Source organism: Mya arenaria, chromosome 3 (genome assembly GCF_026914265.1).
Source record: "Mya arenaria isolate MELC-2E11 chromosome 3, ASM2691426v1".
Classification (NCBI taxonomy): domain Eukaryota; kingdom Metazoa; phylum Mollusca; class Bivalvia; order Myida; family Myidae; genus Mya; species Mya arenaria.
Genome location: NC_069124.1, coordinates 41,216,844 through 41,288,932, shown reverse-complemented (window position 1 = coordinate 41,288,932; position 72,089 = coordinate 41,216,844). Strand labels below are relative to the sequence as shown.

Below are 72,089 nucleotides of genomic sequence, written 5' to 3'. Positions count from 1 at the left end.
AGGAAGTTCTCAACACAAAAAAGATCGATGAATACGCATGAGCATATGTAATAAACGTATTTGAGGTATAAAAACCCTAATTGCCGCCCGTTGCAGTAAACTTTGAATTACAAAGCGAAATGAGAGAGTGTGATATTCTACGCTGGACTTCAATAATGTTTTGTTTTACTGCGGAATAATTAAGAGGTTTGAAATCATTTCCGGCTACAACCTAAGTTGAATGATTTTTTCTTGTAATGACTTCAAAAAATAATACACAAGTTGTTCGGTGACATTTCAATTTCAGCGTTTATACAACCCTTGATCATTGGTTATTAAACAGGCTTGTGTTTATGCATTCATGGTCTTAAGAAATTGCAAAACATTTGATCTGCATGTTTCGGTATAGAGCAACACATTTAGGTATTTCTGTCAGCAGTGTATCAAATGCATGGCAATTATGTATCAACTGTTACATGGCATGCACAACGAATGCCAATGCATCGCTACAGCATGCCTGTTCAAAGAAATCCAAGTGGTATATTTGTTGATATATAGTTTTACACTGTGTGAAAGGTTCAGCAGACAATATTTTCACGAGATCGGCGTTCGAATGTTTACAAAAACAGCCACTTCATTTCATGCATTTATTATTATTTGTGAGTATATACTCATTCATTTTAAAGGAAAATTACGTTAATGTGAAAGTAACTATGTATACACATATAACTGGACACATGTGACCATCATGTTTTGCAACAAATGAGTTTTATTAAAAATAGTAAAGATAAAAAACGCATATTCCAATTTGTCCAAAGCAATTCATACATTTGGATTAATGAACACAAATATAAAACTGTTCGTTATGTAAAAAATACTTATATTATTAAATAAATAAATCGGTCAATACGGCGCTTTTTAGTATGACGTTCTAGTGGCTTTAAAAGTTCGGCCGCATTTTAGTACCAACGACAAGAATATTTTGCCCATACAACTTAAGGAATTTCAATACAATAGTCAATTGATATAGACACGTTGACCAAAACACGTAAAACATAAAACTGGGTCGATGTATCAAGGCAATAACACCACAATGATAATTATAACGAGCATCATCATTACAATCGTCATCATCAGCTTTAGTACCTCTATTATGAAAGCACCACCAATATATTGCTACCAATATACGGTGTATCACAGTTCTAAAACAAACTGTGTGTTAAATTGTCAAATACAATGAAGATTTTAAAACGTCGTTTGGTCTCAAAGTAGTCACCCAAAGTGCACAAACAATGTGTAACATACAAGCCAATTCCAAAAGTATTAAATCTTGGTTGCAGAGATCAAGGTCCCTTCAACTAATCATTTAAAGATATAACCTGTAGTTTGAGTATTTCATTAAAAACAAAACAAATCTCCAAAAATGGATTAATATTTTGTACTATGTATCAACACAAAGGGCGACATGTTTCCGTTTTCAAAGTCAGGTATAAGAATCGGGGATCAATATTGCAAAAGCGTATTTTGTATACGTTTTGTTTTGAACATTCGTACATAATTGGCATGAATAATATGTATATATACATGCTGATCAACATCAACTATAATGAATACAGTAATCTTCGTCTTGAAATATTTATTGTTTACCTCAAATAGACGAATATCAAAAAGTCACAAACAATTATGAATTAAACACTAAAATCAGACGAGAAATGCGTTTTGTGAGACACAATATTGTATATATCGAATAAAATATTAATTAAAATGTCCATCGTGTCAGTGAAAACAGGTTCCGAAAAATGTGCTAGTGTAAACACCGTGATTCATTAATATATGTTTATCGCAATGAGGTTACACGTTTTAAAACATATTTCCTAGCTTACATGTGTTTCTGTAAATGGACGTGCTGGAACATTTACAATAAATAATGGCTATTCTTTGAAACATTGGACCCCTATTTGACCTATTGACATAAAAAACAAAACAGGTGATACATTTTACAAAGGCAGTCTACCAATGACTTAACACGGTCCTATTTCAAACTGTTTTCGAGTGGAGACACTGTTTTCATTGTTTTCACTGTCACCTTAACATTTGTTCGAATAACCTCCAAGACTATTTGGCCATTTACTGTCACGGGAAACCTACCACTGAATTTGTATGGTAATAGGTCAAATCGGTCTCGAATACTTGTGCCGATAAGGCCTAGTCTTCCAACCAATCTACAATTATCAAACCAGCTTTTAATCTTGAAAAGAGGGAATACTATTAAGTAATATCGCAAGACACGGATATTCGGTACAATAATAACAATTGCTTTTAAACTGAATATTAAAATGAAAGACAAAAGTCTTTTTTTATAATAATACATAAGTAATTAACATTGCCCATACACATACAAACGATTACGCTTGTTACAAACTTACTGTGAAGGGCCATTAAATACGTTTTAGGCATGTTTGGTATCTGTTGGAAAGGTCTACTTTTCATTGCTTATGACGTTTGTTTAAGCATATAAAAATATAAGGTAGTATACTACGAAGAACAACCCAATACATTGATGTATATGTAATGAGTAAATGAAAACGCTGATATTAATTTAATTTCAAGCAAACATGTGATTGAGGAAATTGATGCCTTGCTGACAATAACTGTGTTCATGAGTGTTTTGAACTTCGTTATCCGTGGTACTTGTCGACTAAAACTGACTAAGAAACTCATGCTGTGTGTCTGAGATACTGCTTAATTTGTTTTATTTAAACTTCAACCTTATTCTTTTTAGAATGTTAAAGGGGTTTTCCCAATTTCCTAACCACTTCTTTTAATTATGAAATATTCAATCACAAATAAAAACATTAGTGGTACCCAAAAATCTTTTCAATAAAAAATCGTCAATATTTCGCTACGACACCGTATATTTCCACTTTCTGGACATATTTTTGACATTTTGAAAGATTGAACATATATCAGTTCATTTTCTTTTCCACCTACAACTTCGGTTCTTGCTTTCAACTTCTGTTGTACTTCGGCTAGTGGTTTATTTTTAAAACAAAACCAAATCACCTCACAAACAAGATAAAACAAGTTGCTTTGTTTATGAATCCTTATTCTTTGTCCCTGGTTTTTGGCTTGATCTATATCCTCTACTATTCTAAAAAAAAAGATCAGTCTGCCATCTTTGTCATTCAATATTTCTGTAATATTAACACGGGATAGCGATTTGTATCATTCATATTTATCTGTAAGTAACAACTTCCCTGGAAAATCGACACAAAAGTAATGTTTTCCAGAACACATTTGAAGACAAATTGTTACAAAAGACGGCCCATAGGATGCTCAGGTGAATAAGATTCCTTGACGAATACCTGATATCAAAGCATGCTAGCGGAGATATGATCACTTTTTGTCAATCAGAAAGAAATTATAGTCCCGAATCACATAAACGTAAGGGAAATTAAGCATCCAAACTATGTATGGAGATTGTATTATCATAGTCAAAGAGTACGAGCTTCTTGACCCTAAACAGATAAATGAAAGACCATTTATGCATCATAACTAACCGGTGTGATCAGTTTTTGTCAGCCAGTGTATCTTAATTTAGTGGTAAGGATCGCATATGCATTCAATATCATTTATATAAAGTATCTTAAAGAAATACTAACAGGCAACTCATCACAAGAAAAAGGTGCTTCATTATTTGTATGTCATTTATCTGAACGAAATAGAATTTTAACCGATTGTATCAACATAGTATTATCAAATGCATCTTTTAATCGTGTATTGTAGAACAACTCTTAATATATGGGTTTTTTTTTCAATATTCTTATCATTCGGTGAATTATTGATAACAATTTTCATTTCTTTAATGTCATATATTTACAATTGAATTATTAGCTTTCACATTCATAACATCATTAAATATTCACGTCCCTGACAAATATATATGACAATTAGGATTTGACAATAATAATAAAGCTCTCTTTTATTTATGTTTAATGGATCCACAAACAAGTGAATATCCTAATATGCTAAAAGTAGTTCGTATACAGTAATGATAATAAGAGGTTCTTTTTTAAATATAGTGGCGGAAAATTCCTAAATCGGTCTACATAATTAATATCAAACCCTCATCCAAATGCCCCGGTCGTTGTTAGTTCTAAACAAAGCACTCCTGGTATTGCTAAAGCATTCATAACAAGCCGGTTCTTCATTTTACACACAGGTCAAAATCACGGTCGATTTTTATACCATCACGCACATTTACATGTGCTAAGTGTAGGCATTTTGACTCTTTCGTTGCATGGTTTCTAATTGTGCTTTGTTTTCTTTTAAATTGAATTTAAACTCGATCTAACTCAATGCATAAAGGTTTTCAATAAACTCAAACGGAACAAAACGGGTTTTGAAAGAACGTCATTTTATGTATGGCATAACACTGTCAAGATAATACGGCACATTATTTCAAAAAAGAGAAAAACACTTTACCTAGCCATTCACATCTCGCCTACCCCATCTAGTATAGTTTTAATCGTGACATGGCAGAATATACCAGAATACGTCATTAGAGGTTTCCTTAAGCCATACTGTTCCAGGAAGAAGATCGATTCTTCCTTATACATTCAGAGCTAATAAGGAAAACAGGTGACGCACGTTTCAAGTTGCGCTACAAGTTGCGCCTCACTATCGTCTTATCCTTGATTCACCTCTTACGACAACGGAAGTGGGATTTTGTAATCGAACAATTAATAATGCTTATAACGCCTATTTTAACAGTGTAAATACGCTTTGTGCTCGTATTCTTGCCTGTGGTAAGAACATTTGTAACAAATATGCTTGCGTGTATTTATCTCATTACCATCAGCGTGTTGCTTGATTTCTGAGATGGAAGTAAAACAATATGCGGATTGCGTAGTATTCCATATCAACAGTACTTATTCGTTCTATGCTGATATTCTATTATATGTTGCTTATGTCTCCCCGAGGGCTCTACCATTTACACAGGGGAGTATTACGTGATCACTATAGTACATTGGCCGTACAAGATGGCGAATAATTCGACCGCATCAACACATAAATTCGGCGTTTACGGATGGTAAATATTAAGGTAAGATCTTTAGAATAGGCGCAGAGTACCCGCATTGTAACACAGTTTACTCGCGTGTGATTTGTTTTTCGAAGGTTTGCTTGGTTTAAGCCTGAAACTCGATACAGATTTTATTTCTGTGAGTACATTGTCCGTATCAGTCTGATTTCCGTGTGTTTTAGGGCAAAAAGCAGGAATATGAAACAAAAGTCTACAAAATATTGATTCAATTTGCAAATATTTACTTCGTTGTAACTTTCAAGTGATAGTTCCGTGTTAAACAAAAGTTCAGGACAATTTTCAAAGCGAGTACATTGTCCGTACAAAATATATATGAGTACATTGTCCGGACGATTTTTTAATTAACCTATAAGTGACATTTACATTACTTTTTCTTCATTATGAAATGATTTCTTTAAAACAAATAAGTTTGATAATCAGATTTAAATGTGTTCTTTATTATTTCACGATCTGATCACTATTCATTCACCACAATGGTACGTAAATGTTTCAAATATACATGTCATCGTATACGTATGCCTGTTTAAAAATTAAAAAGGCTTTCATTGTCGGAATTAATTTCTTAAGATAAGTTTATATCAGAAAGACCCCATTACATACCCCATGTAGGATGAGTCACGCGCAACAACGCGGCACTTCTTATTTCATTTATTGTATGGTTTATGAGATATAATTATATTTTGCCATTTCAATAAAGCGCAATCAAATATATATGTTTGCAGGACTTTTGATAAAAATTGAACATAAATAATCGTTAAAAACGCTTTTTTTAGTTATTCAAAATTATTGCGCTCTATGACGTCAGTAAACAATGTCGCAAGAAAAAATAGCAATCGTGTTTTTCCGGTCGGGTCGGTTTTTTCTACACTGGAAACGCCTAAAAGATATTTATATTATAAGTATCTATCATGCGTTTCCGGTACGAACAGAAAAATGCGACCCGAGGGCACCTGCGTTAGCCGGTAACGAGGCTTGCCGAGTGTCAGAGGGTCTGATTTTTTAATCTGGACCGGAAAAACATGATTTTATCTTTTTCTTGCATATAAGTAAATTTATCAATTTGTGGAGAAAATGACGTTGAAAACGAACTTATGTACTATTACACAAAAGCGCGTGTGACATTGTTTACTGACGTCACAGAGCGAGTGATTTTAAATAACTTAATCTAGCCTTTTTTAACGATTATTTATGTCAATTTTAATTACAAGTCTAGCAAACATATATAATAATTTGATTGTGCTTTATTGGAATGGCGCAATATATCTTTCATAAACCATAAAACAAATGGGAAAAGAAGTTGCGCGTTGTTGCGCGTTACTCATTTTACATGAGGTATGTAAGATGGGGTTTTCCAGCACTGGTCACTTGACCGGAAACACACGTCAGGTATGCAAGAATACGACACATGCAATATCGACACAATATGCGAAAGGAGAAAAGAGGAGTTCGCCTAAGCCTGATCATTTTTTGTTAATCCAACGTATTTTTGGTGTGTTTTTAAATTCATTGCCACCATCTATCATAAACATGCAAATGTTTAATAAACCAATTGAAATTAATTTCAGGAGTCTAGAAAAGAATTGATGTGCCGGCATCGTGGGAAGGTATTTCAAAGCAGATCGGGGCTAAACGAACACGAGCACGTCCATGATGGAAAGGCGCCATACCATTGCTGTGGAAAGCCGTTCTTCAGCAAATCAAAAATGCAGAGACATTGGTTTGCACTTTAAAGAGCATATTAATCTAGATGTAGTAAATTTAACGTTTATTCATGTGGTGCCATGCAATGCCATATATTTGCCATATAATTTTACAGGATCATATTTATGCATATAGTTTATTGTTCACATAGTTATTTGATCCCACTTTACAACACCACTAGAAAAGTGTTGTGCCATGAACTGTTAATGTGCAACTATAAATTTACAAAATAGTGATAAATAGTCTGTGATGAATAACATCAAAATAAATACATAATAGTTTCTTTTTATTCACCTATTCGTCGGTTAACACAAACTGAATATATCAAACAGTAATGTACTATTATGCTTGTGGTGAAAAAAGAAGACATCACACGTAAACTATTTGACGGTTTCGAATGGCTTACATACACGTGACAACACAGCGACAACGATAACTTCAATAAAATTGTCAAACTAACATATTATACATTGATTCTAATTCTCACTATTACAGTTCAGGCAATTTCAATTGTATTTTGGTGGCGAAACCTTATAGAGAGGGGAACGGATTGGTGATTTCAAAGGAGATAGAACTGGTGTCATTCCTTGGAGAATTATTTGTGTATGGCATTTTGCTGAAGAAAACAATTTTGCTGGGGAAAAATGTTTTCCGCTTTTTTGTTTCACGGTTTAAATCATTTTGCATGCCTCGTTTAGTGGTATTTCTTCCAGTTCGTTTTTGTTTGGGTCTATGGTGCGAAAGTGTGGACTTCTTCTGTCGCATTCTGAAATAAAATGCAAAGCATTGTACGCCTATGCATCATTTTACTAAACAAGATCGAACGATAACCCTCGTATGTTGTTTCAAAGTCGAAAACTGAACGTAAATGAAACAATGTAGAAGTAAAAATGTTGTTGTTGGACATGTGTATACTTTATCGTGCAATATGTGTACCAAAGTTTGGCTGAATATATAACCGGTTCTAAAGGAGTTGCAGTCAACGAACAGCCAGACTCTCAACCCACAAACAGACGAACTAATACAAATCATTTTAATAGATGACATGGATTAACACGTGCTATACATTAAATTAGCAACACAAATGAGTATGCAAATCATAGACGGTGGAATTATTCTTAATTAAGCATCTTTTCAATAATTTTACATAATGGATGGAGGTATAATATATTTATAAACTCAAAATAATAAATTTTTAGAGAAAAAATCGAATTTAGGGCATGTTTTGTACTGTTTTCTTACTGTATGTATATTATACTATAATTAAAATGCATAGTACATTTAATATCATACAATAAGTGTTCTCCGTTCACTTTGCACATCGAAAGTTGTTTAAAGAGGTAAAGAGGTTTATTATAAAAGGGAACATTTCTATTAAAATACACATCGAAGAAATTTAATAATAAAGAGATAAAATAGTGCTTACTTACACGAAATATTAATCCGACTCACTTCAGAACTCGTCTGGAAAGCGTTTTAAGTAGGCCGGACAGACATGTAGTGCAGCATAATCTACAAAGAAGGGAACAGTATAAAATTATTAATGAAAAATGCTTTAAGCATGAAATCGTTCGGACAACGCACTCATAAATATTGCATAATAAAGAAAAAGTTATGTAAATGTCACTTATAGGTTAATTAAAAAATCGTCCGGACAATGTACTCATATATATTTTGTACGGACAATGTACTCGCTTTGAAAATTGTCCTGAACTTTTGTTTAACACGGAACTATCATTTGAAACTTACAACGAAGTAAATATTTGCAAATTGAATCAATATTTTGTAGACTTTTGTTTCATATTCCTGCTTTTTGCCCTAAATCACACGGAAATCAGACTGATACGGACAATGTACTCACAGAAATAAAATCTGTATCGAGTTTCAGGCTTAAACTAAGCAAACCTTCGAAAAACAAATCACAAGCGAGTAAACTGTGTTACAATGCGGGTACTCTGCGCCTATTCCAAAGATCTTACCTTAACATTTACCATCCGTAAACGCCGAATTTATGTGTTGATGCGGTCGAATTATTCGCCATCTTGTACGGCCAATGTACTATAGTGATCACGTGATACTCCCCTGTGATTTATAAGAATAGGGATAAGCACAATGGAAATTAATATTTTGATACTAATATTTCTATTTTACGAAATAAGTATCCCGATGCAATATTTTATCAAGCTGGGGACTTAAATGTCAACACAAAAGATGTGTTAGATTATATTCCAGTTGATAATCTGCTAACTATTTTAAATACTGATGTTGAATATAATTCAGAAACTTTCGAGTGTCTTTCTAGTTGTAATCAAAAATCCATTTGGAATGTGTTTAAAAGGTCCCAACGTAATAGAAAAAAGGACCTATGGGGGTAGACCCTGCTACATGGCGGAACTATTTTCGAGGATTATTGTATAACGATCATCAACCAAACCTGAATGAAATAGCTTTTGCAACGAATATATGTAATACGGTAGCATTTTAAATTATGATACCACCGACGAGGAGATTATTGCAAGAATTTCAAAATTAAAGAAGGGGAAAACTCAGGGACCTGATATTTTTGGAGCTGTATTTTACCAAAGAACAAGACAAGTCATAACTCCAGTTCTGCGTCAGTTATTTAATGGGGATTTAGATACGGGTATATTTCCTGATATTTGGGTTGAAGGTTGTATTGTTCCAGCGTACACGTCGGCTTCTAAAGACGACGCATCAAATTATAGTGATTTTATCTTATAAAACATGATAGATTAGGAACATGGGCAGAACACTTTGACAAAGTTGATGAGGCACAGGCTGGTTTTCCGACTGGTTATTCGAAACTTTGCAACTTTCTGAAAGTATGATATATAAATATTAGTTAGCCCGGGGCTATATTGTATGTATTATATATCGTTTTCAAAACGGCGTTCCATGGATTGATAAACCATAACTTGTTTACTTTCAGGGAAAGCTTTTCGATGTAGTTACGTCTGTGAATTCAAATAATCGCGGGTGCGTGCGAGCTAGCGCCGGCACAACCCTTTATTTGTTACGTTTGCACGAGACAAGGGGACGTTACCAGTACAATAATTTTAATCTGTATATCATTTAGTTATCTTCCGTCTTTCGGTCAAAGGAACATACTGGTATTTTCAATACAGAACAAATCGCGGATATAAATTGCATACTTTTTACAGATGACGTGGCAAACTGCGCTGACACTGCTATTGAACTACAATTAAAATTAATTTTAAATTTGAAATTCTTTGGAATTCTGTGAAAATACTGGTATGACTATTACTCAGAAGAAGACAGAAATAATCGTGTTTAGAAATGGTGGGCCCCAACGGTCATTCGAGCATTGGTCTTTTAATGGCATCCCGGTAAATGTTACATCAGTTTATAAGAACATGGGACTTATATTAAGGCATAAATTATCCTGGACAAAGGCAAAATGAAAATAAGCTGTACAATGCTATTTGCTTACCAAAGAGCATTTGGGCTCTTTTCCCACACTGCATGTTTTAAATATTTGATTTTATTGTTAAGCCTTTACTTCTTTTTGTGCTGAAATATATTGTACGGAAATATCTAATATCAAAGAAGTCCTTAGGGTAAATATTTACGTTAGCGATTGTGTTTCATTAGGGTAATGAGGAAGGTTTAATGTACTGTTCATCATGTAAAATGTATTAAGTACTGGTGCAAAAGTCTGTATATGTATAATGAACGTTATCCAGGAAACTACTACTTAATGCTTCTACGACATGATGACATCGGAATAAAACATTGGGTCAATCTGTAAAGAATTTATAACACAAATACAGTTTTGGTTTTGTTTGGCTTAGCCAGGAAGTTGCAAATGTTTGTAATATTTTAACCAAAGGTAAGTTGATTTTAAAAGATAAAACTGGCTCGAAAATATGAGAGGCTCATCAAGATGTGACACGTATAAGCATTTTAAAACATTGTTTAACCAAGAAAAACTATTAATGTATGAATTATATGAAATTGTAAGCGAGATTTCGATGTTCTAGTCATAAGTGTTTATTTAAACTGGTCGCCATTTAGTATTACAAGGGAAAGTCGAATGTGTAGATATTGTTTAATATAATAAATTTTGATATAAGATGTGGAAAAGATGAACTTTATGTATTCTTTTAATTTAAGAAATTCAAATTGTATTTATATTCGTGGTACACAGGTAAACAAGACCTACCAAACTGTATAAGTCTTATGCACAGTTGAAACGATGACGGAATAAAAAATATAGCACTCTTTGTAATTGTAATAATAAAATAAATGATAAAGATTAATGACTGCCAATAAGAAAACACAACACTGTAGACTTTATGTTTTGGATTGTATGTGGCGTGTGACGTAATTTGATAACTGTTTACAGTCGTGTCGTTCTATTCACAGAAATAATTACTGTAATGTGTTCTTATAAGTATGAAGTATTGTTTTACGATATTTGTATGAATAAGGCACTATTGGTGTAAATAAAAGTATTGAATTGCATGATTGATATCATTATCGGGGATATTAACGCAATTGCGCTGGTTGAAGTACGCATCATTGTATTCTTCACTTGAACAACCCAACTGTTTTCATACAACGATAATAGCATCAAGCAATCCCGCCGCGACTCATTCTTTAAATAAATATTATAATGCACGTGCAACATTAATAAATATTTAAATTAACTCTTCATTCCTTAACGATGGTTGTTGTTTATCAATTTCACAATATTTCTGTATAAAGTGCAATGGAATTTCCCATCGAAATCGCGTGCGTTTATTCGATACTTCTGTCCTGTCATTGGGCGCAATAATACTAATGGGCGGGGCATATTTACTACGGTACTATTTTTTTCAATGAAATCGTAGTTAAATTATTGGCAACATGCAAAACTGTAATCTGCAGTAAAGCAGTTAAAACAAAATAAGCATCCATAATTTGATTGATTTTAATATAGATGATATCATGATGGATGGAACAGTTGAAGAAATATTATATTACAATGATGACGACTTATTTCGGAATTTGGAATTGACATCTTGCAAAAATATAGCATCTGACAAAACATGAAATCGAGTAAATGAAACAATAACATATTGTAGTGCACCCAGCAACGTCCAGAATAAATAGCTCAGTTCAACACTAAGTCTTTTCGCGTTCCCTGGCTTTCCTTCCGCGAAAGTTAACGTTACCCCACCCACCGCCACTGTCGTTTCCACAGAGACGTTTTATCCTCATTCAATGTTTACTTCAAAGAAATGAAAATGTGTTTTCTGATTTGTCCAACACCGTTTTCCAACATGATTCATACATCAACTGAGTCTTCAAAATAACGCTCAACAAGATAATTGACTGGAATTTCGCTCCAGTTTGAAAACTCGAGCGTGACCTAACAAACGCTACCAGTAGTATCGCGTATCACGCGAGATCTAATGAGAATTTGTAGGTGGCAATATTTATTTTTTTATCTTGTTACTGTTATTTTTTCATAACTTAAGTTGTATATTTCTAGTTGTAAAACAGTTATAGTACGTATTTATAATATTCTTGACCTTGAAAAAATAGAAAATAAACATATAAATAAGGAACTAGTTTATCTGCGCATTCATTCTCGTATAAAATTAGGTTACGGTGGCTGTTCTAATTTACCCACCGTTGAGAACAACGAGAGAAAGAATAAAGAGAAAATGCTCTTGCATAATCTATTCATTTTAGCAGAAATGTAGATTTAAAAATATGTAAATATAAGTATTAAAATTCGACATGTTGCATTTTATTGGGGTATGGTATGCAATGGCGCAGTTCAAAATGCTGGTGGAGTCCACACATTTTGAACAGCCCCATTGCATACCATACCCCAATAAAATGCAACATGTCGAATTTTAATCCATAATTGGAAATAAATATATATATGTTGAATATATATGAATAAACATACATGTATTTAATATACTATACAAATACCTTATTTTATCGCTTTACAGCTAATGTCCGATAGCAGATTTCACCAATCCAAAAAGCACACACAACATTTTTTATACATTTTATTGTCCTTTCATGTACAAAATTATTCTGCTCTCTGTATACAATGTATTCATAGTTATTTCAGAAGTTAAACTCTAGCAAAAGATTTTCTTTTAATTGAGATTGTGTTGATTTCTATCATGACTGAAAAATATTACCTACCCGACCGATACCAATAAACATATAATCAATTTCTCATGGACTGAGTGACCAATTTGGTCACAAAATGTAAACCCTTACTAAGCTATTCGTACCCGACGTTATCTATTCATATAACAGTGACCTTGACAATGAGCCTTTAAGCTTCTAACGCAATATCATGAAAAAAATATATATCTTGCTATTTACCAAGTTTGGTCGCCATATGTGAACTCTTCCTAAACTAATTCAGTATCAATCCTTTTTTATTTTTAGTAACAGTGACCTTGACCCTACAGACCTGAACAGTAATCTCATGAAAAGTGTCCATGAACTCTTCCTATAGTAATATAAACCATGACCGTAGTCAGCTGTGTGAAGTACTAAGTCAATTGATTGAGAAGTATAGAGGTAATAAGTTCCCGCCTGTCCTTAAATTGTTACCAGACACAACAGGCCTTTAAACTTCCATGTTCTTTAGTCAATAAGGGCAATACATGTAATTTGTTTTAGGGATGAAATGGTATTGTGTAACCTAATTTTAAGATAATTGGTCGTCAAAAATTGTGTTAAGTATTCATTGTATCAGGGGCCATAATTTGTAAAGGATAATATGGAGTAATGTGACCTTATTTTGTGATGGAGTTGAACAAATGTGTGAAGTATGTAGTGATTAGAATGAATGGTATTGGAGTATTATTGAAAATGCCAACTTTTGCTTAAACTTTAACCGGACGCTAACGCCGACGACTCCTTATTATGCGGATAGTCTATCTTAAAAAATAATACACTTGATGGACGATGTACTAAATCACGCATGGAGGTTGTGCCCTTTCTACATTAAAATCCTGGAGGCGCCCCTGGCTTTATCTTCCTTACACGAGGTTTATACATATTAGATCCAGTACATATTTATTAAAAAGTAAATCTCGTCACTTTAATTGTATACTACATCTTACCAATCAGATATATGACAAAGACGTATGATGATTAAATATTTTCCATTTCAAATTTACAACATGACATATTCAAAGTGACAGGTCCCGTTAGAAATAAGATTCCATAGAAAATGATTATGCATTTTCAATAAATATGTAATACAACCGATTCATAACATTAATAACGAAAAAGGCATCTTTCTAATTAGATAATATTTTAATTTCATTTTACAATGAAATACACAACGTGCATGTACTATTACCAAATGAAACAACACTATTCTGATAGAAAACACTTTAACAACTATTTACAATTGCAGCCATATTCAATTTCACATATCATATAGGGAATATCTATTAAAAAGCATTTGTCATGGTAAAAAGCATCACCTATTTGCATTCCCAGACTTAAAACAAGTTGAATGATAACAGTAATAACAGGATGTTGTTCTAAATGTTCACGCAGTATAAACATTGTTTAGAGAAGCTGTGAAGCAATTCATTTACAAGTACAAGTTAAATCTGGACATAAAAGTTGTTTGCTGTTCAGTGATACAAAAAGGATTTCAATAATGTTGTATAACCTTAAATATTTGAATATTTGCTTATGACGAGCCTTTTAAAATAACATATATCACATATTCAACTTATGTTCTTGATTTTAGCTAGATGCCTACAACTTGTACATTTTAGACAACACTCGAATGCATGGCACTCACAAAAAGGTTCACACTTTAAGAAGCACTCTGCAATACATTTAACTAATAACATTTTATGTCACATAATACATTGATATAAAAAACGCACTGTTGAATATTACAGGCATAGCCCAATTACGAAAAATTTACATCCTTTCAAATAGCATATTCCCTTCGAGAAGTTTTAGAATAAAATGGAATTGATAATTTGTACACATTTTGTTAGTGTGGCCTCGTTGGAGATCAGATAGAAACAAGTTTCAATATGCTCGTCCAATTAAATATAACATAAAACAATCCAAATTCAACATTCTTCACTTGAAATGCGCATAATTACGCGCACAAATACTTCCGTTTTTCCAAACTCAAAGAAGACTTCGAAAAGTTTGTGCTCCGCTTTTTTCCGTTCTTATGCTTTTACAATGATTTCTCCGATTTATGTACACCCTTTGTTGGAAATATAGCGGGGATCTGGGTGAGAACGGGAATAGATATCCACCTTGGTCTATATAAGAGTAGATGGATTAAAACCTTTTGAAATCACTTCTCCAATTTTTACTTCTTTACTTCATTGTTAAATCTCACAACTTGCTCAAAAAGATGAACAATTTACAAACCGTGCTGACATGGCACTCAAAATGAGACTCTTGATACAAGTAACAATCCGAAATACATTGAACAAATTACATAATATGTCACATAATACATCAATATAAAACACAATGTTGAATATTACAAGCATTGTCCAATTACGAAAACTTTAGATACAGTTTTCCCTTAGAGTAGTTTTGAAAACAAATAGAATTGATTATTCGTACACATTTCGTTAGTGTTGCTTCCTTGGAGCTCAGAGAGAAACACGTTACAATATTCTCGTCCAAATACAAAAAAACCTAAAGACAATCCAATGTGGTTCCGAATTCTTCACATGAAATGCGCATAATCACTCGCACGAAAATTTCCGTTTTTCCAAACTCGAAGAGGACATTGAATAATTTGTCCTCCGCTGTTTTTCCGTTATTATGCTTCACAATGATTTCTCCGATTTTTGTACACCCTTTGTCGGAAATATAGCGGGGATCTGGGTGAGAACTGGAGTAGATGTCCACCTTGGTCTCGTTTAGAGTAGTTGGTTTAAAACCCTTTGAAATCACTTCTCCAATTTTTACTGTATTGTTAATTGTCACAAATTTTTCAAAAAGATGAACAACCTTCTGCCCGTTTTCCATCACGACTTTCGAGCTATCGTGCACCTTCGCGTCGTATTCGAAAGGCTTGTTGATACCATACGAGCATTTCATGACTCTCGAGGCTATCACGTGAGGTCGCTGAGCAAATTCGACTGCCCCTTTTAGAACTGCAATACCAGCATCCTCTGGTATTACAACTCGAACATTAGGCAGCTTCTCCTTCAAAGCCGACTGGAGAAGCTGACACTCAGCAAATCCGCCAACCACCATAACTAAGCGTACGTTTTCTAAGTGCGGCTCTTGTAGTACCTTCTTGATGTTGAAGGATATATTACTAATCGTCTCCCTAAACCAAAGCTTCACAATCTCAGGATCAACTTTTAATTTTTCGTTCACAATACGTACTTTTTCAGAAAGACCGAGCATTTCGATTGTTTTCTTTGCTTCTGTAGATTTTGCAAGCAGTGAAAATGGAATTCGTATGAAAAACGTGTTGCCAATATTTGACCGTTTTTTTGTTTCAAAGACTTTGAGAAACTCAAGATATTCGCCAAACATTGATGTTTCGAAATGATGAATAGTTTTTTGTCCAAATATCGAACCGAACCAGTCATGGAATTTTTTGTCTACGTTCGTTCCTCCCCACGCCCCTCCGTCTGGACAGTGGATTTCTGTAATCCGTTTGTCAGGCTGTTTTTCCTGCACAGAAATATCGGTCGTACCTCCTACAACATAACGCAAGACATCGTTAACAGTGTTTGGTCAAACCAGTTTCATTCAGATAACGTACATAAAATAACAACCTACATCACCTCTTGGTGATCCCCGATCGATGCGTGTGTGACAGTTAATGCTACATATTTACAAGTTGGAACAAAGGCTCACGAGTAAAACAACAACGTCTCAATACATTTAACAGTGAATATGAAAAATATTTTGAGTTTTATAATCAAACCCTGCTGTAATCGCCTTTGAAAGGCATATGAGTACAGGGCGTTACAAACGAGTTTACGCTAACCCAGGAAAACTTGTTCAATACAAGTTGTTTAACGAGTTTACGCTTATCCAGGCAAACTTGTCCAATACAAGTTGTTAAACGAGTTTACGCTAACCCAGGCAAACTTGTCCAATACAAGTTGTTAAACGAGTTCACGATTAACCAAGCAAACTTGTCTAATACAGAATATGAAACAATTATACCAAACCCCATACAAACTTGCCAAAACGTGTTAAACGAGTTTACGAGCACCCAAGCAAACATGTTTAAATGCATATACCAAAAGGAAGTATTTTTTTTCAAAACAGTAACATTTTATCATCTATTTACTAGACTTGTCGAATCGATTTGTTCATGTCAATTAAGTAGAAGGATTTGCCGCAATAACACATAATGCATCGTTTCAAGCTTAAATTTATTGTTATTCTCATGTTCTTATTTGCGCCCAAATACTAAATCTTAGATATTTACCTCCAACGTCTACGACCATAAACTGCGTTCCGGGTTTTGACATTTCTCCTTTAACGTCAGTTTGGATATGTTGACACCAAATAGCAGCTGCTTCTGGCTCAAGGGCTAAACCAACTTGATCACTGTCTATGCCGGCCTAAAATAGATATACGTACATGCATGACATTTCACATAATCTAATCTACTATACTATTGAGGACAGATAGACACGTATCATGATAACATTAACACACATACCTGTTTTGCCGCCTCTTTCATGAACTGTTTAGCACCATCGCTCCAGATTGCAGGCACTGTTATCACGTACAGAATATCAGATTCTGAGATATCAGGAATGCGCAAGTGAAGCGTTTCCATCAACTGTTCTTTCAAGTACCGTATGGCCATACTAAAGATGGTCAAGGCGGGCATTTTCTTCCCGCTGATATCTTCAACCATTGTGTCTCTGTGAAGTCCATCCTGTCAAACAATATTAATAATAAACTTAATCATAAATATTGTTGTTGAAAAATTTAGAGCAAGAATCGGATCGGATGTATTGTTATGTGACTTGTAATGTAAGGTGTAGTATATTTCAAAGGAAGATATCTACGTTAGTTGCGAATTTAAGCTTAAAAGACATGACATTGAGTAATTGAGATAATAGACAGATTGAGCTTTTTGTGTAATGACCTTTGATCCAGACCGTTATGTGGTCAGTGATGTGTACTTATTTGAAATAAATTACAAAGTACGAGAAGCGTTTATTAGTACAGGCAACATATCATGTAGAGCATACAACTTTTTTTCTATAAGCATATCTACATTTTCAACGCCTTCCACGTTCACGAGTAGTTTACTACGATTTTTAGAAGCAACGTAGCAATCCATACTGACTTAAATATGGCTGAATCTGGCGAAAATATTCAGGAAGAGCCATGCCAGTATCTCAAGATTTGCGGCTGGCTGGGTAAAAGCTCATAAAATTTGAACAGATCTGGATACCATGTATAGGTAAATGAAAATTGTCTAATTCAAACTCAACATTTTTTCGCAATTTACGGCTGCCATCTGTGACGCATTTTTCGAATTCCTGGTTCTAAAAATGCGGGGCAATAAATGCCGCAAGTTCCATATACTACTGGGAAGCATGGTATGTAAGAATCAATGCCAAATTCAGGTGCAAATACCTTAACTTAGCTTAAAATATTATTATGATCATTCATTGTGAAGTTCACAAGTCCAAGAAATAAAATATACCTAAACGTACTTTTGTTTGGTGCAGCATCATCTTGAATCGCCTGAAGAGCATCCAGTTTAAATGTTCCTCATCTTCGACAAGACTTGAATATTTGTTTTCTGCTTCAAAACCAAAAGAATCGAATGTTTTGTCTGGCTTAAGCAGAACAGAAGTTGGGGTTTTCAGCGAAAGAAGCTGTTCACCGGCGTTCCAAGCTTTGTTTGTCCATATTTCTGTCGGATTGTTCTTTACCGAATAAGCGTATCCACTATATGTTGTTCCGATATCGAATGCCGCGAACACCTGGTGTTGTGCAATCACCTACAAAAGTTTGATGCCATTAAAGCAAAATGTTACGGTTGTACAACGATAGCTTAAACATCATTTACAAAATCACGATAAAGGTTATTTGTGAGGGCTGTTAATTGATACTACAAATACAATATCATGTGTCTGTCAGATTTTTTATTATGTGTCAGTCGCGACCTAATCTAAGACGTTCAAAAACATATGAATTCAGGAAAATTCAGTAACTTCAGCTACTGGGGCATAACCTTACATTTAAGCTTTTTCAAAACAGACATAAAAGCGTTTACCTCTTTCATAACCTATTGACTAACTCATTCATTCATTTCATGTCAAATTTCGAATCTCGTTTATAGTTGTATTAAGTGTTAACATACCTTCGGTGTTGCCCATATATCACACCCTTTTTCATCACCAGCAATTCTCAAAATTCGTGAAGTGACTATCTCCGGAGAAAGCCCAAATAGCACTCCGCCTTTTGGTATAGCCACTCCAACATCCTCTGCTATATGAATTGATTGCCTCAACTTGCTCCGTAATATGTCTGCCGTAATCGAAAATTCGGCTAAATCGCCGAACAATATTATGTCGGTCAAGTCTTTGTTCTTCGGTCTGGAGACTATTTCTTCTATATATGAGACCGTTTCCTTAAAGGCTTCGATGACTAAAGGCACAATAGTTCCATGATGAATGCGAAGCTTACCACTGCTGACAAATCCTTCGGTGGCCCTATACACGCGTTTGTGTCTCAGATTGAAATCATGAAACCGTTTTGCTACAGACGCAGGTACATTTAAAATCATTTTCCCTATATCACCAAGGCCAATCTTCTTCAGTCTAAGTTTCAGTTCTCTTGTGAATTCAAGTTCATCTCGGAAGTTTTCAAACTCAATTGTTGCACCATCATCTAACCACTTTCCCATTAAGGTTTGTATCTTTTTCTGAACTGTAGTCATATCGTTTGAATGTTTGCTCTCCAAGAAAGTTACCCGTATCGTCCGGTCAAAGCTTGACTCAACTTCAGCAACCTCAGTGATAGCGTCTGTAGAAATTTATAAATAGTTGACTTTAATTTGAAGTTTATACAATCATTATTAACTATAGAATATTATCGAAGTAGTACCTTACTTACTTCACTTAATATATATTGTCGGTTGCTTACCATTCCAGTTAATCAAAAGGCTCTTTTTGTGTTGTCCAATGTTGAACAGTTCTTCTAGACATGTAAACGAGACAGCTTCCGCGTCCGTTATCAAGAGAATCTGATCAGCACTCAGCCCCACCTTAAAAGTTGTTTAAGTAGAGAGAAGACATGATCCAAACTCAAATAACAATATCTCTTGTTTTTGTAATCCAATCCCTGCATACTACCGGAAAAAGATGTTTGCATTCTTAACATGGTCGAAAACAGGATTTAAATGGCTACGGAATACTTACCAATGTCCCATTATAAAAATTTGTTTTGACATACGTAAATCGTATTCTATTCCCATTTCGATACTGTCGATTCTGACCAAAGGTATACATGTTAAACACAAACATTTATGGTTTGGTTGTAATCACATTGAATTAAATTCTAAAAAGGACTATCTTACCTGTACACCTGAATTTGTCAGGCAGATTTTTGCTCTGGAATCCCAAGATGCCGGAATAATAAAGACCCAAGTTACATCAGTATTTAACACATCCGCAACATATCTAGCAGTGTTCCCTTCATATATCCAACAACTTCTGCCAACAGTGTGTTTGCAGAAAAAGACTCACCAGCATCATCGGATATGTAAAATTCGTCATTTTTCATCTATGTCCAAATATAAAAGAGCGATCACATTTTTGCTGTAGAAATAGCATAAACTATGTAAACTCCAAAGCTTTAGTTTAAAGTATTCAAACCGTAATGAAACATTTTATCTTTGTTCATTTCTGCAGAACTTCGGAATACAAATGGCTTGATTCGGGAATTCTTGAACTAAAAATATTTTGACGCCATCCTATTTTAAGATTCTATGCGATGTAAACAATTTCTGCACGGACGCATTATATCTTGAGGATGGTATTATGTATTTAACGAGTCAACTTAATGTGTTTTCCATTTCATTACCATTGTAAACAGCGACTCTCGAAACAAGGTTTGAATCAAACAACGGAATGATGCCAATCATTTTTTTCTATTACTTAATCAATGCTTTTCATAAAACACACTCTATTGGTGTTGAAGGTCTGCTATTAGTATATATTGAAACGGACAGTCAGTTTGCTCATTGTTGTTTATTTTTTAAGACGAGCTGCTATACACTAATATGGCATGTACATATTTCATGTAAAAAACATGCTTAACGAAACTAAAACAAATGTTGCCGTTCTAATTCCACGGATGGAATATTTTAAGTTACAACGTGGTTAGGGAGTTTTATTTTTAAATATTTACCAAGAACTACACATTTCACAGACCATTTGTTTACACCTGGGTTATTAATGCATTCTAATTTGTAGTAAAAAAACTGCTCGTTTTAAATATAACATATTTTTTATTGTTTGTTTGGATATTTACATTGTATACGTGTTTACCTAACTCAATTGAAGAATTCTTTAAATTCCATTTTTAGAGATTTTGAACAGTGTGTAGTGTATTTTGACATTGATTTTGACAAATGAAAATCGGTGATAAATTTTCGATGCGTGTGCAATCTTTAATCCATGTTCTTTCAAGGGCTACAAACATTTTTTTCACGCATACGTCTGAGACCAATAATCAAGCCATATATGAAGTTCCAAAACCTGAGCGTTCTACAGTTATTCAGCGGAAACCTAATAGTCATATTCACCTTTGACCTATCGGCCTGAATTTCATCTACTTGTCATGACAAACTGGCATATCAAGTATAAAGTTCCTGGGTACAAGTGTTCTATAGTTATTATTGGAAAATGTCTCCCCTCAAGGTCACTGCTTCCTTAAACCTACTGATTCAATAATCGATATGGACCATCATATAATTATGCCTCATTGGCATACCAGGTATAAAGTTCCAGTGTGCAAGTTTTCTTTAGTTATTCAACTGAAAACATTTTTTAGCTTTAGGTCACCGACAGCAATCATGTCCTTCTGATCTGTGTTTATCTTATGTAGGATTGATTATATCTTGTGATTGAACCGATTATCTGCGAGTATAAAGGCAACTTTAAATTTGTCAAGAGCTACCATACCTGTCATCGAGTGAATTTCATTACATGGTTAAGAGGTTTTTTATTGTTTTGTTTTTTTGTTGGTAGGCAGGCTTGGGAAAAATGGAAAACCTTTCTGCGTACCACCCGCTTGAGTCCAGGTAATCCCATAAAACTAGCCTACTACTATTACAAGTAACTTGCATTCTCGTGTGCATCTATATTGCCTTGGGTATCAAAGGATTGATACCCTGCGTACCGTTAGCCTTAGCATTGTCAAACGTCTGATGAATGAGAATTGTAATTTGCCGATAGCTGATTTCTATCGTTTGATGTTGGCGATAGCCATGAGCATACAGACTAACCCTGAGTCCATTCCTTGGTCTCAGTTTTGAGACGCTCCATGAAAGTTCGCCGAATGCATGGTTAGGATACAACCCGGACAAGGATCATTTCAACCCCTGACCTCTAACCTTGGCATTGATCATTGAGTAACAGTCATGAGTCTTGTGTGCGACACGCTGCCTCATCATTGTGAACCTCCTTGGCAAGTTTTTGAAAATCATATAATGCGTGGTCAAGATACAGCCCGATCAAATTCAGTCCGGAAGGACGCAATCACTACCTCACTGACGCACGCACAAACGCAGAACCGCTATTGTTACAACTTTTCATCGTTCACCGCAAACAGGCTTGACAAAAATAGTAAATCTGCAGATTCTTCTTTTTTACTTTATTCGCACGGCATTTGATATCAATAAAATATAATTCATACATATAATGATTAAATAGATGTGTTAATGAATATGTTCGAAATGTGCAAGAACAAAAGTGTAAAATTTTGAATGTAATACTAATATACTTTTAATATATAATGCGGCTTAACGGTTAATTAAATTTGCAACCAATTTGTTTTTTACAAATTTAAGGTGCGGAGGACAAAGGTTCTCTTCCTATTAATAAGACAAGGTTTTGTGTTCAATTCAATAGGGGTCATCTCCTGGTTAAGAACAACTTCCATCGTAACAAAGTTTTTACACCATTTGCCCAAACATACTCGAATTATAAGTCGGACAAACTGTGATGATTCCGGTTGTGTTAAACCAGTTTCGTCACATTCAAGTTCTTAATAAAACAAACAAACGTAGTCTTACAATTTACGTTACTCATATTTTTAATACAATATTTAAAATAAGTTAAAACTACGCTGAGATCTAATGTTTTATAAAAGAAAATACCTTTCCGAATCTGTTGTGGAGTATACTGAGTTATCCTTTTGGAGCTTCCCTCACGCTGATTCCTTAATGTGTCTAAAAGTACACACTAACACAGAGACCCCTATTTAGCGTACCTCACGAAGTATTCTATTTTTTAAAGTGCAGCATTGAATTGAACTGGGTTGATGAAAATCATATAACATATGTCAATGTCTTAATTCTAGAAAGCGTTTCTTGCCAAGTGTGCAAGAAGCAAATTCCCAACTAGTGTCTGGCACAGGAGTGTAGAACAGCGCCATTCAATATACTATGTATTTATGTATATCTTGAAAGAGTAAGCATAAAGCACCCGGACGCGGACCTTGTTTAGCACTTGATCTGGGTTTTCAACTCTTCTTCTTTTGGGATGAGAACCTTCAAACACAGGTTAAATACAGTAGTATTGAAATGTCATGGATCGGTCAGTGATTTCATTAGAACTCGAGTCTACCTCACACATGTCCCAACATTTATCAATATTTACAACATTGAAATATATAAGCCTAAACAGAGCACGCACCAACGTGAAAACAACGAAGGATAACGCATTGAAGAACAAATAAGCTGATGAATTAATTCAAGTACTCAGCAACCGGATACCAGCATGACCAGTAAACGAAGGAATCAAACCGTAGCAAGTGCTCTTAAAGCCATATTGCAGCCAACACGTAGGCGGGTAGACCTTCATTATCTTCGAGACACAAAACTGACTTCAGAATTGCGAAGTTAATCAAGCATGGTGTGTGGGGGTCTACTTGAGACAGGATGCTAACAACGTCTTCTGCATGTATATTAACGTGTTGGCTGTTTTGATTCACATCCACAAAACGGCACAGCCAGTGCGAATATTCAATACAATTCCTATCCTTGTTCTTAGACATGCCTCAGTTAAGTTGATAAGCCAATTATATTTCCTGTCCAATAAAACACTCAGGTTCTACTCTTCAATTTGAATATATTTGCAACCTAAAAATGATGTGTACAATCGCACTTGGAAAATTTGCACGAGCACAAGCAGGCCTCCAATTTATTTAGTGTACTTTTATGTACACGGTGTTATAAATTATGTACAAGTAAACACTGTGGTACTTAGCTTTATCATTTATTGCTGGGTGATTGGTTAAGCTTCATGAATTTAGTAAAGGTGACACAATGAAAAATCGCTATTTTGTAATGCAAAGATCGTTGGCCTAATAGCTCTATACAGTTCCATTTTTTTATAAAACATATACTCCAACTCCGATTCTCCGATCCACTGTGATTCAGGTAGGAGTTTCATAAGCACATAGGCACTTATAACCATTGGTGACATTAATTGTAAATGTTCACTTATTTTTTATTAAATATGGGAGGATTTCTCAACAAAAATTGTCGGGCTTATTTTCCGATTAGAAAACAACAAATTCCAATGGGAAGATCATTTGCCAATTGGAGACCAATGCGATAAATTGACTTTTAAAAAACAAAAGCAAATTATTCAATAAAATATCAGGAATACACAAAAATATCTGTTAATTCGTATTACCGAAACCAATGGTACAAAAGGTGGAAAACAAAGAAAAGAAGTTTGAAAAAAATCTGGGGTTTCAAACCTTATCCGAATGTTGTTTTAGTGTTGTTGCGGAGAATCGAACCTGCGGCCCTTACATTGAAAATAAAATGTAATTACTGAAGTCGGAATGGATTGATTGTTTTAAAATTCTATAAGAGCGGAAACCAACAACCAATTGTAAAGGTTTAGAGTATTATAAGGACCAGTGTTTAAATAGTAATTGTTTACATAGTGATGATTTATTTATATAACGTGATAACATGATTTTATGTTTTCATGGAATGAACATTTAGCAAAAGGCGATAAACTAAGGCACTTATCTGTGTTAATTTTTTATTGGTTGTTGCAAAAAGGGGAATAATACGGGAAAACACTGATAAGTTTGCGGTATTAAAAAGACAGTTTATGCCTGTTTTTTTTTAAAGTACTTTACAATGTTTTTGATTTGAAAATGTATCCAGACAAGGGTTACCATAGCTTTGAGCGCTGTATATGATTTATGCGCATGCGCAAAGAGCATACACTATATGAAAAGAAGACAATTACCACATCATGCAGACCGAAACAAATCGCAATGCTTTACTCACCCCAGTGTTTTTGAGAGCTGGAAATGATGGAAAATACTTCCAACCGGCACTCTTTCCTTCACAAAACAACTCGTTGTATTTCAGAATTGCATCAGATCCAAAGCAATCCAGCTGACCCTTTTCATTTAACAGCGCACACGAAGGAGTTTTAAACTGACGTAGATCCGCATCTTCGAATATAATTCCCTTGATGGTGTTACTTCCCCTCACTGCAAAAGCTATGCAAGTATCTCGTATGCCAAAATGGACTGAAGCAACAACAGGCTTCATTTTGCTTGGCTTCAATTGATGTCTTGAATAACCCTGTTCATGAAAGTTGGTATTAGTAAAACTTTATCTAAAACAAGACGACGAAAACCTTGTTAAAGACCAAGACAATTCAAAAAATAGTTCGAAGGACAAAAATTTAAATTAAAAAAAAAAAAATATTTAGTTTTGAGGTACAGTATTTAGCAGGCAAATTTGTTTTACACGTTGCAACATGTGAAACTGTAATTAAGAGTTGAGAAATTTTCACGAAAGAAAATTTTATTTTAATTTTCAATAAAATTTATTTTAACGTTTTCCCGGAAATGTCTTATAACAAAATAATGATGTTAAGGAGTCGAAATTATCGGAACTACACAATCAACCATGTCTTGAGGCTTTATGGTGATTGCAGCTATTTGAAAAAAAAGATATTTGCATTTTTGTAACCAGGACATCCATTATTTTCCTTTTTTTAAATAACTTTCTTATGTTTTTTGTCCCGAAATCTGATGTAAAATTTGTTCAACTCCTTACTACCTCAAAACGTGTCACCAAGAATGAATATTTTTTGCCCGAAAAGATCGTTCCTCACAACTAAATAAAACATAAATTTATGAAACGTTTTAATTTTTACCTTCCCCACCCACTTTGCACTTGAGAAGGCCCTATACTTCGTGTGTTAAGAATAAACGTAATATAAATATAAAGCTTACAAGTACATGTTTTTTAAAAGGATCAAATAGCGAACACTTATTGTTTTTATGTTAGAATATATTAGTCAATCCGATAAAATATTGAAACTTACCAAAGGTCACATTCTCTGTCAAATTCCGAATCCAGGAAGTAAATTATTGAAACATTATTCATTTAACGCATATCATGATCGCTATCAAGTCATCACAAAGGCGCATGGCAGCTATTTACATTTGCCGATATGGTATTAACAGCCTATAAATATTACATGATAAAACAATATCGCACAATTCCTAGATGGCTACTACTAATTTGATGAACGCAATACTTCAGACGTTCAGTTATAAAAAGTAAAAGTATCTTATTATTCGAATATCTTAGGTAAGACGAAACAAAATAAAGTCATTGTATTTGCATTTGGTAAATAGTTTTGGCGATTCGGACTTACTTACTTGTAGTAGTAGTAGTATTAGAAGTAATAGTAGTAGTTGTAGTAGTTGTAGTACTTGTAGTAGTAGTAGTAGTAGTAGTAGTAGTAGTAGTAGTAGTAGTAGTAGTAGTAGTAGTAGTAGTAGTAGTAGTAGTAGTTGTAGTAGTAGTAGTAGTAGTAGTAGTAGTAGTAGTAGTTGTAGTAGTAGTAGTAGTAGTAGTAATAGTAGTAGTAGTAGTAGTAGTAGTAGTAGTAGTAGTAGTAGTAGTAGTAGTAGTAGTAGTAGTAGTAGTAGTAGTAGTAGTAGTAGAAGTAGTAGTAGTAGTAGTAGTAGTAGTAGTAGTAGTAGTAGCAGCAGCAGAGCAGCAGCAGCAGCAGCAGCAGTAGTAGTAGTAGTTGTAGTACTTGTAGCAGTATAAAATTGCCTAAAACTTGATATATAATTATGTAGAACGCATTGAATTTTGATTATTGGTTTATCACGACGCTAACGACACATGTATCTCTCGCATTTTTGCGTTTTTTTTCAAAATTTACTGGGTTTGTCCACCCCGTAAATCCAATTTCATTTTAAATAGCTTCGGTATATGAATCTGTTCTCATCATGTGACTTTCACGCGCAAAATATACACGCTATACACAGGGGAACTATTATGTGCTTATTTTAACAGGAAAACTCAGTTTATACAGCGACAAGATATTCATTTTATCATATTATAATAAATGATGTATTATTGACACCATACTAGGTCTTTTAACAAATTCTAGGCTTGCTTATAGAAATAATGTATTTGCCGATTTTTGGACCATCTGGTGTCTTGCCCCTTCAGTAAATGTTCGTCAATATTCTTAACATTCGGTGAATGATTTGCAATTGAAAATATTCATTTATGTTATGTAATGTCATATTTTTACAATTCAATCATAAATTTGTTCAATCATAAAATGCTTGATTTTTAACATTCCTCAGAATAATAAATGTCCATAAGAACATGACGATTGTAGAATTAAACTTAAAGATCACTACTTCGAACATGTAACAATAGCACCGTATAAATAATAATATAAGCATGTTTCTTGCTAGATCAGAATTCATGAAAAACCAACCTAGGAAATTACTTTTGGCACTGTCATCATTCAAACTCGCGTGTTTAACCGTTGTTTATAACTTGTTCTGGATGTGTTACTGTCGAAAGAGGAAATACATGATTTTCTTTTCGTGTGTGTGTATTCCAAATGATGCTCTAGTAGAAACGTTAAAAATTCAAGCTTATAGTTTTAACATGGGATGACTGACAAACGATTGTCTCACAAAACATAATATTGGTTTCAGAGCGCGTTTATATTGGGTTATTTGTATCACAATGTGATCTTTTTCATCCATTGACATCTGGCAATGTGCCGCGAACAAGTCTAAATGCGAACTTTTTAAGCTATGACACAGAAGACTTGGCATATTAAGAACCTTGTCTGTCGTCGACGCATATACTGCATTCAAATATGATGATATAACAGTAATTGCCCTTGCAGGGAGTCCAAAGGTATCCCTAGTTATCAAGCTCAATAAGTAAGATTTAATGTTTGAAAACATATACTTTCACTGAACTTCCAAAAATCTTCTTTCTAAAAATACACTTAAATTTGTCGTTTCAATAATAACTGAAATTGTAATTGCTGTTATACAATAGAGGACATGTATCCATGATACTGCAAAGAATCAAGAAAGCGTGTTCGTTCTATCATAATCCACATTTAATTTAGTATTTAACAAAATATTACTTTGTAAAATTGGAAACGGCTCAATTTGCATCCGTATGTCGAGACAAACATTAACAAGGCCATGTCTGATCCTGAAATCATCGATTATTGGAACAAGATTTGTAAGGAAAGTGACTAAAGGCGACATAATCTTGATTGATTAGAATGATGATTCTCGCAGAGATAATATTAAACACTCGACAAATGCAGATAAAATGGTTGCTTTATTTTAAAGAAAGTTCTTCGAAAACTGCCATGCGCTTGATAGTGACTTGTGGTATGCTGCAAACTTATTACGAATTTTGGGGAAAACACTTTGTTGTTAACCAGTGAACTTCAGTAAATGTGAAGCAACACCTATAAATCTTCCTTCATTGATCGCCGAGCTCTCAATCGATACTTAAATAGACGATAGGTGGCCTCCGCATACAACCCAAAGTGAAAAAGTTAAAGAACAGTTATAGAACTCTTTTATTACTTTAAAAAATGTCTATAAAACTTACCCCCCCCCCCCCCAAGTCCAAGGCATGGAATATTTCTTCAACCTTGGTGCAAGATTTAAAATTGTAAGAAGTTCTACCACTATAGTTCTATAAAACTATATGAATACGTAAATATTGTTCCTGAGTGTTCCTCAGCAATGATTCTGGTTCTAATGATTGATGGATAATTGATAAACAGCAACTAGTGTTGTTCCTGATCTTTGTTACATATTCGCTTAAAGTATGTCTAGATTTTATTGCAATATGTTCCAGATCCAACGATAGATATAAAAGGAAAAGTTCATCTTCAATAAAACAAGTATGTTTAGCTAAATTAAAATAACCCTTTTACCTCTATTGACAATGAACTGACATGTATATACCACTAAACTGATGGCAAAAGTGTATCAACGACAAGCTTTAGTTATACTCCAAATTAAAATACGGAAATTAGCAGTTTTGAAAACACTTTCATCATGTTTGTAAAGTACACAGTAAATTTTCGATTTATTTATTTGGTTCACCATTGTGAGTGTTAAAATTCAAACACGATTTGTCAACAATAAAAATATCTCAACTGACAAGTTCATATTATACAGGAATGCAACATCAGCATTATATTGTTGTTCAGAGAACATAACTATAAGTAGCTGTTATGAGACATAATGCTCGTACATTGTTTTTTCCAACTTACATCGTTAAAGCAATTTGTTTCATCTTAATGGATTTTTTCTGTCATGTCGTGCCTTTACTTGGAAATTGCCATCATAAATAACAGAGCTGGGGACAGAAAACACATTTGACGAGAGTATTTCACAGGTCAAATGATGGCCTGCCTGGATGTAGGCCAAAATTGTACAAGAATCTCGATTAGAATGTATTATTCATTTAATGACTTTGTTTCATGATTCTTGTAATGAAAGTAAAGCAACTGAATATAAAGAGTATTCGTTAACAATTGTGGTTGATTTAATTAAATGTAACAAAAATGTTCGACCTTGAAACCTTAACTTCTGTTTTAACTCGTGTGTAAAGCTAATAATTTATCACAATACCGAATGGTTTAGTTGAAACAATGAATGACTGAAGTTCTTATAGTAGACTTACAAAACAAAAAGGTCTGGCTGAATGCTTTATCAATTACCAATAATTGCCAATGTGTGGGGAATCCGCTGTCCCGAAAGCTCCTGTAGAGTTTTATCAAGGGATAGTTCCAACGAAAATGTCATTCGACATATTTATACTTCCTACGTCTGTGTTGGAAACACTCTTGCTCTTTATGATGTTGGTTTTATAATGATTCTAAATATTTCAACATTCTGACCCTATTTAAGGTTTTTGTTTTTCATATTTTCTTATTTTTGTTTTTGTTTTTATATTTTTTAAAACTTCCGATCGACTAGTTAACAAAAACAATTCGTGCATATTTTCTTCATAAAATTGCATACTTTGAAAACATCAACACTTTGAAAACATCAACACTTTAGATTCATTTTGATAGATATTTTTAATAGAGATTAATCAGTGAAATATAAAGTGATAATCTATTGTTTCAATCGCTGTTTTGAAATATAAGTCCGTTCTCACTTTTCCGGATCAAACACAAACGGATCGTTAACACCAAGAATAAATATCAAAATAAAAACCGTGCCTGGGAACATGATATACAATTTTAGTTGTCTTGTCACCATATCTACTTCTATAATTGTTAGCTATGTATGATGAGCATACATTACCGAACAGACATTACCCAGCAAACATTACCGAACATACAATACTGAACAAACATTACTGAACATATTTACCGGACAAACATTACCGTTCATACATTACCGAACAAACATTACCGAAAAAAACATTACCGAACATACATTACCGAACTTGAATAACCGAACATACATTACCGAACATACATTACCGAACATACATAACCGAACATACATTACCGAACATACATTACCGAACATACATAACCGAACATACATTACCGAACATACATTACCGAACATACATTACCGAACATACATAACCAAACATACATTACCGAACATACACTACTGAACATACACTACTGAACATACACTACTGAACATACATAACCGAATAAACATAACCGAACATACACTACTGAACATAAACTACTGAATATACATTACCGAACATACACTACTGAACATACATAACCGAACATGCAAAACCGAACATACACTACTTAATATACATTACCGAACATAAACTACCGAACATACATTACTGAATATAAACTACCGAACATATATAACCGAACATACATAACCGAACATACACTGAACATACATTAATGAACAAACATTACCGAGCAAACATTACCGAACCTATATAACCGAACATACATTACCGAACATACATTACCGAACATACACTACCGAACATACATTACCAAACATACACTTATGACCATACACTTATGAACATACATTACTGAACGTACTCTATCAAACATGCATTATCGAACATACATTACCGAATATATATTGCCAAACATACACTAATAAACAAACATTACCGAGCAAACATAACCGAACATACATTAACGAACATACACTATCGAACATACATTACCGAATATATATTGCCAAACATACACAACTGAACACACATTACCGAACATACACTACCGACAATACATTACCGAACATGCATTACCGAACATGCATTACCGAACATACATGACCGAAAATACATTACCGAACATGCATTACCGAACATACATAACCGAAAATACATTACCGAACATACATTACCAACCATACACTACCGAAAATACATTACCGAACATGCATTACCGAACATACACTACTGAACATACATAACCGTACACATATTACCGAACATACATTGCCGAACATACATTACCGAACATGCATAAACTAACATACGCTACTGAACATACACATCTGAACAAATATTACCGAACATACATTACTGAACAAACGTATATAACCGAACACACATTACCGAACATACATTACCGAACATACATTACCGAAAATACATTACCGAACATACACTACTGAACATACATTACCGAACAGGCATTACCGAACAAACAAATTATTTGATAACGGCAATACTTAATACGTTCAGTTATAAAAGGCTTAAACATACAGTATCTAAATGAAACATTATATCGTCATTCTCTCTGGATTTTGTAAAACGTCTTGGCGATAAGTACAAAGCTTTAACCCGTATTATTATCATTTTGTAAATGACGTCAGGCGCAGACAGTGCCAAAGTATATACACATATATAGATAGCTGGTGGTACAATTGTCCTCTTGAGGCATTACCGTCGACGGAGGCGAAACCAAGGTGAACGAAACTTGACAATTTTAATGTCAGCCAATATATAAGTTTATTATACCGAAACGGTTTTACGAAATTCAAAGCAAAAATTATTATACGAATTTCAAAGATAATAACAAAGGGTCTAAATCAAAATACTTTTTTATAATTAAATTGGATTTTTCGATGTCGAAATCGTAGAGGCAACACTAATGATAAAATAAGTGATTTCAGATGCATAAGCGGAAAAACATATGTTTGGTCCAAAATTATGTGCGAGTACTTTGAATAGTTATCTTGGATCTGATATTCAAGTAAATATTCAATAAAACACCCCTTCTAGTTGAACCACAAGTTTGGCTCCCTTACACATTTATTCTACATCAAGACAATGTAAGTTGCCTTCAATTATTTCATAAAAGCATTTCCTTGTCGTCAAAGGAAGTTTTCATCAGAAATAAAGATCAATTAATACGCACGCGCATATGTATTGAACGTATTTGAGGTAAATAAAACCCTGATTGCCGCTCAATTTCAGCATTTAAAAACCCCTTGGCCATTGGGTCTTTAACAGGATCTTGTTTCTGCTTCCATGGTCTTAAGAAACTGACAACGTTTGATATGCGTGTTTTAGTGTACAGCAACATATCTAAGTATTTCCTTCAAAGTAGTTACAAATACATGTATACATTTTGTCCTGAACATTCTGACATAATTGGCATGTAATATATGTTCCATATATGTTTATCGATATTATATATAATGAATACAATAAACTTGATCATGAATTATTCGTTGTTTACCTCAAATAGAGGACAAACAATCATAAATTATCTCCTTAAATTTGCATATATGTCAAGGAAGCCAGACACCTAAATAAGACAAGAAAAATACTGTACTATATCTTATAAAATAAAAATAAAAATGTCCATCGTCAATGAAAACAGGTAAAGATAAATGAGCTAGTGTAAACACCGTGTTTCGTCTATATATATTTATCGCAATGAGAGATTTTTAAAACTGATTTCCTTACATGTGCTATTGTGAATGGAGGAGCTGGAAAAACTCCAATCAATTAAAGCTCTTCTTGGTAAAAATGGAAACAAAAATTGACCTATTGACCTCAAAAACAAAATAAGTGATATAGTTGACAATGTCAGTCTACCCATGACTCGTCACGATCCTAGGTCAACCCGTTTTCGAGTGCAGACACTGTTTTCATTGTTTTGACTGTCACCTTAACATTTGTTTGAATAACCCCAAGGCAAAAGGGCCATTTACTGTCATGGGAAACCTACCATTGAAGTTGTATGGCTATAGGTCAAATATGTCTCGGATACTTGTGCGGATAAGTCCTGGTCTTCCAACCAAACTACCTTTTCAAATCAGTGTGGGTTATTTCTTCATAAGAAAGCAAAGTAAGTAATAACGCAAGCCTCGAAACATTCAGGACAATAAGTTGAACAATTGCTTTTAAACTGAATATTAAAATGCAAGTCAAAATGAAGTCCTTTTTATATTAATATTAAGTAATTAACATCGCCCATACACATACAAACGATTACGCTTGTTACAAACTAACTGTGAACGGTCATGAACTACGTTCTAGGCATGTTTGATATGTGTTACAAAGGTCTTCATTTTCTTGCTTATGACGTTTGTTTAAGCATACACATGTTTATCAATTGAAGGTAGTACACTAGGTAAACAACCATATACATTAATGTATATTTAATGAGTTAATGGAAATGCTAAATTTGTTTTAATTTCAAGCAAACATGTGATTGTGGAAAATTGATGCCTTGCTGGCAATAACTGTATTCATCCGTGTTTTGAGCTGCTTTATCCGTGGTACTTGTCGACTAACATTGTCGAAAGGAACACATTCTGTGTTTGATACTGCTTGATATTTTCTATTTAAACTTCAACCATATCTTTTCAGTGTGTATATGGGGTTTTCCCACTTTCCTAAACCCTTTTTTTAATATTGCACATACATTAAAACATTAGTGGTTATGAATATCTATTCAATAAATATTCATATTCAACACTTAAAAAAGCGCCAACATATCGCTCTGTGATATCTGTACACAATTCATATGCTCTTAAAATTACAAAAATAATTTTGCATCAACCTATACTGTGCCCCTTTAACAAAGTAAAAGAAATGACATGCTCATATTTTGCCTGAGGTAGGAACATTTGTGACAAAGATTGCTGTATGTATTTTGTAATATTACCGTCATCGTGATTAAGGATCTCTAAGTCGAAAAAGAGGTATAAATGTGGCTCACGAGACTGTATAGTTCCAGTTTCTGAACATATTTTTGACATTTTGAGATGAACATAAATCAATACGTTCTCTGTTACACCTGCAACTTCGGTTCTGGCTTTCAAATTATCTTGTACTTGGGCAAGTGGTTTAGTTTAAACATTATATATTTTACAACGATTGTGGAGAAAGCTATGATAGTTTATACTAGGTCACTCTCGTTGGCACGATGTTGCGCGAGAGTGTGGTCTTGTGTTGTGGGGGAGACCGGAGTACCCGGAGAAAACCCACTTGTCCGGCTTGGTGACCACTAACCAAACTCACATGCGCCCAGGCCGGGAATCGAACCCGGGTCGCCTTGGTGAGAAGCGAGTGCGCTAACCACTGCGCTAACCAGACAACCAGGCAAGTGGTTTAAAGTGGTCCGAAACAACACCAAACCATCCCACAAAGAAGATATAATAGGTTGCTTTGTTTATTAATTGTTACTCTTTGTCTCTGGTTTTGGGCTAGATCTATATCCTCTACTATTCCAAAAAAATAAGATCAGTCTCACTAATTCAATATCACTGTAATATTAACACTGAATAGCGGTTTGTATCATTCATATTTATCTGTAAGTAACACCTTTCCTGGAAAAACGACACACATAGTAATGCTTTTCAAAACACATCTGAAGATTAATTGTTACAAAAGACGGCCTAAATGATGCTCAGTGGAATCGAATATCAGATATCAAAGCATGTTAGCGGAGATATGATCTATCTTTGTCAACCAGCAAGAAATTCTAGTCCCAAATCCCATAAACGTAAGAGAAATTAAGCATCCAAACTATGATACTTTGAAAAATACGTTATATCAAAATGTGTTAGGGAGATTGTATTAATCATAGTCAAACAGCACGAACTTCTTGTTCCTAATCAGATAAATGAATGACCATTTATGCATCACAACTAACCGGTGGGATCAGTTTTTGTCAGCCACTGTATCTTAATTTACTGGCAAGGATCGCATATGCATTCAATATCATTTATATAAAGTATCTTAAAGAAATTATACTCACAGGCAACTCATCTCAAGAAAAAGATTCCTTATTATGTTTATGCCATTTATCTGAACGAAATCGAATTCTAAACAATTGTATTTATATCAAATACATCTTATTATATGATATAGTAGAACAACTCTTAATAGATATGTTTTTTCAAAATTCTTATCATTCGGTGAATTATTTGGAAAACAATTTCATTTTCATTTCTGTAATGTCAAATATTTACAATTGAATTATGATCTTTCACATTCATAACATCATTGAATATTCACGTTCCTGACAAATATCTATGACAATCAGGACATGACGATTATAATAAAACTCTCTTTTATTTATGTTTAATGCTCCGCTGTAAGCTCACCAGTAATATTGTGAATATCATAATATGCTACAAGTAGTTCGTTTACAGCATTGATGATAAGAGTTTCCTTTTTTTAAATATAGTGGCGGAAAATTCCTAAATTGATATACATAATTAATATCAAACCCTTATCCAAATGCCCCGATCGTTGTTAGTCTTCACCAAAAAACGCCTGGTTTTGCTTAAGTATTCATAACAAGCCGGTTCTTCATTTTACACACTATTCAAAATCACGGCCGAATATTAAAGAACATGTAATAATTGGACAGAATAAAAAATAAGAAAAATGTTTATTGCTAGATCAGAAACCAGAATTTCTTCTTTTTTTTCGTACTCATGAATTGCTTTTCTAGGAAATGATTTTTGCACCCTTAACATTCAAAGCCGCGTGTTTAACCGTTGTTAATTATATTTTCTGGATGTGTTACTGTCAATAAAGGAAATACACAATTATTTCGAGCGTGTTTTCCATATCATGCTCGAGAAAAAACGTAAGAACCCGCCGTTTATAGTTTTAACATAGGATTACTGACACACGATTACCATAAACATGATATTTGTTTTAGAGCGCGTTCGCATTGGGCAATAAGTTACCATAAAGTGATGTTTCTAAACCATTGACATCAGACAACGTGCCGCGAACATGCAAAATGCGAACATTTCAAGCTGTTAGACAAAGACGAGCCGACATATTAATGAATTTGTTTGTCATGTCAATACAAAATCCTGCGTCATTTAAATATTTTTGTCATAACGGTTTCAAAAAACATAAATACATTTAACCACCATCAATCTATTAACTCAATATACGCTTTAAATTTGTCGTTACAATTACAGATGCAAGTTTAATGGCTATTATACCATACAGATCATGAACCCACGGCATTGCAATAGTTCAAGAACGCATATTCGTTTTATTCTTACCCACCTTGATATGAATATTCGTCGGGGTTAATTTCTCATTTTAATACTCGAGATGATACTCTGACAAGAACGCGAACGTTCCTAAATCAATGAACAATATTTGACTGGGAATTGAGTAAACGCGACAAAATCATGATTGTTTGAATTATTCTTGCAGCCACCCTGTTTAGGGCTGAACTAATATTGATAGAATGGTTGCTTCATATATTAGGACAATTCCTAAAACATTTCCATTCGCTGGACAATAATTTGTGGTTTTCTGCAGGTATAACAATTATTTGTTTTCATATATAGCATTACAAAAACAATATTTGCATCCTGATAATGAATTCAAGAAAAAAATCAATTGTCGTTTATTAGTGAACGTTAGTAAATGTGAAGCAACTCCAAAAAAAAACGCTTTTTGACCGTCGAGCTATGTTTCTCAAAGGACAGAGATATGGTCGACAGTGGCCATCCGCATGCAACCCAATTGAAAATGTTCAAAAACTAACAATAAATGCTAGAACTCTTAACTTGAAGAACTGTCTTAAAACGTTATCCAAGCTCAAGGATTAATAGTTCCTGAAAATTGTTTCAAGGAGTTATAATATAAGAACAAGAACTATTGTTCTTGAAAACTGCTCCTATTCGTATACCGTTCTTGAAATCGGATTAAAGATATTGTATAGTTCAGTAAATGTTTCATGTTCTAATTATTCATGAATAATTGATACTAACGGAACGCAAAAAGAGTTATCTCCGCTAATGGTTGGTTCAAAGGTAATTGCAGAACCTTGTTCTCGATAGATACACATTGTAACAGGTGCAAGAAGTGTTGATCCTGATCTATGTTACATATTTGCTTAAGGTATGTCTGTATTTGTTTGCAATATGTTCAAGATGCTTCGCTAGATATATATGGAATAGTTAGATGTTTAAGAAAACAAGTAAACTCAGCTAAATTAAGATACTTCTTTACCTCCATACACACTAAGAGTATAATAACTGAACGTAGTATACTAGGAATGGCAATCCTATTCCTTAATTACATTTAATGAGTTAATAAACATGCTTACTTTGTTGTAATTTAAAAGCAAGATTGAGTAATATATTGCTTGATTGGCAAAACACGTCCTCAAACATAAACCGACCCACAATCAGTGAAAATAAATGAGTGTTCCTATGGTGTTAATAATAACGTTTCGAATGGTTTATCTGTGGTACGTGTCGAGAAGATATAAATATCGAAGAAATAATAGCATTGTAACATGGATGCAAAAAGAAAAACATTTGAACATAAAGTATATCCTTGCCGATTCACGTGTTATGGGTTTTTTTATTGTTATGATTTTTTTTACATTTCTTCGATTTCTTATTTCAACATCTGATATCAACCTTTAATACTTTTTCAGTAAGTTTACAGGGTTTACTTACTTCACGAATCTAAACACAATATATAGGGTGAAAATTCAATTCGCGTATAAACATGTAATAGCGGTAGAAAAAGAGTAACGTTTTCATATACGAAATCTAAAATTGGTTCAAATTAACCACTGTGAAATCGGTTACGTGAAATTATAAACAAACTAGGTAGATCAAGGAGATCCAAAATTTCAGCCTGTTTTATTTAATCCCAAACCATTAAGTATCAAAAACAATTATGATGGGAAGTATCCAGTGTTTGATTAACTGTCATGTGAACATTGGCATGTAACACTGATTAGTCACTTCCGAATTGGTGAAATTTGTCAAGCAATGACATTATTGAAACTCGCGTGTTTAACCGTTGTTAACTTTTTACTAAATTTGTAACTAGCGTTAGAGGAGCTACACGAATGTTTTTAAGCTTAAGCACGTGTAAAAATATATTAAAAAAATCCAAGTTTATAGTTCCTACTTGGGAACTGACATGCACTTTTCACACGAACATGGTATTGGTTTCAGAGCGCGGTCGTATTGGACTATATGTTATCAAAAAGAAATGTTTCAAAAACATTGACATCTAACAATGTGCCACCAACATGCCAAACGCGAAGGTGTCAAGCTGTTTGACACAGGAGACGTGTCTGTCAGGTCAACGTTTATTATTTGGCATTTAAATATTTTTGATATAACGGTTTAAAAACTATACCTGTAATTGTTTTCATCAATCAATTGACTCAACCTAATATTATTGCGAAAACGTTAATAGATATAACAAATACAGGACATACACCTACGATGTTGCAAATAATAAATAACGCATGTTCTAATATTAATCCTAAATGGTAATGCCAAAATATTCTGCCAGGGAATAGGAAGCGGTAAATATTTCTCCAGGCATATTATTAATATTCTTGGAAACGCTTTATACTCCGGAATATTTATTAACATTAGGCCACGTCTAATTCTTAAATCACCTAACATTTTTTGTAAGGGAAATGACTTAGCCGACTAAATCGTGACTGATTAAATCAGTTCTTGCAGACACATTGAATAACGCCGAACAAATCAAAAATTTGCTAAACCATACAAAATAATCATCACTTCGAAAATTGTCTCGCGCTGGACAATTGTTTGTGATATTCCAGCAATATTAGAATTATTCCTTTTAACATATTTCATTACAAAAGTCATTTGCATCTGATTAAGAACTGAATGAAAATAAATAATACGTCGTAAATAATATTCTTTCACCTTCGTTTCCTATTGCAACCATAAACCGGAGCGCATCAGGCATTAAAATACATGTTCAATTGTTAAACATTAAAACAATAATGTCTTTGTCATATATATATATAGATATATATATATATATATATATATATATATATATATATATATATATATATATATATATATATATATATATATATATATATATATCTTAATTGATTTATTATTAATTTAACATCTGCAAATGAGCAAAATGGAGAAAAACGGATTTAATTTAATTCCACGTTGCCTTCATTTTAAGCTCAGGCCAATAGATGATCATTTGTTCGTCCCACCTAAAAATCGAACAACGAACCAAATATGTGATCTATAAATAATGATTTAATCAGATTTTGAGTGCAAACCTATCTTCAAATACAGGAACAAACATCTTCAACATGTTTTCGTGAGTTATTCGGTGTTAATTTTACCATGCACTTCTCAGTATTCATATACTTATAAACAGATAAAAAAGACAAGCTTGTGAATGTTTAAAAAAAAGGATGTATAAAATTTAAACATGTAATGTATAATAACATCCTTAAAGCCAAATATAATTTGCCTTTTATTTGTAAAATGACCGTCACTCGCCCACTGATTTGCCTTAAATAAAAAAACTTCGTATGTATAAAGGCATTTTACGTTCTGACAATACTGATCGAATAAAAAAGAAAATGTTCCGGTGCCGGGAATCGAACCCGGGCCGTCTGGGTGAAAACCAGAAATCCTAACCACTAGACCACACCGGAAACACTGATGTATGTAATAGAACTGGTTTAATATTTTTCACAGTTTTTATCATAAATTAGCTAATTCAAGTTCCGACTCATACGTTTCTTTATTCCACAATCATTTTACATTTTGAAATAGCTATCCTCTGTAGGATAAATTTCACACTTTTATTTGTTTAAATTACCATTCTTGATCATTTTAGTTTAAAACGATTTATCAACGGATATAATTTCCACACTTAATAAGTTGATATTATCCCGGCATGCTACATCTGTTGTTTTTTTTTTCTTTTGAGAGAACATTATGACACAAAGTAGCTGTTGGCAGACATTTTTTCTTCCATTGTTTTTCTTCCAATTTACGTAGTAAAAGCAATTCGTTTCCTCTTTATGGATTTTATTTGTCATGTTGTGTCATAATTCTAAAATTACTTTCACATATAGCAGCGCTGGTTGCAGGAAACACATTACACTAGAGTGTTTCTCAGGCTAAATGATGGCTAGTCTGGATGTTAGTCCCTAGTGTACAAATTCCTTGACAGGGAGATGTCACTCATTGATTCAATGTCTTTATTTCATAACTCTTATAATGAAGGTAAAACAACTAAATGAAACGAGGATAAACTCAAATCTTTGAATGATTTGGTCATGGGTAATGTTTAACTTTGGCACTATTTATATTGTACGCGTTTGTAAAAAACATTGTGCATAAACACTTATGGTATGTTTAACAATATTTAAGCACTGAAGTAATAATTATTTACCTTCGAAAACAGTATCAAATGGTTGAATTCTTTATCATCTATGAACCATTGCCAACTTTTCGGAAATCGAAGATGTATGCCTATAATATGTAAGTTAAACGTAGTTTTGATACATAAACTGATAAAGATATGTTACATTTTAGTTTGGTGAACATTAAAACATAGTTTTGAATGATTCTTAATTGTTGGATCTGGCATAGTTTACATCAATATTTGATTTCGTTTATGATGATGCACATTGAAAGGACAACATTGGATATTTGTTATAAGCCATATTCTGAACGAAACGCGTTTATTTCATGCAAAATAATGTATGTGAACTCGATTGACCTGAGACAAAGGTAAATTTAAAGTCTTATTGCTAATTCCGCCGAGGCACTCATATATAATTTGAGAGCCAGCTCAAGCATAAATGGGTACATAATTGTTTGAATGGTGCCCGTAGCAATGAACAACAATATGACAAGGGAGATAATTCAAGGATATAGACACGTGTTATCACTCAGCGAGTTGTTGAACGCTGTATCGGCAACACTCTCAAATTGCTTCCTGGATGTAGCAAAATGCACACAATACAATAAAACTAAATTGAAATGGACATACAAGCTGTAACTAATAAGCAGAATGAAATTAAATTGTTCGGACTGAAGTGAACGATTAACGTATGCACTTTTTGCTTGATGTTTGGCCTGCGAAGAGCAGAGCTGAAGACTGGTTACAATTCTGGAAAAGGTCGAAGATTCTATCTGCTTCATTATAAATCAATGTCACTTCGATTTTCTCCTTTGAATTTTTTTAAGCCATAATAATGGTTTTTGTCAGTATATTTGCTTATTTTTATCAATCATTATAGATAGGGATTACAGGAATGCATTTCGACCGCCTGTCAGTCTGTCCGTCCGTCTGCCTGTCTGTCTGTATGTCTGTAAAACATTTCGTGTCCGGGCTATATCTTATTCATTGATGGTTTACCATTTATCTTGATACAAATAGTGTTTAAATTGAGACTATGTGCAGTGACCTTGCCCGATGTCCATACCTTAAAGTTCAAGCTTACACAAGACATTTAAAGCTGCACTCTCACAGATTGAACGTTTTGACAGATTTTTTATTTTTTGTTTTGGAGCGAGCCAATTTTTGCGAAAATCCACGGAAACCAGTTATATAAGATTGCTGACAAAAAATTAGATCTCAGAATTTATATTTATGTTCAAAATTTGATGTGTTATGCATTTTTCTTAAACCGTTAGTAACGGTTTAAGCCATAAAACATTAATTTTCGAACGGAAATATGAAAATCTACGATCTGATTTTTGTCAGCAATCTTATATCATTTGTTTGCAGATAATTACGCAAAAAATTGCTCTTTCCAAGACAAAAAATAAAAAAGGTGTAAAAATTGTGTCTGTGAGAGTGCAGCTTTAAAGGTCAGAGTACATATTATGGTGTCTGCGCTATAACTTAGGCATTGTTGGATTACCATTTTACTTGGTACAAATGTTGTCCTCGTTGAGACTATGTGCAGTGACCTAGATCCGGGTCCATACCTCGAAGTTCAAAGTCACACGAGCCATTAAATGGTCAAAGTGCACATGCTCGCGTCTGCGCTATAACTTACTTATGCATTGATGGTTACCATATAACTTACTACAAATGTTGTCCTCATTGAAACGATGTGCAATGACCTTGACCCGGGTCCATACCTCAAAGGTCAAGGTCACACGAGGCATTTAAAGGTCAGAGTACATGTCTGCTGTTAGAGAAACCTGAGTACCCAAATGAACACACTTTGTCGTGTCCGGCTTGATGACCATCATCCAATCTCACATAAATCCAGGCCTTATATCAAATCTGACTTGGTAAAATGCTGCTCCAACGGATAACCAAAACTGAAGAGTGTTCAAGTAATTTACGTTTTGTAGTAAACTTTATTTAACGTTTTTTACATCTCGAGGGAAATTCGATAGTATCGATATATTTCTTACGGTTTAATTCTATTTTTCTTCCTGGTTTCAACGATGATTCTTTCATTTTTAACTAGCTTAAGACAACGATACTTTCATTATTAGACTATATTAAGCAATAGCTTGAAACATTGCTTAGGTTGCTGTCTTTAAATGACTTTATCGTACCTTTTAATAGATGGCCCTGTTGCTATGGCTTAATTTGTTCATGTGCAGGTACTGTTTGTTGCCGTTTGTTAAGTACTTGAATTCACTGTATCAGTTTAGATGTTATTTTTTCTTTCTTTTTTCATTGTTTTAGTTGATGCTTGCGTTTATGGGGCTTATACTTTTAATTGTGTAGTTAATTTATAATTGTTAGGACATATTTGAGGTTACGGCCATATGAAGCAATTTTCTTTCCCCGAGTAAACTCATGTTTCCCTGACTACTTCAAAGAAGTAATCCTATTATTTATCGGTAAAGCTAGTTCAATTGTATGCATGTTTTAGTTATTGTTATAATAACATTTTTTAATAGTTGTTGTTCCCTTTTAAATTATATCAAATATTGTTATGATAAAAAGCCTCGGTTTTAGGGCGATACCAAATTGACTCTATGATTAAAGTCATTTTAAATATACATATGTTCGGAATTCCTTATTGTTGATAATACTGTAACAATTCTTTTTTGTTTCGTTTTCGTATACACATTTAACTGTCATGAGTTTCGGCGATAACCCTATGAGGGAATACTCTTGAATATAGTATTTGAATGACATTTGCAAAACAAACAAATCAGCTTCATGTGAGTTTCCAAAACTCTCTTTATCGCTGCTGGAAATGGGAGATTTCTGCATTGGAGATTACGAAATATAAAGGGAATTGTAATAGTACCGTGTAACCTTCATCTATTCGAGAAAGAGTTGGTATTTAAAATCAATATTTTCAAAAACCAATATTCAGGGCCTTTATTATTTAAGACTTCGTTATTGATTAAAGTATACATTTCTTAAAACACACTGTACTTTTATCGTGCAACGTGTAAAATATCAAAAGCAATCTTCTGCAATTTTTAAACTGGCTAAAACTACATTTTGAATAATATCCTGGGCGCCGACTAATAAAACTATATTTACGTACAATGCAAACACTACACTGCATATACAGCATGCAAAGATACTTAATATGATTTAAATTCATTATTCACAACCATCACACATTGACAACGATGTATTTCACAGCTTCATTCATTATCAATTTCTGCAATCGAATAGGATACAATCATTTACTATGAAGCACTTGTCATTGTAAAAAAGTCAATTCCTAGAACTAAAACCAGTTGAAATGTGTGCAGAATACTGTCCTCAACGTACACCCAGTACAAACTTTGTTTACATTTACATGTTCATCAAATAGAGATTGCGAAGAACTACATGTACAAATACAAGAAGCACTAAAAAACAGTTCTAATTTGTTTACCCAGTACAAAATGTGTTTACATAAACATGTACATTAGATATCTATAATAAAGAGGTTGCGAAGAACTACATATACAAGTACACGTTGAACTCGGACCTAAAAGTTATTTGCTCTTTGTAAATGTACTAGCTCACTGATATTCACACGAAAATGTTCCCTGTGGATTTAAACAGTTTAAAACTGCCCGAATACGAATATGCTTTATGAATATTATTTTTTTTTATGAGTTTGCATAAATATTTCATTTTAATTATGTGCCTTTACAATATTAATTGTTCTTTACTTATCATGTTCAATCATATCATATGTGTGCTATTTATTTTTGAAGGTAGGTCGGATGGAAACGAAACGATCCAATCCGTTCCTTTCCAATATGCGTCAAGCAAACGCAAAAACTATGAATAGATTCAATACGTCAAAGCCATTTACAAAAGATAAAACGAACACAATCATGTAAGACACATGTTACACATTTATTATAACAGTATGTCTCATTGAACATATTAGGTCAAAATTATTATACATTGATAAATTAAACATAATGTTGACTATTAAAGGCATAGTCTGAATACGAACAGTTTACAAAGAACAGTTAATCTTCGCTAAGGCTTTTTTCACGATCAAAACTAGTCGATCGATCAATTGTTATGGTGACGCTTGATTTCGCAAACGAGACACAAATACTATTTTCCTAGTTCAATGACAAACAGTTCAATGAAAATCACGCCACACCATCCGGACGATATATTTCTTCAACCCGTTAGAAGGGATGTGTTTCCTGCACAGATATGTCGGTTGTATATTCTACAACACAAATCACCATAAAGAACATACTTTTTGTCAATAAGGATACATTCCAATAGAAGTTGTTGCATGAAATAAATATATTCTACATCGTCTCTTTATTATACCAATCCATGCATATGTGGTTTATACTAAAAAAAATTTGCTCGATTGTAAAGACATCTTCAGCCTGATATGAATCACTCTAATGTCCGTTTCCTGGGCATGAACCAGGCCTGTGTCCTTCATTAGAGGAATCGAGAAAGAACCCCTGTTGGGCTCGAAACCACATTCTCTTAATTGAGAGGCGGACACCTATACCACTCGACCTATCTCACCCCTAATGCATCGATACAAAAAGAAATATGTAAAATTTATTTCGATGACGTTAGTTATCCAAAGGCGGACAGGTCGACTAATCTCATGCAACATTTGAAAAGGAAACACTCCATCGATGTGTTCGAACTTAAATATTCACACCTCAACTTCCATTCCTTAAATGATCTGCCTTTCGGCAATTGCGGATGTCATCCGATGAACGCAACATCTTCTGATATGTTCGGATCGCAATTCATCGCATAACAATAAACATGAAAATTGTTGATATTGTTATTGTTTGTTTTGTGTCTGCAGGTCCCGTAAAATATTAATCAACATTTTAGAAAGTGTTAATTAATGATGTGTTAAATGTTTTTCTGCCATAAGTGTTTCAATTTTACGTTTAAAAGTGATTTCAGGTGGTTGGTCTTTTCCCGCGTTATTGTAACGTCATTTGATAAAATGTTTCCGGTTACGATCGGATTGTTCTATTTACAAAATGGGTAAGAAAGGTTTTCTTAAGTGAAAGGTAGTATTATTTTTACAATTCTTGAATGAAATGATGAACTGTTGGTGTAAATATAAGGAGTGAATTGCGAGATTGATGTCATTATCACACATTAATAACAGAAACCATCTGTTAATTAAATTTAAATGAATAACAAATCATTGTCATGTTTCGTTTTACATTAAAAATGTATCAACAGATTGTTTCTGTTATAAATGTGTGCTTTTTTTTGTTATTTACCTCGTAACAGAATCTGCCATTACTTCGGACATCAATGAACTCCCCTCTTGATGTCACATGGAATATATGGATGGTCTGTTGTAACACAGACAACCGTGATTGTGTTATAAAATATTGTATCATGTTAGAACTTCTGTAATCGCACACAATCTCTCTATTAAACTGCCCGCCATTGAAAGCGACTATTGATGTGCACCTTAGTTTAAAGAATTTCTGAAAGAGTTTGCTTCTGATGTCTGAACACTTAGTATCTGAGGTATTTGCGGCAATGTCACCGTTTACAATTTTCATTAAGGATTCTGCCGCAGCAGAACCTTCAAAACTATAAATTTCTATAGATGTTTGGTCCGCAGAGAATGCTTCAAATTATCTTTCATCGGGAGAAAACTTCCTAAGAAAACAAGGAGGCTTTTCGACATTTACCACTGTAAAATTTGGGAATATATTTGTGTAAAATCGTCTTGCACAGTGAAACTGTGTACCAGGTTTACCAAAGTGTGTTTCCCGTTGATAGAGTCTGTGAACAACATTCTGATTCCAAATTCTTCTTGGTTTCAGAAAACATTCCAGAGAAATTCCATCGTCAACTTCTGCTTCCATTGTTTTGGTTCTGGAGTTGCTACAAAAAGGAGGAAAATATATTACACAGTGTTTAGTTACATAGTTGCACAGATATATTAGGCTGACCCCCACCCCTTTTAGTATGCACAGTATTCTGGATTTTTAGGTGTTCTTGGAGCTTATCATAATATGGGGTTGGTACGGGATACGCAGTGTAATTTATTAAGTACCTTTGTTTAAAATAACCATTAATCGGCTCTTGCTTGATCGTTTCTTTTATTATGATTTTAAGTGTTATACTGTGTCACTATTTATTTGTGTAAGTACATACTTATTACCTTTAACCAATACTAAATGCCTATTATCCACTCTTAAAAATCAAAATCAAAGAGCTTGCATGCTACGTTTTTTTGTGAGTATAGTCATATAACGTCTAATGGAGCGGAAAGTGTGTGATAATGTCTCAGTTTATTTCAGTAATTTTAGGTAAGAATCTTGAGCATATGCATATTCAAAAACCAGTGAAATAAATGTTAATTTTCTTCGCATGTGTTGGATGCACTTGGTTTAGCGGGTATACCCTATGAAGGCTATTCGTTGCAAAAAGTCCAGACGTGTAATTCCCACGATGTGCTTCTTAGTCGTACTAAATATCTCTTACATTTATCAATGTAGACGTGCTATATCTATTTGTCAGTTTTTCCGTATTGATTTGTCATTTGTCATTATAGTAGTCAAAATGTATATTTGTCAGATCTACCCTGTATAAACTCACTAAAACATAGATCGTATAACTTGCCTTTAACAATATGATGATGTAATTTAGAAAGCCGAATCATGCATATGTAAAACTCCAATCCAACAGTCGACACTCGCATTCGTAAAATGAACATTTGCGGTCCAACAAGTCCAGGTTTACAAAAGTGAATTGACAAGTTCAGAATTACAAAGATAGACGATTTCGCCTATACCTTATATGGTAAATGTCACTGAAAGAAATGAAGGTGAATGGGCGGAGCTAACGAATCGGATTTTCTTTCGTTTATTTCCGTCGAATCAAGCAAGGGAGATAACATCTTCGCCTCTTCCTGTAAATTCCCGGTTGTAAGTCCGAGTACTCTCTCTTTATTTCACAATACAAACTAAAATAAACTTCATCTTTTATTTTATTTTGACGATCAATGTTCCTAAATGGGTTATAAATCACCATATTATTTAGTCAATTGCAGTTGGGTGCCCCTAAACCCCACTTCCCACATTTTAAACATACCCACTCGAGGGATCATGTCCAAAAAGTTGTGCCCCTAAGTAACGCCCCTCTAACGCGAGTCCCTGTTCAAAACCTGCTCCAGCAAACCCACGAAACTTTTGATGGACATCATAATGATATCCACCTAGTTTTTTCTGATGTTATACATTAACTATCTTAATAAGCATGTATGGTGTAAACGTGTAATTTCAATACATCATTGAAACAAAATATCCATGTGGATGGAAGAACAACCTTCCAACCCACTTGTGTCCCCCAGTTATGAATTACGGGATCTGCCACTTTCAACCAAAACAATCAAGTGGGGGATTTTAAGAACATGAAAAAATAGATATAGTAAGTCTTAGATTAGAAAAACAAACGCGCGATTTTTCACCTCCAAAAGGGCTAGGGCCGCTTCACCTAAATGTGAAAAAAAGCCCTGACTGTTGAGTGTTGGTGTGGTATAAAAGGTAGCAGCAAGTAATAATTGTTTATTAGCAATAAATTGACTTCATCATTAAAATACTGTATTATTTACTTATAAAATAATATTTGTTACAGTATAATGTACGAGTTAAATTAGTTGTAATCTTAGTGTATTTTATCCATACAGTTCCAGCTACCAGGTAATAAACCTCTTGGGCATCTCAGTGAATAATTTTAACTTAATGAAAATTTAGATTTTTTTCTTCTTAAATTTTAAATTATCTAATATTACTTGCAATCTTTCACATTGCAAAAAGGCAAAAAAGTGTCCTCTAATGGTACAATTTAAAATAGTGTTTATAGTAATTTAAAGCTGCACTCTCACAGATTGACAGTTTTGACAACCTTTTTTGTCCCAGACTCGGCTGATTTTGGCAGCAATGCTTTCTATACAAATAATTAGATTACTCACAATAAAACAGATCTAAATTGTTTGGAAAACTGCCGACATTTTTCATGTTTCTTAAAACGTTACTGTAATATCACTTTTAGCCATAAAACATCAATTTGCGAACGTAAAACTGAAACACTGTATCTGATCTTTTGTCAGCAGTCTTATACCAATGGTATCCAGACATATACGCAAAAATTGGCTAATTCCAAAACAAAAAATAAAAATAGTTCTCAGCACGGTCAATCTGTGAGAGTGCAGCTTTAAAAGAAAAATAAGACAATGGGACTTTTCATTCTTGAAATATAATTTAATGCTAATGACTTACATTTTGTTGTGTTTGAGTCATGTATCATTTTGCATACATCTCATTTCATGCCATATGTGCGTATTAATTACTATTATATAGACAAAAACATGTTGTAATATCATATATTATTTTATTCGACATGAAATAATTTATAATCCATCCTGTTTCCAAATCATAGTCCATAGTGTCATAATATAGATGATTCGTAATGTCCATAATAAGGTTCGCAATGTCCATGGTCCAAAGTATTCATAATTGGTTTAAATAAAGCCGAGTGATAGCCGAAATTTCCGAAAGACGTAAGGAGGAGTTAAGACATGGTTAAGGCGGAGCTATCTATAAATTAAATCAAATTCATCTCGTAAACATATTCAAATGCGAATTACAAGTCACCACCATGCAATGTACTTTGTAGAACTACGAACTGAAATCTGTCTTTAACACACCGCAATGTAAAACTCGGCATGTGACTTTCACAGAATGACGTGTGTTACCATCCACAACTTTATAAACACGACTGAATCGTCTGTTGAATAAATGCAACGAGAAAAAAACTCCAATCGGTACAATTAAAATTTAAAAAGTGCAGTGTAAAATGTAAACATACAACCGATGAGTTGGCGGTTGTAAAATGTAAATTGGTAAATCATCAATGTTACAAACCTAAAATACACACATACACGTCTGGACTTTTGGCAACGAATGGCCTTTATATAGTTAATACCAAAAGACTCGTGTTTGAGGTGCAGAGAGTAGTTTCAACAACATGCCCAAATGCTTTATCTGTGCCAGAGTATTTTTTATGAAATCAAAGTTCAAGTTTTCATATGCGATTTAATAATATATACTCAATTCTTCTGTAATTATTTGGGTATTCTACATATAAATTATTACTTCAAGCAACTGATACTCCATGGTTTTGATTAACTAGTTATTATGTATCAGTATTAAACATGACTATACTCACAAAGCATAGTAGGCCGAAAGCCCTTCAATGCTTTTATCGCATTGATTTTCGTAGTATAGACCGACATGAAATAAAATGATAATAACACGACGAGTGAGGCAATATCAAAATGTGTACTGCAAATTATAAAATAAGTGAAAATATACTTTGTACAACGCAGCTTTATAGTATTTACGGGAACTTCAAACGAGTATGGTAGTCGTTCAAAAACGATTGTTAGAAAATCGTGTCCCCGAACGTGGACAGAGAGAGATCTAAGCCATATGAGTTGTATGAATATTTTGTTTTTCATTCACTGAGGCACAGAGGTGCCATCCGCATCACTTTATTCATATTGTGGCCAAAGCTTAGCAACTTGTGGCCACAACTTAGTAACTTGTGGCCACAAGTTCGTAACTTGCGACCACAGGTTAGTAACTTGTGCCACAACTTAATAACTTGTCCCAAAACTTAGTTAGTTGAGGCCACAACTAAGTAAATTGTGCCTACAACTAAATAACTTATCGCCACAACTTAGTTATTTGAGACCATAACTTAGTAACTTGTTGCCACAACTTAGTAACTTAAGACCACAACTTAGTTACTTGTCGCCACAACTATGTAACTAGAGGCCACAACTGAGTGACTAGAGGCTACAACTTAGTACATTGTGGCCAAAACTTGTGGTGAAGAGGGAAAGATGAAACAGCTGTTTTGATTGACTAAACTAAATCGTGGCCACGATTAAATAAGTTGTGGCCTCAAGTTACTAAGTTGTTGCCATAATTTATAAAAGTGTTGACACAATATATTATAAATAAAGTGTTTCAGATGTCACCTCATTGTCGGCGTAGTTGTATAATTATTTACTCGGCACATTAAGTGTTGCAACATGGTAGATAGCTCAAAAAATATATGTATATTTTTTCGATTTGAACTTGTATTATTTATATGAAATGTGATGTACGCTAGATCGTCAATCGATTGAATCTTTAATGAAACGACGAAATGCTTGCGCCTGTGTCGTTTCTTACAAGAGCTGATTGTTGTTTATACGATAAGACCTTGATTGGATGTTCTTACCTGTACTGATTTACAAAAGGTTGTCTTCGTCAGGTTTTGGTTTGATGTTGATCTTTAACCATACATAAACCCATTTTAAGAAAGCTGTCTACTTTATTTTATTTTAAATCTAGAGACTAGGGTTTCATTTTGTTGCTTGCAATGAATTACCCCTTAACATTCATTCTGCAAAGCATGCGTACGTAACACAAATGACTCACGCCGAATTTCATATTTGGCTGTTCGGTTCCATATGTACATATTCTAATTTATGTTAAACTTGATCTGTTCTCAAAACAACCGCATGAGCATGGTTAAACCTTATTTGGTTTTGCTGTTTATATGCCTTGTTACTTGCGATGCCAAACCTCTACCCATATCAACTTTTTTACGCTGACTGATTAATGACTAGTATACTTTATGGTAGGTTAGGAATTTCATTTTCAAAAACATGTATAACACGTCTGACTGATAAAGTCTTCGAAAAGCCAAAATGTGTTACCAGAACCTATTAACATCACAATCGTTAATGGTTCATGTCTTTCTAATCAATATTGATTTTGCGCGCAGAGATACAGAATGCGTAAGTTAGATCAATTCAAACGGTAACATTCATGCTTAGACATGTAACATGTGGGTTATAATATAATGTTTATTGATTACTGGAATATGCAATAATCACTTCAAAATAAACTTTATTTCAGTGCCTACCAATATGTCTAGATATTTTATGGAATAAAAGAATGATAAAAGGTGCATATTTCACATTTCATGTTTTAATATTTTCGCTGAATTAAATACGAACATTTCGTGGAACAGACGGATTACCATTTTGTGCATGGCTAATTTTAAATGATTCATTATAATTTTCCCGAAACTTTTAAAAACTATGCAAGAGGAGAAAGCCTTGATAACATTGGACCAGGAAGACACTCTAGAGGTGGAACATTTTGATTTGGACAAAGGCTGGGCATGGGTCGTTTTAATAGCGTGTTTCTTCGCATTATGTATCCTAGGTAATGCCCAGCTGTCTGTAGGGATCATACATGAGGTCCTTCTGGAAAGGCATGGAGCTTGTTTGGCCGTAACATCATGGGCAGGAGCCTTGAATGTCGCACTAGTGTCATTAACAGGTAGTTATATTGTATTTGTAGAAGATGGTCAAAATATTGCCAAAAGCACGACAACACTCATAAATAAAAACTTATCAAAGAAAATTCCGTAAGTGATTTGCATAAAAAATACTTACAGTTTACATATATATATATAACTTTTGCCTTTCTAATTTATCAACCTGGAACTGTATGGTTTTGCCATTAAAGCCCCAGTCTCTAGTTTAGTATGTCTGAATTCGGTACATTGTTTAGACCTCTAAACTCAAACTTTCGTGTAACTTATTGCATTAGCAGTTCAATATCATTAAAATTTACCATCATACTAATATATTGTGTGGACGTGTAGGTGAGAAACCCTTTCATTAATTCCAAGCGTTTGCATAAATATAATTTTGAGTTGTGTCCCATTCACTACTCTGATGTCAAAAGCGAAGGTGAAGTGTTTAAAGCTGCACTCTCACAGATTAAACTTTTTTTGTCTTGGAACGAGCCAATATTTGCGAAAATCCATGGTAACCAGTTATTTAACACTGCTAATTAAAATTAAATCACAGATTTTTATATTTAAGTTCAAAAATTGATGTTTTAGGCATTTTTCTTAAACCGTTAGTAACGGTTTAAGCCATAAAACATTAATTTTTGAACGGAAATATGAAAATCTACGATCTGATTTTTTGTCAGCAATATTATATCTTATGGTTTGCAGATATGTACGCAAAAAAATGCTCTTTTCAAGACAAAAAAAGTTGTGAAAATGGTATATCTGTGAGAGTGCAGCCTTAAGGCTAGTATAAGAACAAGTTTAATAAATTGATTCATCGGCATTGAAATAGTGCCTTACTAATTTGAAATGAAGTTTCTAAATATAAATCCTTTTATAATTATGAAGATGCGTAATTTATTGTATCATACAGAGTTATATACAAGAATAATAATGATAACAATTAGTTGTAGTCATCCTCGGACTCCTTTTGCTGTCTCTGGGTTTATATTGTTTGTTTACTTCTTGGTATTTGATAAATAAAGAAACGTGTGTTTGCATTATTAACCAAATAAAAGCATATTAATTACATATATGTTGGATATGTTATGTGGAGATTCCGAGAATAGCTACCTGCAAAACTTATTAACGACAACATAGTTTATCAAACCGTTCATGGGAGTGAAATATGAGCCTACACATTTCACAGAATCATCGGGGTCAATTACCAGTATATAGTTGGTAGCATCCCCCGATAATGTTATAACACTGTGCACGAGAGTGATAAATGAGCTTACGCATTTCACAGAACATTCGGGACCAATTGTCGGATCAAATATGGTAACATCAACTGATATTGTTTTAAAAGGTGGTTTTAGTTAAATTTTCTTAGATCAGCCATTTTTTTATTATTGTCCGATAAACGGTATTTTACTTTTCAATGGGCTTTCTGGTTCTTCATTCAACCGGAGAATCTGGATATCTACACACGGAGACTATGTTAAAGTCAAAAAGTGTTTTGCCAACATTGTCTTAAACCCTTGCTGTCACCATGAAAAAGATACTAATGTACCCATAAACGTATGTCTATGTGTGGAATACCTACTTAAGTCGTAAAAATAATTAAAACGCACGATCCACCCTGGTTCCAAAATGAAATCAGAAAAGCCTTACAACAAAAACAACAAGTAATCATATAAGCCAACCGTTTCATACATACATATAATTCATCAACGTTGGAAAACCTTGTTACACATACAAAGCAAGCTTACTACAAAATACTTGCCTTGATAGTTTACTGAAGCAGTTCTAAAAATAATTCTAAAAGAAATTCGTTTATCCGTCATCTTCACCTAAATACTTCATATATTGTCTAGTATTTAAATCAATGACTGACAAGGATAATCTTCTTAATATCTTTTTCCAATAACAGTTTACCCTAACTATATACTGTTCTATATATTATTGTATATGATCCTGTGCTTGCAGCATATCGACTTAACTATGATATGATATCTTGCCCACGGGCAAAGATAAAACAAGTACCAGTATGGAACTCCTTTTTTATTGTCATCACACAGTTACCTCCATTTTCAAAGACCGTCAGCTGTAGCATCATGGAAACCTTGTCTTGTGGACATATTTAAAATTCAAATAAATTATTTCTCGCTTCAAATAGCACCATAAAAACGTTTTCTCGCTGCATTTTATAAATAATGCTGCACTCACCTCAGAGCTCCAGCGAGAAAATACCTGTACTCTTTATTTTGTTTAACTGAGGTCGGAGTAAAAACATCTGTCATAGCCGCTTGTGTAAATAGGTTCATCCCCATCCTCGCGCAGGGTGTTATGCGGAAACTCGGTAAACCTCGCTTCCACTAAACACCAATCGCTCGGGTGTGGATAATCCTATCTTACACTCTCGGCCTTGGAAGATACTTATAATCTTACTTAACCTTTGCGTTTTTCTTGTGTATAATTTGTTTAAATATATCTTGATTGTCTTTGCGTTTACGTCCATATCTTTTGTATATTCTCACTTGTACAAATTATTTACATAAATTCTTAAAATGAAACTTAAACATTTTGATATTTGAAAAATTGAGTGAAAAAGTGAAATAGAACTATAAGTTAAGGCCTTATATACCGCATGCAAAACTAAAATGACTCTGTGCCTCACCGTTAAAGACTAGGTCTTCTGCCGACGGAAATTGTTTTCTGTATCGTTTTTGTTTAATATTTGTTGAAAAAAATAACTTCAATTTTAGTATTCGTATCTTATCTATTTTTTGATTTTGTGCTTATGTTCGAATTTTGATTTATTCTACCTTCGAGTTGATAAGTTATGTAATGGACACACTTTCAATGTTGCCTTACTAATTAAGACAAAAACTATTTCCTTTTAAACCTCCGTCAGTATTTCATCGTATTGATATGCATGAAGAAAGTTGTTTTCAGTATATATTTTATAAAGAAATGTTATGTACAGAAGAGTATAAAATATCTTACGAATCCGTTTTTGTCATGCCACTTTTTGACCCATTCGATGGCTCGATTGCATTGTATTTGTATTTTACAGCGCCGTTGTCCACGCTAGTGTTAAACCGGTTCAGTTGTCGAGTTGCCATGGTTATATCGAGTCTCCTTTATGCACTTGGTTATATTTTGACTGCATTTTCGCCTCATATAATATTTTCGATTACATCCTGTGGGATAATTGCCGGTAATATATGCCTGCTTATACATACGATTACTTACTCTTTTTTTGGCCAAATGAAATAAGAAACAAGTAACTTAAAATGTATACCATCGCATCCCCAAGCAAGATGAGTCACACACGTCGACGTAACTTTGAATATAGATATATATTATAAACACATATTGTTCAGTTAAATTTTGGCAGTAAATTCTTGCTGTGTATATTACATGACGTAAGTATAAAATATGGTTCCATTTCTTTAAAAATTCAGAAATAAGTACTATTTATAAATTCCAGGTACTGCTGGAGGTATCGGGTATACAGCGACCATTGTTGCAATCAATTTCAGTTTTCAAAAACGTAGGAATCTCGCGAATGGCATTGCGCAAGTCGGAATTGGTCTAGGGCCTTTGGTGTTCGCCCCATTGATGGAAACTGCTCGAAATTATTATGGGACTACAGGCTTTTTCTTCATCGTTGCTGGAATAAACTTACATATGGCTGTATGTGGAATGGCATGCTTTCCAAACCAGCTTGAAATACATTTACAACTAACTCGACGTTCCGATGCCTTAAAGTACGACTATTCGACCAGTTCTTGTCTTAGTAATTTGTTGAAGCCTTATGCTATGATCGTAACAAATAAATATGTGTTTTTACTTTCCATGTCATTTTTCTCGTACTGTTTAGGAATATGTATTGTCAATTTACATCTTCCTGAATATATTGTCTCCAAAGGATTTTCTGCCATCCAGGCTGCATGGCTTATTGCATTAATAGGTGTTTGCTCAGCGTTTGGGCGGTTGTTGACAGGAATCTTAGGGAACCTGGAAGTTGTGCATGACATGACTTTGTATGCTGTGCCGTCGATTATATTATCAGTGGTAATGTGTACGTACCCGCTGTTTGAGAACACGTTCGCTGGACACGTTGTATTCATCGTGACTTACGGACTCCTTTTTGGATCGATTTTCGTCATATGCCAATCGGTGAATGTTCATTATGTTGGAATAAAGAATTTGTCCGTTGCATTAGCTGTCGAGTATATGATAAGTGGTATTGGTGGAATAATTGGACCCGTTTTGGCCGGTAAGTCATTTAATGAATTACAACCAAATCATTATAACTTGATAAATAAAAGAATAGAACTCTGAGGAAACACAGTTTAGTAATATATATATATTTATTTGTACATTTTTTTGTGAAATTATAAATTGGACAAACAGACAATCCATCCTCTCGTCTTACCAATTTATTTTAATGGCAGTGATCATCAATAGCTTTAAAAATTTTGATAGGACGTTTAATGTTAAATAGGTTTGCTGCTAGACAAAGGAGGATCGTATGAGCAGTCAATTTGCCTTGCAGGTAATTAACCCAAATCTTTTTGGCCTTCTCGCCTTCTTCACTTCATAGTCACTACATGTGTTTGCATGTATTTATTTATTTATTTATTTATTTATTTATTTATTTATTTATTTATTTATTTATTTATTTATTTATTCATTTATTTATCTATTTAGTGGGGAGTGTTATTAATTAATTCGTTCGTTCGTTCGTTCGTCTGATCGTTCGTCCGTTCGTTCGTCTGATCGTTCGTCCGTTCGTTCGTTTTTTCGTTCACTCACTCACTCACTCACTCACTCACTCACTCACTCACTCACTCACTCACTCACTCACTCACTCACTCACTCACTCACTCACTCACTCACTCACTCACTCACTCACTCACTCACTCACTCACTCACTCACTCACTCACTCACTCACTCACTCACTCACTCACTCACTCACTCACTCACTCACTCACTCACTCACTCAAACACTCACTCAAACACTCACTCACTCACTCACTCACTCACTCACTCACTCACTCACTCACTCACTCACTCACTCACTCACTCACTCACTCACTCACTCACTCACTCACTCACTCATTCATTCATTCATGAAACTGATATTTTTATTTATCAATGTTTTATCATTATAATTTATGTATTTCTGTACTTTTCTTTCAATACAGGTGGTTGTATTCTTCTTGCCAGCATCATAGGTCTGATGACATTGTGTTTTCAACCCACAAAGCCGCTGTACGATGTCTGTTCTAACGAAATCGACGATGTATCACTTGCAACATATGAGTGACATATAAACACTGAAATACATTATCGTTCGTTTCATTGATTTTTGAAAATGGAATACATCTTGCACCGACTCTTAAACTGTTTGCAGTGTTGCACTTATCGGTACTGTCAATAAAAAGTTTCATTCAAACCGGGACTGTTGTTTCCATAGTTACGATGCGTTGTGTTTTTCGAAGGATATCTCTTCCATGATATATTGGCAATCTTATCTGATATAAGGGGACAGAGCGTAAGAGAATCCTTCTAAAACGATGTTGTTTCGGCCAGATGTTCTTTTGTTACACATATCATATTTAAGAGCACAGACTTAACAAATAACAGAATTTATTGTGTTTATTTTTCGAAGTTTTCACCTTAACACATCTCCGATAGAATTTGGTTTGTGTTAATGTGGTCACTGTTTAAAATGATTGAAAACTATTCGCAACACTAGATGATATTATTGTTTTAACCAAATGTTGGTGACACTTGAGTGATCCATGTTATCTTGTCAAATTTGGTAACGATTCACATTTTAGGACATCCAACAATTACCTATGGACACACCAAGAATTTCCTGTCGTTAGATTTAAACATCGAGGGACAACATAAGCACTCCGCACGAATACGTACGGACACTTCAGACCTACCCGAGAACACATTGAAACAACACACATATACCCAAGAACTACTCAAGGACACTCCATCACTACAAAGAACATAATGACACCCCATGACTTTCCTAGGACACACCATAACTACTCAAGGACATCCGAAAACTACCACGGACACTGCAGTTCTACTCAGTGACAACCCAACGATTCACCAGGATTACTCAAGAACACTCGAGAAGTAACCAAGGACACCCAGGACTACCAAAGACAATCCAACACTACTCAAGCACATCACAGGACTGCCTAAAGGCACTCCAGTACTACTCAATGACACTCCATGACTAATCAAGTCACTCCCTGACTAATCAAGGACACCCCATGACTAATCAAGTCACTCCATGACTAATCAAGGACAACCCATGACTTGTCAATGACACATCATGAATACCCAGGAACACAACAAAACTATCCATTAACACCTTGAAACTACACAGTGACCCTCAAGACCTTCACAAGAGCACAATAGAACTACCGAAAGACACTCCAGTACTACCCAAGGACATTCCATGACTACCTAAGTTCAACTTGCAACTTCAAAGACAATCCAGAAATACAAAAGAACACCTTTAAACTACACAAGAACACTCAAGTACTGCCCTTTATTACTCCAGAACTATTGAAAGACACTCAAGACACAACCCAAGTACACTGCAGCACTATCTATAAAAAATACTCAAATACTACCTAAGAACACAAGAACTACACAAGAACACCTTGAAGCTTCACAATGAAACTCAAGAACTACACAAGGACACGCATACACTACCCAAGCACCTTCAGTTCTACTCAATGGTAAACCTTAATCACACCAGGACTACTCAAAGAAACTCCATGACTACTACAATAATACCCAACGAAAACATAGGACTACACAAGGACACTCCAGAAATACAAAAGTACTGCCAAACGGCAACCTGCGCTACCGATGGACACCAAAAAACCCAACCCTGGAACAACTTAAAAAGCATTCCATAACTTAACAACGCGGAATAATCCAAGGACGCCAATGACGACCCAGGGACAATCCAGTACTAGAAAATGACAACTCAGGACTTTTATGGGAACTTTCCAGGAATACCCTATGAATACTTAAGGACACACCTGGGCTTTTAAAGCATACTACACAATGCCACCCCAGAAGAAGACCTTTATACTACCCAAGGCCATATCAAGACTACCAATGAACACGTCAAGACAACCAATGAACACGTCATGACTACTCATAAACATCTTTAAAGTACACGAGGGCACACCGGGACTACTCAATGTCACTCCAAAACTACACAAAAGCACCTTAAATCCCAAGGCCACCCCATGAGTACTCAAGGACAACCCTTTTCTGCCCAAGGACACTGCAAAACTACAAAAGGACACCTGATGACTACCCAAGGACACCCCAGAACTACAAAGGGACACCTAATGATTACCCAAGGACACCCCAGAACTAACAAAGGACACTATTTAAGGAACTACTCAAGGAAAGCCCAGGACTGCCATACGACATCAAACGACTACCAAAATGACTTCAAAGTTATATGTTTGATAAAAGATACTTTTGTATGTATAATGTTTTCCTATCTTTTTGTACACACTATGATTAAAGTTTTCCTCGCCTTTTAATTTATATAATACCTTAATACACTTGGGCACGTTTTTACTGACACTATATATTGCCTTTTTAAAAATACTTAGTTAGGTATTTGTATAAGTCATTTGATAGTGTCAAAATGTATGTGATTAAAGACAAAGATTGTTGATAAATACGGATTCACATGTATAATACTCCTTTTTAATTCATTACCAGTTACTGTTTTATTCAACCCTTTACACAAGCTTTTAAAGTATGTAAAACAAGAATTGCTGTAAAAAAAACATGTTTGCCAAGAATGTGTGTGTTTCCATGTAAAGTTTCAAAATGTGACCAAATAATAAAACGTCGGAACACAGTTATGCTCTTTCGAAAAAATGCGGCGTTTGAGGTTTCGTTGAAGATAGTTTGTCAAATTATCTTTAAGGACATTATGCCCAGCAGGACTACCATTCGCAAACCTAAGACTGGGAAAGGCAGATCTACAAGAAAACAAATAGTTCAGTTTGTTCCATTAGGCAGAATGATATTATAAAATTAAAGTATACATGTCCGGCCTATCGGCCTTCAATATGAACCATGTTTTTTCGTAAGAACATGAGTTTTACAACTTTATAGACATGACTTCGTAATAGTGCTTGATGTCTGCTGCAAACACGTTATTCTCTAAACTCTTACAATTAAGCGCGCGGTTGCTTTGCTTACTCTGCCCTTCTTATTTATGAAGTTTTTATATAATATATGTTAACTATAACACAATAAAGGCATGTTCGGCTTTGGCGAGTTGATTTGTTTATACTTAGAAAAAAAAAACAGGTTGAGTAAGTTTTCGTGAAAGCATCTAATTAGGTTTTGAAAAGCTTCTTATATGAACTCCTAAGTACCTAATAGCATAAGTGCCGACATAAATGTCATTAAGTAAAAAATTAATGATTACTAAAGGTCGGAGTGAGCGTAACGAAAGACCTTTTCTTAATATCTTGACCGTAAGGGGATATGACGTCGTCGTTTATTTATATATTTCGCTCTGATTGGATGAGCACAACTTCATTTAACGAATGCTATGTAACTATGATTGGCCTTACTTTGATGCAAACGTAGGTTGTCGAAAACCTTATTTGACTAAAATACACAGCTGCAGAAAGCTTAATAATAATTTGTATTCTTGAAGAATTTTTATTTAAAATTTAAATAGAAGGCTTTGTCGTAGTGTGTCGTGTGTTCATGCTTCATTTTGAATAAATGTAATCCAAGATACCATTCCTGATCAAAGATCTGTGCGTATCAATCTGTGATACGCGGCCTAGGTAGGAGGGGGGAAGGGGGCAGGGTTTCAGTTTTACCCAGACACTTGATAGAATTTTTCCCGTTCCAACCAAGGCAACGGGTTTGCTAAAAACCAGGTAGTAAAACTGTTAAATCAGACGTTAAACAATATTGAGAATTATTGGTGTATAGCTAGTTTACTATCTAATGTTCAAATATTTACTGTAGTTTAGTCTTGTATTGGCGCTGTGACAATCGATCTAGTTAAAGCAGTTTTCGTTCAAGAACATTAACGTTTATAACAATTAAGAAACACATTGACCAACATAAACCGTTCAGTGACATGTAGTTAGCAGAACATTTGTCTTAAACATCAGAACTTATATGTGGCTTGTTCCAAGGAGAAAGTTGAGAACCATGTGAAATACCGTTAATTTGCTTATAAAATAACAAGCATGTAATTTTTTGTTGAAGTACATTTGTTTAAAGGAAAAGATACTTCAGTACCATGTATATATATATACTATATAAACATTAGTTAATAACGTTATATACATATAACTTTATATCTTTAAAACAACTATCAAAATTACAATTAAGCTACAGGGTCGAGCCAAGTAGTCAAAATTTGAAAACATAATCCCTGTTTAGAGGCACAAGACATGGCCCCAAACGTCAACGACCTAATTAAACTACATTTATAACTCGATCAAAACCCGTTCGACCTTAGATCCTGCCGTTACTAGAAATGACCTTCATCAGTATTAAATATAACAATCAATGTCAATGCTCTTACCAGGATTAACATTGGAATGTGCAAACAAATACCTTGCCGGTCGTATTTAGACGTTCGCCAAGGTAAGCCACTTCAGATCAAATCCATCTTTTATAGGCTTGTCCAATTAATGATTGTTTTCTAGAATTTTTTATTCTTTTTTTCTTTTATAACTTGCTAATGCATCAAGAATTAGAATATATATATATACATACATACGGCTTACATCTTCGCATTTTCATAATAAGTTGGCTAAATACTCTGTAAATAAGTATTTAATTTCATTTTAAAAGACCCTTAGCTCAGTTCATTCCCTTTAAACAGATATTGTTCATTTATCGGTGGCGATAGCCGGGCGGTAAGATCAGAGAGTCTCTTATATTCGGACTGATTATCACCAACGAATGGTAAATGGCTCTTAATCACATGAACATAACATATTTCAAAACAGAACACATAATAAAGCTAATCAGCGTTTATATTACTTGTCCATCATTGCGACGCAAATTACATCTTACCCAACATTTTAATACTACTCTTTGTATTGTATACCGCCGTTATAGTGGATCCCATTGCCTAATAGTTTGATGGTTGGTCTTTGTTTTTCTCAACAATCGCTTCCAAGATAGTATCATCAAATCTCGCGAAAGATTATAATGCAGTAAGTTGATATCGCGTAATTCTTTTATTCCTATGTGAAATAAAATTAGCTACATAAACATCTTATTTATAAAACGATATGCTACCACCTGGTGGGTTTGTTCTCTATTTATTGGTGTTAAACGCATATGTGTATTTTTTATTGATGTATTTAAAAAAAAAATACGCAAATACTTCCATGCCCTATTTTAACTTAATATAGAAAACAACAATATTTATTCATTTAATTAGTAAGTCAGTAAGTTAAATTAATTCATAATCTATTTATTTTTATGACCGTCAAAAATCAGATTTAAAGACACTTTTGAAAGCTTATTATAATGGTTTATTGTGTAAAAGTATAGTTATCTAAATATAAACTGGCAAAGCAAACAACAACAATAAACTAAAAATAAAAACAATTATACTTAAAACAAATAAAACACTTAAATGAATAAGTGTACCGTATACAAATTAGGCCATAATGAGGACTGAAAATAGTAAAAATGAGTTGAATGGATAAAATGTTCCATATATATGTCAGCTACTAGATATTAAAATACTTCATCATTAATAAATACTTGAAAACAAATATGATAATAATATATATAAAGAAAGAAAGAAAGAAAGAAAGAAAGAAAGAAAGAAAGAAAGAAAGAAAGAAAGAAAGAAAGAAAGAAAGAAAGAAAGAAAGAAAGAAAGAAAGAAAGAAAGAAAGAAAGAAAGAAAGAAAGAAAGAAAGAAATATACCATTTTTGAGTTTGCCGTAATAATATGTTGCTTTAATGGGCATTTATATACATATTTAATTTTAATCAAAATTTAAATCGTGTTTGTCGGTATTTAACTTTTTACGTAAATCCTTCTGTTGGATTTAATGGTTTCACCGTTTGTCTGGTCACAAGTATAGCAGTTTGAACTTAAATTTTGTTTTCTTCGTTTGATTCACGATTTCAAAATATATCAAACATTAGTATTTTGACATTTTGATTTTTATTAACATGTTTTCTGATATTCAAATACAGAAGTTGAACTAAATTAACATTATTTGGTGGTTTTAAAGATGATTTGGATGTCTACAATACTACCTAAGCAGGTATTCTTGTCTTTCGGAATGCATGTTGCAAACAAACAAAAAGTTCTTCTAAACTAACACAAGATGGGTAGGTCCTGTTACCAATGTCTGTATTATTCCATCTGCAATTTTGAATATTAAATCCTTGCGATGATAATATCCATTTGCTGAAAGCCTTCCTATACTGTGTCTCAATATAAACTCATCTAAAAATTGGGAATCATATTAAAAAAAAAAATAGATCTATGAAACAATGCCTTGGAAAATTCGTGGGGCCGACCATGAACATAACTAACAAAGTTACCTATTAGTCTTCCTCTAAATCTAACCAAATTTAGGATAATCTCTAATACTCAGTGATAATTAAGCATAGGTAGAATCGCAGTAAACCTTTTACTTATTCTGCCCATATATTTGTAAAACAGATCAATTGTATTTGGGTTCACGTGAAAAATAACTTTAAACCAGTACTAAATCAAGTTTAATGTACTAAACGACATAATATCTAGTCTTCCCGTCCTTGTTAGGATAAAATCATTTGGTATATTAGTTGATACATATATTTTTTATATTTGATAAAGTTCGAATGTATTCTTTTAATATATTTTTTTTCTGATAAAACCCCAAACTTCAGACTCAAACAACACAGCTAGCTTGATAAGTTTAACAAAGTGTTCAATGTAAAACTGTAAATGTACAAGGAGTAAAACAAAATTATTGAAAGATTGACTTAATTTGTATACATGTTATATTGCCTTTTGCGTTTGTCTGGCTAGAGTTTTGTGTGGCATGCATCATAACAATATGGCACATGTTTACTAAAGTTAATTTTAGTATTATTTATCCCAGAAGCGCAGAGTTTCGCCATCTGACACAAAATAATGCCTAAGTTGCAAATCCTCTTAAGTGAATTTTATATAAAGTGTAATCAGGCGTTCATTATCTAAATATGGAAGGTGTAAAATCCAAAACGGACTAAACAGTTAAAAGGTGCACAACAAAGGTTAATGAAAAAATGTTAGTACATTATCATGTTTAACTCATTTCACACAAATAATGAACACAAAAAAGCAAATGTTTTTTGTAAAGATAAAAAACTATTAGCAATATTTTCGCGCTTTTCTATAAAAAAAATTGTTGGCATGTTGATATTAATAAAAACATAAACATAAACATTTATAAGGGCTAACATTATTTTAGCCGCGTCAAAGAATAAACGTTCCATCCCATCGTTTTAACTCAATCCAAATTGGTGCAGCAAGTATTGGGTTCAGTATTGGGCTCAAAAATAAACGTCATAGATTTATTAACGTTTAGAACATCTGAATTGAAAATTACGATTTGAGAATTTTTCCTCCTTCATTTTTATTTTAAATATCAATATCACACACATAATTTTGATCGAGTGCGAACACTGTACATACGCGACAAATTCAAGGAACAAATCTTGTGAAATAAGTTTTAAATTATGTTCAATATGGTTTCATCATGACTGTTATCGAAAATGTAAAAAGGTTGAAAAGGGGGTTTTAAGTGTTATGACGACCGCGATGATGTTTTGTTGGTGAATTTGACCGTTGATGAAAATGATGATAGTTAAGCCGATTGATATGATGGGGAGTTCGATGTTAATCAGCTTACGTTAAACTGAATGGTGCAAAAGCAAGTCGCATATCTTTTAATAAAATATATCCTTACTAAAATTCACCTCGACGGTATTAAATGTCCCTTTGAAAAGTATCTGCTCACTATTGTCGTAAATTGCCATCATTGGTTGCATAAAAATGAGATAATCATAAACAGAGTAACAGCCGGTGCATAAAAGTAAATTATAGGTGAGAGCCGTGTATATAAGTAAACATACAAAAGTGTAATATGTTTGCGCGTAATTGAACAAGATGAAAGTTGAACTTGTTTTGCTCGTTTGTTTTACATTTATTGCCATAGAAATTCATGGTTCTGTATGGCATTTACCTATTGAAAAGGAAAAGGGTAAGTTTTTTTTTTATTTTTAATATCATTCATCAAACTATGATATTGTGGCTGCGAATAATTAGTCAGTACGTGTATTGATCATATAATGAATATTGAATCACATGTTGGAAATACCGACTCTGTAGAAAGTTTTAAGGTTGTAAATATACAATCACAATGTACAGTAACTAGAATATCTACCCTTAAATAGAAGCTAAGTTAAAGAAAGATAATTTTTAAGGAGGGGATAAATATTTTTTTCTACATTATTTTTTAAACTCTGAGATGACATGTTCCAAGTTTCAATTATATTTCGAATTTCTTTTTTAGAGTACATGTAAGTGTCGAGACAATGTTTGCATTGTAAAAAATAACGAGTGGAGATAAATCTGCAAAACAATGCAAACCCAGAGTTATAATTGTTGCCATGTGCACAACTTTCCATCACTTTCTATATATGTATGAAACAATTAATTTTTGACGTTTTGACAAATGTTGGATCATAAAAATGCTTTCATTATTTTTTAAAAACGAGTTTAGTCCGCAATAAAGATCGACAGAGTTATAATTATTCCAACTTGTTCAGCTCTACATAGGGTATACGCCTATGTGCAATGTTTCCATTGAGTCCTTTTCGAAGTTTTTGAGTAATTTGCTTGTCAAAATGTAAATTATAAAAAAATGACCAAGACGAAATAACTCTGAAATTAAGCCCCCGCCCCCCCCCCCCCCCCCCTCGGTTTGGGATGTTTAATCTTAAATACACACGACATAGACGTTACAGCCTAGGAAGCCTGAAACTAATGTTGATATAGCTTGCAACCCAACCCTATTGTTATATTTGTGTGATTTGTTTCGTATGTATATATTAGTTATATGTCTTGATGTTTACATAATCACAATACTGTTGAACTAAACTATAATTCCAGTGCATGGTCGGACGGTTAGATTTTGCACCTACGAGAAGCGTCGCTACCTGCCTCGTTCCTCTTTTAAGGACTACGACAAATGCCTAAAGTGCAATTGCTTGAGGAATGGGCTCTTTTGTAGCATGTGAGTTATACAGGATGAAACATTGATGTTGAGCTGGAGCGTATCCGCTCATATAGCTTGGTGGTACTAAGGGGAATTGTAAAATCCTGCTTAAATAGGGAAATAATATCTCATGTATATGAGACGATTGCACCGGCAACCAACTTGAAGGTTCAAAGTTATCGATGTCCAAAGTATTCTTTAAAATATTATTGTACATTGTCGTACAACTGCCGTGTACGTTGTGACATGTTGTCGTATAAACATATCTGTTCTCGCCATACAACTTTACTATCGATGAAAATGAGCAAAATACATTACAATACGGGTAACATTCGACTTCCTCAACATAGTGATCCGAAAAAAAAATCTACGCGCATGTACTACAAATGGCCACCAATGCGCGAGTCGTTCACGAGTATAATATCGTTATGTGAACAAGAGTAATTTTAAATAAAGTTATGTGTAGCATACGTTAATTGTATTAGCGTTTCATGTACTTTTCAACAAAAACAAATGGCAGTTCTGAAAAAAAAAATCATTTTTTTCTAAAATATAAACGATATTCAAACGCAACAAATGCCGAAGAATATCGAAGGAATCTTGTCATTTCAGCAAAGAAACTCGTGCAAATATGTCAAATATAGTAGATTTGGTCCACAGAATATCGCGCTACCAAACATAAACAATTTAACAAACATTCCCCTTAAAATACAACCTACATTTTCAGTCAATGAAATGAAATAACGGCTCCCGTCAAGTACTAAGCTTATTCATTAAAATTCCGACTCTTCGCGGATGGATTTAAGCTCCGCCTACTGAGATTCAGCGTTCAAGCGTTACCATATTAGGAAGTTTACTATTCATTTTACGTCATACGTTTCACACCACGTGATCATGTTTACACTGCATGTTTGTTTCGCCAAAACAAGAGCGCCACGTAGCGAACGCCTACCAGGGTACGTTCGTAAATGTTTATCGAAAAAGAGGCTTATCGCAATTATTAAAGAAAGTTATTAGCGTAGTTGTTTTCTGGAACCAATTCTATGACAATAATTTTAAGTGTCACCACCATTTTATCATTTTATCATTTTGATTTCTATGCAACTTAGCATAAACTTAATATAACCTTTTGGCCACGAACTTGCTCCGTTTTAGTAATAGTTAGATAACATGAAGTGAATTCTTAATTATTTAGAATAGGTGGAGTGAGCGTAGCGAACAAGTCCTTCTTAATCATTAAAAATTCACTTCATGTTACCTAACTGACTTAGAATACAACCTCATTGGCTGATACATTGTAAACGCAATATCTCACGCAGGGAATGTGTATCGGATGATTGGCAATAGGCGGACCTTTAAACACGCGCGGAAGTTGAAAATCTTAATGATTAAGTATACTAATTAATGGTTTCCAATCTGCAATTGCATTGGCTTAAAATGTAGGTTGTATTCTAAAGGCTGTTCTGAAACTCCCGAAAAGAATCACACATTTAGACATAACTTTATTTTTTCAGTAAAGTAACAATGAAAAGAACATGGATTTGACATGAAAATCAATGGTCAGTGATAACATTACAACCAAAGAAAATAAGATGATAAGTTATACATTTAAATTAAACATGGGAAAATTGTCCTGAATGAACATCAATAACATGTATTCAGCAGCATTTCTAAGTCCTACAAGACTAAGTCCTAAAACTGTTAGATTGTAATCTAAATCCTTTTACCGCATTTTTCAAGAATAACTTTCTGAACACATTCCGGCGGAACCAACCGTAAAGATTCAGAAAATTTGACATTGTATTCTGTAACGGTAGGTTTTAGTCTTTTTCAAGGTCTTCAATGTGGACAGACTCAGAATTGACATCTGGTTGTACTTCCGGTCGTGGAGCTCCCAACGTATTGCTTATGTCTTTGAGAATCTTAAACTCTTGTGCAACATGTCACTTGTCCAGAATTGTTATATATTATCCTCCCCGTAGTAGCAATTCCCGCTTCAGCGTAAAAACGCTTGAACATCTGGGACATTTGATTGACTGGATTAGTACTTGCACTTAAACGGGATATGTATCCAGCGGCATCCGGTAAAGCGGCCCTCGGTTCGGAATGAGGCTGAGATACGTTTCATATAGCAGCACAAGGCAACGAGGGTTAGACGGCTCCTCATAATGTCTGACTGGATTTACCTCAATACGGCGGTGGGTGAGCCCACCTTGCACATTCTTCGTCAAACGGCGTGTGTAAACGAAATATTTCCGGTTATGTTCATGGTCGTTACTTATATGAAATTGTTCAGCGGCACATTGGCGATGTTCTTCCATCCGCGAAGCGCAAACGCTTTCCCGTTGTAAAAAACACTGCGTTGCTTAGACCAGCTGCGGAAGACAAGGAAAACACTCCAGTCTCCCGTATTTTAATCTCATTTGCTATCGTTACCGGATCTGTACGTTTCTTGTCAACCCCTATTTCCTGACATGTTTTGTACTTTATCCTGGCATCTAGCGTTTTTTTCTGAATTCTTGAAAAACAAGGTCATCGTTTTTGAAAAAGTTAAACCGCCTACCAGTGCACTTGTTACGTAAATGGCGCTGTAAACCAGCCACAATTTGGGTCAGTGTATTCGCAGGGAACTCTGTGCCATCTTTTCGGCGTATTTCTACAATAAACTGCTGCATCCAGAAGGTCAGGCGCTCATCACTTAGGTCGCAGACATTTTCCGCAATCGGTTGTCCGTCAAGCTCGTGAAGCGTTTCGGGTCTGGAATTCCTGTGTGTCGCCCATTCTTTCAAAATATTCGTTGTCCAGGCATTTGCTTGTCCTGTCTTTTTCGGAATCACTTTTTCTTGCTGAATTTTGATATCCTTGGCAGAAACCGGCTCCAAAAATCGACCATTTCCAGGTTCAGTTTGAACAGAATGCCCTGGTTCATTTTTCACAAAATCCTTGATTGGAATGTTTATTAACTTAGTTAATGAATTAGTATTATTCATCTCAACACAAGCATCAAAATCGTCTTTAAACCAATCTAACACTCCAATATCAAATGAGACATCGATGTTGGACCACTTTCAAATAATTATGTGACACAATAGGGTGCTAAAATAACTACACACATGTTTCAGATTGAGCGTTTAAATTTGCATATGTATCGGCCAATCCAAATGAAGGTTGCATTTTAAGTCAGTTAGTATATATTAAGTACACTCGTAATGGTTAAGAAGAGGGCTCGTTCGCCTAGCTCTCACCGATTTTACTTAATATCAACTAACTATTACTTAGTACCGTAGTTTTAAAAGGCTCTTTTGTGAAATTAACTCTGATTGCGAGATGCAAAGGGTTTATTAACCCTGTTTACTATTTTGTTTCTTGTTATTTTAGAGAATGGATCGAAATGATAATCACAGTATCATGAAAGATATATTCATATTTGGGAGATATTTATATTAAAATAGTTTTATACTTTGCGATTGGTGTTTTTGAAAAATAGTTTATTTTTACGAGTAGTGCATATGAAATATATCTTTCAAAGTTTCGAGCGGTGCATCTAAATAATGTGTTTCATATTCTGCGAGTTGTTAATGTAAACAATAGTTTCCATGTTTGCGATCGAAGCTCTGTCATAAACTATCAAACAAATACTAAGGGCGTTTTTGTTGGTAATAAAGTTGTTTCGGTTTTATATCGGTTTCACAAACTGTGTATTTGTTGAAACAGTTTCAAATAAAACCAAAACCAGTTTCAATCGTTTTTTAACGAAAACCGAAACCGGTTTTTGAAACTATCGAAACCTCTACCGGAGGCGGTTTCATCGGTTCGTTCCATCCGAAAACTAGTTTACTTCGAAAATAACATGGCGGATAGTGATCAACTTCGTTTGTTGAAACTCAATCTTTTTTATAATAATGCCTTACAATCGGCAATGAGCTAAATAAAAAGGGTTAAATTAGTAATTGTGTAGCTCAGTAGCTACAGTAGCTCCGCCATATTGTTGAAAATGTACACAAAACCATGCATTTGTTACTTCAAGCAAAACTATCAAAACCGGTTTCGTAACTGCTGAAACCATTGAAATCAAAACTGAAACTGGTTTGGTATCAATAAAAACGCCCTAAATTAATATTGTTGATTAAGTTGTTTAAGCTTGCTTTACATCCCAGAACTTTAAAGCATACTGTTTCGTTTGGAACATACATGTCAGAAAACGGCACTAATCGCCCTACTACACCGGAGTATTTCTTGTTTTTCAGAATGGCTCCGCAGTGTCAAGCTACAGAGCCTTCTATCTGTAAATGGGTGAGGATTGGCTGTAAGGGTTACTGGGTCCTCAAGAGCAATATGGATAAGCGCTGCCCAGCAAAACAGATTCCGGCACATTCTTGCGTCATCTAATTATGACACGGGGATGTACTGCGTATTGTTATGTCTAAATGATAATGAATAAAAACACATAGCATTTTCTTTCTTTTTATTGCATTGCTTATACATAGTGTTTCAATGACACGATATCATTTAATAGAAGAGGCATCACTGAAACAAGATGATTAAACGAGAAGTAACCGGCATCACAATATTTGACAAAATAATCATCAATTACCTTTTAACAACCATTCTATTTAGGTGAGTTTTCTACCCTCCGGTGTATTAGCTTAAAAGTACTGCTTCATATTTTTTGTTATCACGACGACACGAGTGCATTATGAGAGCGGCTGCTGTGAATATGTTTGCTGAACTTTGACTTCTTGCAATTATTTTATTTATGATATTATATATTTATATATGTATTATTGGGTATGTAAATAAGCTATATCCATTTCAGCATGTGTATGCGTTTGGGAAAATATTAAGCGCTTTTTAAAATACTTCCTAAAAGTTAAACAATTTGATATGAATTTGAGTTCAAACGTTGAAGCCATTTTATCATTTGAATATTTTTGTGTTAAATGCCTTAGACTATCTATTAAGAACATAGCGTCATCATTTGTGTTATCTCGTATATTGAAAAATATTGAAATCACTTTTCTTCCTTGAAACAAAAAAATAAACATTTTTAACCTTAAAGAAGCCATAAGTATATTGCAATATAAAGACGTTTGCATTTTGGCAGTACTTCTGCTTTTTTAATTAAATCTACTTTTGTCTTAAACACCAAAGCACATTCTGTGGTCAAAACATTTCATCGATTCATAATTTGATAGATTTGTGTTGTGTCACCGGCACCGGGTTCAGGTAATTAATTCCCTACAGTTGCAATACATGTATACCTTATTTACTATAGCTTTTATATTGTCATTTCATTTGTGTACGACCATGAATGGTGCTTATGAA

At 34.0% G+C, this 72,089-nt stretch overlaps 2 protein-coding genes and 1 non-coding gene across 5 annotated transcripts; 1 reads left to right on the top strand and 2 right to left on the bottom strand.

Moving 5' to 3' along the window:
- Positions 1-14,642: 14,642 nt before the first annotated feature.
- On the bottom strand, positions 14,643-26,442 carry LOC128228354 (heat shock 70 kDa protein 12A-like). 3 transcript variants are annotated; one of them, XM_052939634.1, is made up of 9 exons: positions 26,383-26,442; positions 25,329-25,631; positions 20,367-23,564; positions 19,934-20,054; positions 19,149-19,813; positions 18,496-18,786; positions 17,484-17,705; positions 17,247-17,382; positions 14,643-16,503 (listed from the first exon to the last, which is right to left on the bottom strand). In XM_052939634.1, the coding sequence occupies exons 5-9, from the start codon at positions 19,725-19,727 to the stop codon at positions 15,482-15,484; spliced, it is 2,250 nt and encodes a 749-aa protein (XP_052795594.1). In that variant the 5' UTR covers positions 19,728-19,813; positions 19,934-20,054; positions 20,367-23,564; positions 25,329-25,631; positions 26,383-26,442; the 3' UTR covers positions 14,643-15,481. The 3 variants fall into 3 exon arrangements, with proteins under 3 accessions (XP_052795594.1, XP_052795595.1, XP_052795593.1); XM_052939635.1 differs by having other exon boundaries at positions 20,367-20,607; XM_052939633.1 differs by having other exon boundaries at positions 20,367-20,572.
- A 13,782-nt stretch (positions 26,443-40,224) lies between these two features.
- Trnae-uuc (transfer RNA glutamic acid (anticodon UUC)) lies at positions 40,225-40,296 on the bottom strand. Its single transcript has one exon. It is a non-coding gene; the product is annotated as a tRNA-Glu (tRNA).
- An 11,636-nt stretch (positions 40,297-51,932) lies between these two features.
- On the top strand, positions 51,933-71,153 carry LOC128226024 (uncharacterized). Its single transcript, XM_052935923.1, has 3 exons — positions 51,933-52,456; positions 66,659-66,782; positions 71,012-71,153. Exons 1-3 carry the CDS (start codon positions 52,213-52,215, stop codon positions 71,151-71,153), a joined length of 510 nt encoding a protein of 169 aa, XP_052791883.1. The 5' UTR covers positions 51,933-52,212.
- The last annotated feature ends 936 nt before the right edge of the window (positions 71,154-72,089 follow it).

Bases quoted from the DNA above. Each gene is read 5' to 3' on its own strand.
- LOC128228354 (XM_052939634.1), bottom strand. From the start codon at position 19,727: ATGACTACAGTTCAGAAAAAGATACAAACCTTAATGGGAAAGTGGTTA. The intron at 17,706-18,495 runs GTACGTTTAGGT...ATTGTTTGACAG, and splicing joins TGATGCTGCACCAAACAAAA to GATGGACTTCACAGAGACAC. The intron at 16,504-17,246 runs GTAAATATCTAA...GTTATGTTGTAG, and splicing joins TATGGTCGTAGACGTTGGAG to GAGGTACGACCGATATTTCT.
- LOC128226024 (XM_052935923.1), top strand. From the start codon at position 52,213: ATGCAAGAGGAGAAAGCCTTGATAACATTGGACCAGGAAGACACTCTA. The intron at 52,457-66,658 runs GTAGTTATATTG...CTATAATTCCAG, and splicing joins CGCACTAGTGTCATTAACAG to TGCATGGTCGGACGGTTAGA. The intron at 66,783-71,011 runs GTGAGTTATACA...CTTGTTTTTCAG, and splicing joins AATGGGCTCTTTTGTAGCAT to AATGGCTCCGCAGTGTCAAG.